This window comes from Grampus griseus, assembly GCF_964374135.1.
Source record: "Grampus griseus genome assembly, chromosome: 18".
NCBI classification, from domain to species: Eukaryota; Metazoa; Chordata; class Mammalia; order Artiodactyla; family Delphinidae; genus Grampus; species Grampus griseus.
Genome location: NC_139012.1, coordinates 54,645,367 through 54,717,455, shown reverse-complemented (window position 1 = coordinate 54,717,455; position 72,089 = coordinate 54,645,367).

Here is a 72,089-nt window from a genome sequence, read left to right as displayed (position 1 = left end):
CTGATTGCCTTCCCTGAAGGCACTTAGGACTCAGCTATCTTTTTTGACTCTCCATGTAGTTTCCATGTTACAGAATGTTATTGACATTTCTCGTCTGCTGGGGGTTTTTTGGTATATTTTTAGCTGTTTAATTTTTTTTTTTTTAGTGTAATTTTATTTATTTATTTTTGGCTGCATTGGGTCTTTGTTGCTGCGCGCGGGCTTTCTCTAGTTGCAGCGAGCGGGGCTACCCTTCTTTGAGGTGCGCAGCTTCTCATTGAAGAGGCTTCTCTTGTGGAGCACGGGCTCTAGGCACGCGGGCTCGGTAGTTGTGGCTCGCGGGCTCTAGGGTGCGGACTCAGTAGTTGTGGTGCACGGGCTTAGTTGCTCCGCGACATGTGGGATCTTCCCAGACCAGGGATCGAACCTGTGTTCCCTGCATTGGCAGGCAGATTCTTAACCACTGCACCACCAGGGAAGTCCCTCTTTAACTCTTTTGCTGTCATTTTATCAGGCTTTAGGAGGAAGTGGAGATAAACACCTGTGTTTATGTCATCAGAAGTCCACCGAGGGAATTTTAACAATATCTCAGCACCCAGGTCCCATCTCAAGATTCCCATGCGGAGGCCTGGGGTGGGATCTGGGCGTTCCTACATTTTAAGGGTTCCCAGTAGGGTGATGAGGTGAGCCGACTTGGTGGCTCACTGAGCCCCAGTGGAGTGTGGCTTTCGGCGATTTTCTCATGCGCACTTGACTTCTCTCCTTCTTGCTAGAAGCACAGCAGTAGGAAACAGCTAATTGGCCCCTTTCTAGGTACCTAGTACTGCGTTAAAGATTCTCTCGGTTGAGGATGATAGAATCAAGCAATTTGGCCAAGAATTTTTAGTTGATACCAATAAATGGTGGAAAAGGTAGGGACTGAAGCAGTGTACAGGCTTCCCTGGTCTCTCATTAATTATTTTTTCTGGGTGGATGTGATTCTTCACGAGACTAGAACCATTTCGACTATCAGACTTGGTCTTACGTCTCAACAGATCCAAGTTTAGAAAGGAGGGGTCTCTCCCTCCAACCCTACTATTCCCATCCCAGTTCAAGTGTGAACAATGCTGGGGAAGGGACTGGGATGGCTGGCTTGGGTCAGGTTTTTACCTCCTGATCAATGGTGATAGTGGGTATTGTAAGAAGACGGCAATGGCGGCTTCAGACCTTGTAGTGAAGGAGGAGCGGGAGGGATGGTCCTTCTAATGGAAGAGGGAGAGAGGGCTGTTCTCAAAAGAAGGGAGGAGTTCTGGGTAAAGGGAAAAATAGATCCATTACAGTCCATACCGTTGGCTATTCAGTACCTGGGTATGTGTGTACACGTGCTCATGTACACATACACACACACACACTCTCTCTCTCTCTCTCTCTCCCCGTCTGAGATCTTTCCAAAGATGCAATTATCTTGTGCAAAACCACAAACAGGCTTTCCTCCTCAGCCTTTAGAAATGATCGAAAGTCATTTCCAAATTCCACAATTCCACATCTTTTGTGATGTCCATTCCTTTTCATCAGCTCCGGATATAGCTTCTTATGGTCCTGTAATTTACAGGCAACATGAACATTTAATTTTTCTCGACTTACCCAAGTTCCCAAGGCTCTAGTCTCAGTGGGCTGAGTCCCCAGACATGGCAAGTAACCGATGAACAAACAGCTTAACTGATTCTTACCAAAGAGAGAATGAAGGGATCCTGACCGCCTTCCCTTTGCTGCTCTGGTTGCCTGTTGCTGGGCAACAAACCACCCCCAAACAGTGGTTAAAACAATAACAATCCCTTTTTTTTTTTTTTTTGCTCATGATTCTGGGGGTTGACTGGGCTCAGTGAGGCAGTTCTGGCTCGTGGTCTCAGATAGTGGCTGGGGCTGGGGTCCTCGCAAAGTCGTCTTTATCCCCTAATGGGCTCCCTGTGCAACTCTCTCTCCTCGTGGTCTCTCCGTACGGCGGTCTCAGGGATCTAAATCTCTTCTATGGCAACTGAAGGCTCCCAGGGCGAGTGTCCCAAGAGAAACTGGCAGAAGCCCTGTGGCTTTTTTCCTCCTAAGCTCAGAAATCCTACACTGTCATTCCCACCACATTCTGTTCATTGAGGCAGTCACTAAGTCTTGCCCAGTGTCGGGGGGAGGGGACAGATTTCTCCTCTTAATGGAAGGCGTGTCAAGAATTTGCAAACGGTATTTGTTTTTCTGACTTACTTCACTCTGTATGACAGGCTCTAGGTCCATCCACCTCACTACAAATAGCTCAATTTCGTTTCTTTTTATGGCTGAGTAATATTCCATTGTATATATGTGCCACATCTTTATCCATTCATCTGTTGATGGACACTTAGGTTGCTTCCATGTCCTGGCTATTGTAAATAGAGCTGCAATGAACATTTTGGTACATGACTCTTTTGGAATTATGGTTTTCTCAGGGCATATGCCCAGGAGTGGGATTGCTGGGTTGTATGGTAGTTCTATTTTTAGTTTTTTAAGGAACCTCCATACTGTTCTCCATGCTAACACATATATATGGAATCTAAGGGAAAAAAATGTCATGAAGAACCTAGGGGTAAGACAGGAATAAAGACACAGACCTACTGGAGAATGGACTTGAGGATATGGGGAGGGGGAAGGGTAAGCCGTGACAAAGTGAGAGAGTGGCATGGACATATATACACTACCAAACGTAAAATAGATAGCTAGTGGGAAGCAGCCGCATAGCACAGGGAGATCAGCTCGGTGCTTTGTGACCACCTAGAGGGGTGGGATAGGGAGGGTGGGAGGGAGGCAGACGCAAGAGGGAAGAGATATGGGGATATATGTATATGTATAACTGATTCACTTTGTTATAAAGCAGAAACTAACACACCATTGTAAAGCAATTATATTCCAATAAAGATGTTAAATTAAAAAAAAAAAGAACTTGCAAACGTGTTAAAACAACCGTACTGCCCTCACCTCAACCTGTTCACATTTTAGGATTTTTCACTTTGAACACTCCACTCCTGGCCTATACAGGATTCTTTTGGTTGCATGTGACACGAACATAATTCAGATTAGCGTGTAGCCAGACCACTGAAGGGTGGGGTGACTGGAGCCGGGGACTTCAACATCTGCCGCCTCTCTTCCTTTTGAAGAGTCCCGGGGACTTGCTTAAGATACATGCCCATCCCTGGACCGATGACTGTAGTTATGGGGTGTCTACTGTTCCTGGCACAACTTAGAAGGGGGATTACCTCTTGGTCAGTCACTGTGGTTAAGGTCATGTAAAAAGGTAATGCCTCCCATGTGAACGCTGAAGTAGAGGTGTGGGGGAAGGGTAGTTCCGGAAGGAGGAGGACTTTTCCCAGAGGAGGTGGGAGGTGATGGGCTGACTGAGCAATAAAAACTTTTATGTATATTTTTATCTCATTTAATTCCAGCAATGATTAAATAACTACTGTTATTCCTTTTTAGCAAATGAAAAAATTGAGGCTTGGAGATATTCAGTATCATTTCCAAGGTGACTCAGCCTAGTGTGACAGAGCTGAGTCCTTGATCTCCATCTGTCTGCATGCGCAGCTGTGCTCAGAACACTATTCTCCCTCCTCAGTCCCCAGCCCACATTCTTCAGGGCAGACAACGAAGGTTAGAGACTCAAGGAGCTAAGGGGGTGAGAGGGAGTACCCCAGGGGCACAGGGCTCTAACCTCCAGCTCCTGTGGTTCACTTTTCTCTCCTACCCACCGCAGTGCTTCCAGCTGAGCTGCTGCCAGGGCCACCGCTCCTCCGAGTGGCTGGGGAGTAGCCTGATGTCTACTGGTGACTTGGTCCAGCTGTCTGCCTCCTCTCATCCCTTCATTCAACTGAAGCGAAGCTGGACTTTCCCCAAAGGAATCTTATTAGGAAATGCATGGAGAAACACATCCCAGCCAAACAACACAGAAACACATGAGTTGAGGAGATGAATGTGATCACAGACTGTGGATTTCTTAACTCCACTGAAGTTCTGCCACCAGCTAGTTTGGCTGGCGCTGCTTTTGCCAGACCCCCAAACTTTTTGCTTCTTCCCCCAGCATCAGCTGTTGTGATTTTCCAGAGGTGTTTTCACCAGCTCATTCTGTTTTATAGATTTTATTTATTCATGGCTGCGTTGGCTCTTCATTGCTGCACACGGGCTTTCTATTGTTGAGGCGAGCCTGGCTGGGGTGGGGGGCTACTCTTCGTTGCGGTGCATGGGCTTCTCACTGTGTCGGCTTCTCTTGTTATGGAGCATGGGCTCTAGGTGTGTGGGCTTCAGTAGTTGTGGCACGTGGGCTCAGTAGTTGCGGCTCGCAGGCTCTAAAGTGCAGGTTCAGTAGTTGTGACGCACGGGCTTAGCTGCTCTGTGGCATGTGGGATCTTCCTGGACCAGGGCTCAAACCCGTGTCCCCTGCATTGGCAGGTGGATTCTTAACCACTGCACCACCAGGGAAGCCGCCCCCGCCACCAGCTCATTCTTGAGGCTGATCCTACCTTTGGGTAGTTTTAGTTTCATTGGTCATGAAGTCAGAGGCTCACCAGTGGCCACATAATCCCCAAGGAGGACACCCATCACCCCTTGATAATGGCCCCCTCTCACCTGAAGGGGACTGGCAGGCCCCATACCTTCCACTGTCCAGGATCGAGTGGGATCACCTTGGTTTTTCCATTCAGGAACAACCATTTCTTCCATTCAGCTCATCTGCAGGACCAAGGTCATTGATATGGCCACAACCCAATGGAGGTCAAGGCTTTTTGGCTTTTTGCTTGTGTCTACGCACACATAAAAATTTATATATTTATATTTATACACACACACACACACACACACACTCTCCTGGGATATATGTTGCAAAATTCTGACCACTGGAATTTCTCAATCTCAAAATGCCTCATACGTATGGTAATGACAACCCTCATGTAGTCAGAGGATGGGGGAATGACAAGAGATTTCTCTCTCTGGACCTTTGTAGACGACAATATATAGGAGGCCCTTCTGTTTGTGCAAGAAAGAAGCAGAAGGACCCGAGGCAGGTGTTGTTTCTAAGCTTAAAGCTCTCGGGTTGGGGAGGGAACATTTTTCTTTGAAACAGCTGAAAGCAAGACCAAAGTAAAATTACAACAGTTTGGCAGCATAATTTTAATAAATTTTGTTTTTTCCTGGCACAGAGATTCATCAGATCGTGGCTTGAAGCAACAGAGAGATGACAAGGAAGGAAACAAGTGTTGAGACACTGGCAGTCACCGTGGTAGGCGCCTCGGATATTATTTGCTTGTGAGCGTGGTTCACGCTGTTGCTATTCCTCAATGCTTTACCGACTGAAATTAAAAAATGATGATTTAATGTGTTCCCTTCCTCTGTCTACTCTTGAGAGAACCAGCGTTATGACCTTCCCAATTAGTGGAGTGTTGGATGGGTCCCTATCAGGTCCTCGTCTCCTGGCCACTCACCTGCCTCCTGCCTCTCCTGTCCCCTGGAGCTGGGGGTCACGCTCTGCCACCTCTCAGGCTGTGGCTGAAGCCACGGAGAGCTCAGCTTTTCTGGGGAGCTTCAGAGAGAAGCAGGGGGCTGCTACCATGCTGGTGGAGGGAGAGGGGTGGCAGCTGCTAAGGCCTCCATAGGATGTTTGGACACTCTAGAAGTCCTTCATTCATTCAGTTACTGGATCATTCCTTTATCTGTTGACTACGCATCTGCTACGTGCCAGGCTCTGTGCTGGGTGAGGGGGATGCGGGTGACAAACAGGCAGCCTTGCTTCCTGTCCCCTAGGGCTTATACGTTGTCCCTGTACAGAGCCCTGGGTCTGCTCCCAGGTGGGGCTCTGAAGCTGGTTTGTGCCCGAGTGCAACGCAGCCCTAGTGGACCCCTGGACAGCTCATGACTGCTGTGATGGCTCTGGTACCTAGTGAGGTGTTCCATTTAGAGAGCATTGTGGGTAGAGGAGCCCGATGTTGTCCAGGCATTGCACTAAGTAGGCGACTGGTCCTCTGCCACATTCTCCTTCTGCACAATCCTTTGAGCTTGCGGTCTCCTGATTTCCGACACTAGCTTTAAGTGGGGATAAAATCCGACTTTCGGGCTTCCCTCGTGGCGCAGTGGTTGAGTGTCTGCCTGCCGATGCAGGGGACACGGGTTCGTGCCCCGGTCCCGGAAGATCCCACATGCCGCGGAGCGGCTGGGCCCGTGAGCCATGGCCGCTGAGCCTGCGCGTCCGGAGCCTGTGCTCCGCAACGGGAGAGGCCACAGCAGAGAGAGGCCCGTGTACCGCAAAAAAAAAAAAAAAAAAAAAAAAAAAAAAATCTGACTTTCTTCTTAGCATCAATGACAGATGGTCTGCAAATCTTGACTACCCTAAGTAACACCAAATAAAAATGATGCACACATTTGTGAAGGATTTCCTACTCAGAGTTGTCAAATGCTGTCAGTTTTCTCCCTCTACGGTTCCTCTCCCATCCATCAATTCCTCCCTTCCCATCTCTACCGCCCCAGCTCAGTTCCTCATTATCTCCTGCCTGAGATGATTGCATCTGCTTTCTTACTAGTTTCCCTGCCCCCATTCTCTCTGCCTTTGAAATCATCCCCCATAATGCTGCCCGATTAATCTTATTAAAGTGTGGCTCCGACCACGTTATTTCTTGGCTCAGAAACATTTTGTGACATCTATTAAATTGTCTTGTAAATGAAGAGAACACTCTTGGCCTGATGAGAGGCAGGCCCCCATACCATATCTTCCCCTTCCTGCATTTTATTGCTATTTCACAGCTCACATTCACACTCCCAACATTTCAGCCAGACTGGGTACTCGCTGTTCCGGAAGCTTGCCCTACACTTAGCTGCTTCTCGGAATCCTCCGGCTGGAATGCTTTTTCTCACGGTCTTCACCTGCTGGAACCTCCTAGCTATGCGTGAGGGCCCGGCTAAACTGGCTTCTCCTTCTCCAAGCCTTTCCTGTCCCCACAGTGGGATGTCATTTTTCCCATTTTGAATCAGCATGGCAAGTCTTTTGTTCCTCTTTTATTACACATGTCATAATTTGCAGTGAGTGCCCTCTTTGGAGAGCAAATTCCTGAGGGCAGTGACTTCCACCAGGCCCTCAAAAAATGTCTGCAGGGCTTCCCTGGTGGCGAAGTGGTTGAGAGTCCGCCTGCCGATGCAGGGGACACAGGTTCGTGCTCCGGTCCGGGAGGATCCTGCATGCCGCGGAGCGGCTGGGCCCATGAGCCATGGCCGCTGAGCCTGCGCTTCGCAACGGCAGAGGCCACAACAGTGAGAGGCCCGCATACCGAAAAAAAAAAAATGTCTGCAGATTCTGGTGTGTGAGCATCTTATCCATCTGCGCATTCCTGGCATGTAGTGCATCTCAGAGGCACCTTATTGCTTTGTGGGAAAACAAAACTGAGACCCCTTAGCTCTTCTACCAGTGCCATTATAAAGGAATAGAAATTTCTTTTTTTATTGAAGTATAGTTGATTTACAATGTTGTGTTAATTTTTGCCGTACAGCAAAGTGATTCAGTTATACATATATTTACATTCGTTTCCATTATGGTTTCCACTATGGTTTATTGAATATAGTTCCCAAGAATAGAAGTTTCTACACTGCACACATGTTCATTGATTATTACAGCATGCCATGTATGAACAGAAATCCAGCTCAACCCAGCTTAGTCAAAAAAGGGACCTATGGGAAGGACATGGGTTTGCAGAATGGAAGAAGTTGAAGGAACTAAAGTAGTTTCAGGGACTTCAGGGCTTGGACTCAACACCTCTGTGTGTTGGGCAGACCCTCGTTGCCTCTCATCTTGGTTCTCTCTGGGAGATAACTTTAAAAAAAGGATGGGAGAATGAGTAACGAGAAGGATGAAGGAGTGCGGAGGGGACTCATCGGGGTCATACATGATCATCGAAGGTGATTAAGTGGATGCCAAATCTCAATCCTATTACTTTTGACCCAAAGTGCAAGACTTATAGGACAATCCTCAGAGTCCCTAATTGTGTCCTCTGGCTTCTGTGGCAGAAGCAAACGCACAGGGCAGCCTGTCCCTTCCTGTTTCAGTTGGAGAGGCGTGTAGGAGCTTCAGAAGGAATGGGTAGCAGAGAGCTGAGGTGGGAGACGAAGCTGGAGCAGGCTGGTGGTGATGGCAATGGTGAAATCAGGGAGTAACGTGGACGAAGGACCAAGCTAAAGAGAAGGCTCTAGTTCTGGATTAATTCTGGCCCTAGGCATGGAGTATTGGAAGCTTTTTTTTTTAATTTATTGGAGTATAGTTGATTTACAATGTTGTATTAACTTCAGCTGTACAACAAAGTGATTCAGTTATACATACACATATATTCATTGTTTTTCAGATTCTTTTCCCATATAGGTTATGACAAAATATTGAGTAGAGTTCCCTGTGCTATACAGTAGGTCCTTGTTAGTTATCGATTTTCTATATAGTAGTGTGTGTATGGTAATCCTAAGCTCCTGATTTATCCCTCCCCTCCACACCTTTCGCCTTTGGTAAACATAAGCTTGTTTTCAAAATCTGTGAGTCTGTTTCTGTTTTGTAAATAAGTTCATTTATATAATTGTTTAAAATTAGATTCCACATGTGAGTGGTATCATATGATATTAATCTTTCTGTGTCCGACTTACTTCACTGAGTATTATAATCTCTAGGTCCATCCATGTTGCTGCAAATGGCATTATTCCATTCTTTTTTATGGCTGAGTAATATTCCAGTGTATATATGTACCACATTTTCTTTATCCATTCCTCTGTCTATGGATGTTTAGGTTGCTTCCACGTCCTGGCTATTGTAAATAGTGCTGCAATGAACATGGGGGTGCATGTACCTTTTCGAATTATGGTTTTCTCTGGGTACATGCCCAGGAGTGGGATTTCTGGATCACATGGTAACTCTATTTTTAGTTTTTTAAAAAACCTCAATACTGTTTTCCATAGTGTCTGCACCAATTTACATTCCCACCAACAGTGCAGGAGGGTTCCCTTTTCTCCACACCCTCTCCAGCATTTATTGTTTGTAGACTTTTTGATGATGGCCATTCTGACTGGTGTGAGGTGATACCTCGTTGTAGCTTTGATTCTGGCTCTAAGCGCAGAGCACTGGAAGCCAAGCTTTTTGTTTTTGTTTTTGTTTTTTGTTTGTTTTTGCGGTACACGGGCCTCTCACTGCTGTGACCTCTCCCACCGCGGAGCACAGGCTCCGGACGCGCAGGCTCAGCGGCCATGGCTCACGGTCCCAGCCACTCAGCAGCATGTGGGATCTCCCCGGACCGGGGCACAAACCCGTGTCCCCTGCATCGGCAGGCAGACTCTCAACCACTGCACCACCAGGGAAGCCCAAGCCAAGCCTTTTAATGAACAGGAGTGAGAAAAATGTCCTGGTTGCTGGAGCAATTAGATGACTTGAAAGGGCTAAAGAGAATAGCTAAAGAAGCAGGTAATGAGAGATACATGAATCCGTGAGGCTATGACGGAGGATAGGAGTCATTTGCTTACCAGAGGGAACGTGAATATTTAATGTTGTGAATCTATAAATATTTAACTACGTTCAGATATTTAGGCACTGAAATTGCCTCTTTAAAAAATGAGGTTTTTCTGAATACAGGGCCATTTTTCTCAGGGCACAAGGTAGCCTAAGCAATTCATTTCAAAAATCATTTTTGACAACTTCCCGTGGATCACAGAATACAGCCCATTGTGTGTTGGAATCCCTTCTGATACACTGATCAGATGGAGTGGAGTAAAATCTTGATCTGGCTTATTTTTCACCATGCCCAGGATGTCAGAAAACCTCTTCCTGGTTTCTTGACATTTAAAAGCATATCCTTTTCTCGTTCTCCCTATGGCAATCTTGCAAGACTCCCCTCTGCATAAAATCATGCCCCAACATAAAAAATACATGCACTTAGGGAGTGGTTAACAACAACAAAATAATAGCTAAAAATGGGAGATGGGCGCTTAGGAAAGGAGAGGTGGGGAAGGAAAACCTCCAGGATATTTGGCCACAGATACAACCTCAGGCAGACTAGTTCTAGGAAAGAGTTTGCATGGAAATGGAAGACATGGAACTTAATTCCCTCTGAACCACCTGTGCCCACATGCCCTTTGGAAGCCTTGTGTACCCAGGGCTCAGGTTCCATAGTAAAGATGGCTGCTCTGCACACACCCTCTCTTCAATGTCCCTCTGCTCAGAGACCATGTGTCCCCAAAGAATCCGTATCATCACTTACTCTTTGTCTCTCAAATTCTCTGCATCTGAGGGCATTTCCTTTCCTCTCAATACCTTCTCTACGTTCACATTTAAGGGAAGACCCTTCACACGGCCCCCAAGCAAATGGAGGGGGCTAGGTAAGCTTCCATCCATCTCTGTTAACCCTTCACCATTGCCTACACCCCCTGTGCTAGTCAGGGTTCTCCAGAGGAACAGAACCAATATGACAGAGGTATAGCTACAGATACAGGTAGAGGTAAGAAGAGACTTATTATAGGAATTGGCTCATGGGATTATAAAGGCTGAGAATTCCTACAGTCTGCTTTCTGCAAGCTGGAGCACCAAGAAAGTCAATGGTTTAAGTTCGAGTCCGCAAGCTTGAGAATTCCAGCCTGAGTTTGAATACCCAGTGAACCAGGAGAGCTATAATGTCTGACATCCAAAGGCAGGAGAAGATGGATATCTCAGCTCAAGCATGGAGAGCAAATTCTCCCTTCCTTCATTGTTGTTTTTTTTTGTTCTACTGAAGCCATCAGCAGATTGGACGTCGCGATTGGACGTCGCAATGCCCACCTGCACTGGGGATGGTGATCCATCTACCAATTCAAATGCAAATCTCTTCTGGAGACACCCACACAGACACACCCAGAAGTAATGTTTTTACCAGCCGTCTAGACATCCCTTAGCCAGCAAGCTTGCACATAAAATTAACCTTCACACCTCTCCACGTCCACTGTCCTCCGTGTGATCTCAGCTCAGTGGGTGTGAGCTGTGGTGGTGGGTGTGAGTTTGAGGAAACAAGGCGGGAATGGAAATGCAGTGCAGTAAGAGCTGTCACTGCCCAGTCCTTCCATATACAATCAGCCCCCAAACTACATTTTTGGTCTTATCAACCTCTGCCCTAAATTGTAGGTCACAGGAGTCAGCTTGCTGTTCCCGCTTACAGCCATACCTCTTTCCTCTGCGCTGACCTCAGTCTGAAAATCCCATTACCCTTTTCCTCCAGTTCCTCAAGGTCCACTTAAGATTGATTTCCTTGAATCTGACAATGTTTGTTAGACATAAAATGCATCTTTTGATCTAGCAATTCCACTTTTAGGATTTTAAACTAGAAAAAGACATATTAGGATTCAAAGATCTAAGTTCAAGGATGTTCACAGCAACTGTCAAGAAGGGGAAACAAGCTAAATGGCCGTTTGTAGGGGAGAGTGAAATAAATTGACACCTCCTCACAACGGAATACTACGCGCAGTTTGAAAAAAAATGAGATTGATATAGAACAGAAAAATGTTTAAGATGTATGGTTAAGTGAAAGAAAAACACGTTGCAAAACAAGATGAGTTATAAAAACAAATTTTCTTAGAGAATAAAAAGAGAGATAAGAGCATAGGCAAAGTCTAGAATGTATTGATCCTAAACTACTGGCAACATGAATTATCTTTGGAGGACAAGACTGGAGGACTTTTTCTTTCTTCAATATTTGTGTAATATTTGATTTTTTTTTTTTTTTTTACAAAAGGCAAAAACTCTACTTCCTTAGGACATCTTCCTGGTTACTCCTCATTCATTTTTTGTATGAATTTGACACACATTAAATGGCCGATATCTGACCCGATTTTGCTACAGACACAGCAGTTCCAAAGCATCTGATCTACTCTCTCTTCAACCCCTCAGCATAGCACCAGGCTCTTGCCCGAACCGACTGAATTAATTGCACCTTGGCACTTGGTATTTAGAAATATGCCTGTTAATTGTCTCATGCGAACATCCTTAAATGTATCCACAGTGTTAATAGGATTTGCCGGATAATTTATACTCACATTTTGTAATGAGTATACACACATTTCAGATGTGTGTCTCATTGGACAATTATTGATATGTTCGTGCAGGGAGAAAATAGAACTTCAGGATGAATCCTAGGAGCAGGAAAGACTCTGAATGTGAAGAAAAAATCGGCAAACCTCTAACTCTTTCTGGTTCTTGATTTCTTCTTAAGACTTGTCAGCTAAAGGGAGTTAGGAGGCTTGAACCAAGGCCAGCGTAATTTTTTTCACCCAAAGCAAGGCTTCAAGCTGCCTGGCTGTGAGGCTGAACACTGACAGCGGTGCTGGTTGGGCTGATGGTTCATCAGGGTGCTTCTTCAGAGACAGTCTGTTTGTCTGGTGGGGTTGGCCACATTTCTTCATTAAGTATTTGTCCTTCTTTCTTTTCTTTGACACAAACAGTTATGTTATTAGTCTTCAATGACTGATCTCTGACGTCAGATTTTCCACAGGCTCAGATAAGAGTTCTCTTTGTGAATACAAGCAAATAGTTCAGGTGGTCGGTTTGCTACTGGAAAAAAAAAATTCAAATATGCAAACTTGGGAACCTAGATGAAATCTCTCCGTTTCAAAGGATGGGTGTGATGAAAAATGAGATCGCCTGCTTTCTTGAGTTACCTCTGGGAGGAAAGCCTGAGAAACAGACACCCATGCATCCCAGGGATGGGAGCTCAGAGCCTGTGCTGAGATTTCTCACCTGCCAAGCCTGAATGGAGTCCATCGCACCCTTGCAGGGGGCCAAACTTGCCTAGCACGTGAGAGGAGGGTCAAGGCTTAGGACTAGATGGTACTGCAGCGATGAACAGGCATCGTGTTTTTGTTTTGGCCACACAGCACGGCTTGCGGGATCTTAGTTTCCTGACCAGGGACTGAACCTCAGCCCCCTGCCGTGGAAGAGCAGAGTCCTAACCATTGGACGGCCAGGGAAGTCCCATAATTATTTTTAAGTAACTTAAAATCAGAGTGTGTTAGAACATTAGAACCAGATGGGACCGTAGAGGTTATCTAGTTTCCCAAAGTCCTGCAGGATAATTTTAGGTGCTCAGAAATATAAGGGAGGAAGCGTTCTATGGTCAAGTACATTTGGGAAATGCTGGAGGTAGTACAAGCTGCTGGTGCCCCGCTTCAGCACAAGAGACTGACTTCCAGCAGCCTCTGTTTGTATCTCATTGTCTAAGGCCCTTCCTGAAGTCATGGAGGGCTGGTCTGTCCTTACATGGAGGGCTGGTCTGTTCTTACATAATCGGCCAGGGGTACCAAGAACTTGACACTGACCCCAAGCAATCCTTAAATTATAACTGGAGAGAGTTGGTGTATAAACACCCCAGCAATTTTGCCCCTCAGGTGGGATAACTGAGGCATGTGCTCTACACTGACTCCTTCAGTTTCCCCAGTGGGACCGAGGTCCAGTTGCCCTCAGTGGTAGCTGGCTTAATAATGCATCCTTCAAGGCGGTCTTCCCTTCCCTGTCTTGCTTCTCAATTTCCTTAGCTTTCCAGAGCCTTTAACATGCTAATATACTTTGTGACTATCTGAGAGAGATTCAGTCTGCAGAATTTCCCAAATATTTGACTACAAAACCATATTTCTTCCCCCTACAGATATCTCTTGAAACCAGTACCCCAAGCAAAATATTTTGGGAGACATTCTCTTCATTTTACTGACGAGAATGTCATCAGTCTCTACATTTTACTGAGAAGAGGACTTTCCCAGGAAAGTCAAGGATTCATCTGTCTAAAGCATCGCAGACAACAGTGGGAGAATTATGGTTAGAATCTAGGTTTCCTCTTCTCTCCTCACTACACAATTTTGCATCTGTGCATCATATCAGGTCAGCACAGTGTCAGAGTTCTGAGGTCAGACCGTGGAGTTGGGAGTTAGGTCTCAGGGTTCCATCTGGTTCCATCGCCAGCCACCTGCGCTTCTCTGCTTCGTCATTTACAATAATCTTTTGTCTTACCTTCTTCATATGTGAAACCAGGGAGTTAAGGTGGCTGACTCTTTTTTCCTGTGGTAAAATATATACAGCATAAAACTTACCATTTTAACCACTTTTAGTTGCAGTGGCGTTAAGTATATTCACACTGTTTTGCAACTATCATTATCATCCATCTGCAGACCTTCTCCATCTTCCCCAACTGAAACTCTGTACCCATTAAACATGAGCTCCCCATTCCCCCACCCCTCTAGCCCCTGGCAACTACCATGTTACTTTCTCTCCCTATGCATTTGACTACTCTATGTACCTCATGTAATTGGAATCATGCTGTATTTGTCTTTTTGGGACTGGCTTATTTCACTTAGCATAATGTCCTCAAGCTTCATCCATGTTGTAACATATTGCAGACTTTCCTTCTTTTTTAAGGCTGAACAATATTCCACTGTAAGTAGGTACCACATTTCGCTTATCTGTCTTTCATCAAATTTGGGAAGTTATCAGTCATTATTTCTTGATGTATTTTCTCTGCCTCTTTCTCTTCTTCCTTCTGGAGCTCCTACAACGTGTATATTGATCTGCTTGCTGACGTTCCACAGGTCCCTTAGGCTCTGTTCACTTTTCTTTAGTCGTTTTTCTTTATGCTTCTCAGCCTCATGTCCTGTCTTAAGTTTGCTGATTCTTTCTTCTCCCTGCTTAAATCTGCCTTTGAATACCTCTAGTGAAATTTTCCTTTCAGTAACTGTATTATTCAGCTTCAGAATTTCCTTTTGGTTTCTTTTTAGGTTTTCTATTTATTTTTTGATATTTCCATTTTATTTGGACATCATTTTCTTGACTTTCTTAATATCCTCCTTTCGTTCTTTGAGCATTTTTTTTTTGCGGTACACGGGCCTTTCACTGTTGTGGCTTCTCCCATTGCGGAGCAACAGGCTCCGGACGCGCAGGCTCAGTGGCCATGGCTCACGGGCACAGCCACTCTGTGGCATGTGGGATCTTCCCGGACTGGGGCACGAACCCATGTCCCCTGCATCGGCTGGCGGACTCTCAACCACTGCGCCACCAGGGAAGCCCCCTTTGAGCATTTTTAAGACATTCTTTTAACATCTTTGTTTAGTAGATTTGTCATCAGGTCTGTTTGAAAAACGATTTTTGTTGATTTTTTTCCCCTCTGAATGGGCCATATATTTGTGTAGAAACAAATATATGGCATGCATTGTGATTTCTTTTGAAAACTGGACGTTTGAATCTAATAATGTGGTAACTCTACAAATCAAATTCTCCCCATTTTCCAGGGTTTCTTTTTTTTTTTTAATTCCTTTTTATTATTGCAGGTTGCCTCTGTGGGGCGAATTAGCCTGAGGTGTAAACTAAAGGCCTTCTTAGGTCTTTTCAGAGCCTTTCCCTGGGCATGTGTAGTTACTTTCTAATTTTCCCCATGTATGCAGTTGTTTTTGAACATCCTAGTCTTTAATGGCTGGCTCCCAAACAGGGAAAAAGAGAAAAACGAAGAAGGTGGGGGAAAGAGCCTTGCCTTTTGAATTCCCTGTTCACTTTAATGGGGGGGGAGGGGCTTGCAACAATGGTGCAGGGGAGGTACAACAACAATGGCTGCCTGTCTCCTTACGTGCACCTCTGTGATCAGAAGCAGCAATTCCTGATCAGAGCACAGATCCCTGATATTTGGAGGACAGGTTCCTTTTTGCCCACTCTGGCTCCAGAAAGCTGTGTTTAAGCTACTTCAGGAACACATGCACAGCTGCCTGCGCATGGGTGGGGTTGGAGGATAGGTAGCTGCTACTACTGCTAAAGGCTGAAATTGACTGAAATTAACTGCAATTTACCATCCAAGTCTGCCCCTGGAAGTTGCAAGCCTTCAATAGACACCAGACTTCTGAAGTAGTTACATCAGGTAGCTTCTGCCAGTGCAATTGCTGTCTAGCTGAAGAGACAAATTCCTGGTGCTTTTTATTTATCTTTATCGAAGTATAGTTCATTTACAATGTTGTGTTAGTTTCAAGTGTACAGCAAAATGATTCAGATAGCCATCTATCTATCTACATCTTAACTCTCCATCTTCCCAGAATCCTCTCCTTGTGTTTAAGTTTTTGAGGAATTGCCATATGTTTTCCATAGAGGCTGCACCATTTTACATTCCTGACAGCAAAGTGCCAAGAGTTCCAATTTCTCCACATCCTTGTCAGTATTTTCTGTTTTTTTGATAACATCCATCCTAACACCTGTGAAGTGGTGTCTCACTGTGGTTTTGATTTGCATTTTTCTAATGATTAATGATGTTCAACATGTTTTCATGAGTTTACTGGCCATCTATCTTTTTTGGAGAAATGTCTGTTCAAATTTCGCCCTTTTTTTTTTTTTGCGGTACGCGGGCCTCTCACTGTTGTGGCCTCTCCCGTTGTGGAGCACAGGCTCTGGACGCGCAGGCCCAGTGGCCACGGCTCACGGGCCCAGCCGCTCCGCAGCATGTGGGATCTTCCCGGACCGGGGCACAAACCCGTGTCCCCTGCATTGGCAGGCGGACTCTCAACCACTGCGCCACCAGGGAAGCCCACACGTATCTTTTTCAGTTATAGTTTTGTCAGTGTATATGCCCAGGAGTGGGATTGCTGGATCGTATGGCAACTCTATTTTTAGTTTTTTGAGGAACCTCCGTACTGTTCTCCATAGTGACTGCACCAATTTACACTCCTTCGGGGATAAGTTTTGATGTCCCAGTTGTACAGATGAGCAAAGGGAGGTTCAGAGAGATCAAAGTAATTCAGACACAGTCACAAAGCTTGTCACTGGGAGAACTGGGATTTGCTCCCAGGGCTACCTGACCGCAGAGCCTGGCCTAGCCACTCCCAGTGTCCTGCTCATTAGTGATGCACCATGTCTGCCTGGAGGAGGAGAAGGCCTATGAACAGCGAAGAGCCTTGGCCACATGTGTATAAACGTCACACGGATGATGGGTGAGGCTCGTAGATTCAGCGAGACTTCAGATCATCTAGTTCAAACTTCTACCCCAATCAACAATCCCTCCACAGCAGTCCAGTTTCCCAGCCTGTACTTGAGTTGTTTTTAAATAAAAAAAAAAAAAAAAGATGGTAAATGGCCATGGCTATGATCACATTTACGTGTAAATATTCTTCCAGTGTTTGCGCTTCTGCAGCAACGTTCTATTTGGGAACGATTGTGCAAACAGCCACAATCAGGTTGGATCAGTGTATTCCCACCAGCAGAGCCAGGTCCACAGGAGAGACTCCGTAGTAAGGTATATTCAGGAATTGCAGCTCTTGTTGCTGTTTATATGCCTTCCTGGGACTGACAGTCTCGCAAGTGGTTCCCCAAAGGGCGGAACAGCATCCTTTTGAAACTGCACAAACAACATGAAAAACAGCACACAAATGCCAAAAGCAGAGGAATCTCTTACAATTCCACTGGCTGAATTAATCATCTGTTTTCATTCTCCCTGCTTCCTGCTAGTCCTTGCCACATGTAAACATGATTTTTAGGGTTGTAATGAGGTATACATGCAATTTGCTATTCCACTTTGTGTGCTTAACATTATATCATAAGCATTTTCTGTTGCTACACAGTCTGCCTGATTCTAAGTTTTAGTGACTGCATGATAACCCATCAAACTGACACAACGTAATTTACTTAACATCTCTTCGGTTGTTTCTAGTTGTTCATTATAAATTACTCCACAATGATCATCTTCATTTTTATTGACTTGTTATTGACTTTTATTGACTTTTCCTTCTTTTGGATTCGTTCCTTGGCATCAAAAATCAGTATACTCTTTAAAAAATAAAGTTGATGTAAGTGGATTCTGTGTTGAATTTTTTGTTGTTTTTTTTTTTTTTCGGTACACAGCCCTCAGCCCTCTCGCTGCCGCGGCCCCTCCCGTTGCGGAGCACAGCCTCCGGACGCGCAGGCTCAGCGGCCATGGCTCACGGGCACAGCCACTCTGAGGCATGTGGGATCTTCCCGGATCGGGGCACGAACCCACGTCCCCTGCATCGGCAGGCGGACTCTGAACCACTGCGCCACCAGGGAAGGCCTCCTGCCCATTTTAAAATTGTTTACTTTTGTTGTTGGGCTGTAGGAGTTACTTATAGACTGAATATTTAGCCATCCCATCTGCCTTCTTTAAAGCTTCCTTCCTGTCTTAACATTTATATATCTTAAAACCACATTAAAACCACACCTACTGTTAACTCAGTAAGCCTTACACTCTATCATAGATACCTTAGAACCTGGCTACCCAAAATGTGGTCCCGGACTGGCAGCATCAGCATCACCTGGGAACTTGTTAAAAATGCAGAATCCTGGGTCTCACCCCACATCTTCTGAGTCAGAATCTGCATGTGAACAAGGTCCCCGGGTGATTCACGCAACATTAAATCTTGACAAGTGCTGCTCCGGTACACAGTGCGGCTGTGTAAGAGGTAAGGTGAATCGGGCATTTGTATTTTTCAGTTTTTGATTCCAGAATTGTCCCATCCCAGCATTCCTGCTCTTTTCTGCTATTAAAAAGCAAGACCGGGCTTCCCTGGTGGCGCAGTGGTTGAGAGTCCGCCTGCCGATGCAGGGGACACGGGTTCGTGCCCCGGTCCGGGAAGATCCCACATGCCGCTGAGCGGCTGGGCCCGTGAGCCATGGCCGCTGAGCCTGCGCGTCCGGAGCCTGTGCTCTGCAACGGGAGAGGTCACAACAGTGAGAGGCCCGCGTACCGCAAGAAAAAAAAAGAAAAAAAAAAGCAAGACCAAGCTATGTAGCTCTGATGGCAAAGTCACGAGTATGTGGCCCTTCTTAACCCTGACACGCTGAGATGGATATTTCTCTCCAGGGTTGAATCAGATCAATCCGTATGTCTACATCTTTTTTCTATATATTCCTCTTTTTTCCCCTTCTCCCTGCTCCAAAAATAAATGTAGCCAGTGGCTGTACCTTCTGTTTCTTTCCAGAAAAAAAAAAAAAAAAAAAGAACAGATTCCCATACTGGTTTTCAAAGGCCCATCTGACACTGTGTTTTATTTCTTAGCTGCTCCTTGTAAATTGCTTGTAGGCAATTCTCTTCAACCTCCAACTGGGGCTTTGTGCAGCAGAGGTGGTTATTATCTCAGCAAGCTAGTGCCATCAATCCATCCCTTCTCCCATGGGATCATTTGCCTTTAATGAGAGCACTCCCCAAGTGTCCACTTCTGAGCTGCTGGGGAGGGTGCAGTGGCCAAGGGTGAGACCTCTGTACAATAAACCTTCGAGTCAATGAGACTCTTCCCTGACACCTGTATGCTGCACACTCATCTGACATATTGCATTAGCCTTGAAAAATACCTTTGGCTCAGGTAGATTTCTGGAAATGACAATAATGGACACGATACCCATCTTAATAGACACATTCACCTTGAACACTAGCCAGTTGCTTTCTGTGTTCCCTCATGGTGAATCTCGCTTTTAATGGCTTACTGAATTCCCACTTACTCAGTCTAAATTGTCTTTTAGTGATGTGAGCATTATCCTTGTTTGTACTGATTTCTATCACATAGAGCACACAGGTAGAAGGAACTTGAAACTAAAACATACAGTTAGCTTAGCACCATTCCTCAGCAGGAGTAAATCCAAAAGGAAGTGTTGCCAATTAAGGAAGTTCTTGGCCTCCTTAATCAATAGAAATTGATCAGAGGCCAGACAAGAAATTCAGGCAAGGCTTTATTGGGGCTCCTGCCGCAGCAGGAGGGAGTGAGAACAAGTAACAGGTTCCCTGCTCCCTCGCTCACTCGGGGGGTGGGGGGTGGCAAGCTGGCCCCTTATATTGGGTGACGATAGGGGCAGGTCCAGGGGTCGCGTGAGAGGGGTGGCTTAAGTGTTTTGCCCACCCCTTTGGTGGTGGTGTGCGTATGGGGCATGCACAACACCCTGCTTTTGCTCCCTGCTCTTCAGAAGTGGCAGTTGTGTCTTTTGGTCTTTTTGTATCTTTTTGTCCATAATTTGCCCCAACTGTGCATTTTTAGTCCCTTATAGTTTCTTTGTATTTTGTTGCTCAAGGATACGTTTGTCCAAATGCAAACACTGCAGCAGAAGGTGCCAGTTCCCAGGTCCCAGCCTATCTCAGAAGGAAGTAGGAGGGAGGCATCTCTATGTGAACTGATACTCAGTGTTACTCAAAAACCTCAGCCTCTGCCCCTGTGATGTCTCTCACAAAGGAAGGGGCTTCTTGGGGGAACGATGGTATATGCAGTGGATGTTGTATTTGACAAACCAGCATCGGTTCTTCTCCCTTTGATTAGTCTAAGCCCATCACAGTGACCCTATTCCCCGCTAGTGACCGGCTCTGGAATGGTACATGATGAAACGAGGCCGGCAGTGATGTCTGGGGGTGGTGTAGGGGTGGGGACATTCTGGGAGAGGTTTCCTTGTTCTACAGAAAAATGCTTCCACTTTTTCCCCTTGACCTTGTCATGTCTGGAGAAGACACCTGGAAGTCCTGACACCTCGTTGCCATGAGCTTGAGGAGGAAGCTGGCACTGAGAACAGCAGAGCAAAGGTTGGACCTTGATGACCCCGCCGAGCTGCTACTTCAACAAAACCTGAGACCCTCGGGCGTCCCTGGTGGCACAGTGGTTGAGAGTTTGCCTGCCGATGCAGGGGACACGGGTTCGTGCCCCGGTCTGGGAGGATCCCACATGCCGCGGAGCGGCTGGGCCTGTGAGCCATGGCCGCTGAGCCTGCGCGTCCGGAGCCTGTGCTCCGCAACGGGAGAGGCCACAACAGTGAGAGGCCCTTGTACCGCAAACTGAGACCCTGACCTGTGGTCTCTCTGTTTTGTGAGACAGTAAATTTCCTCATTGTTTAAGTCAGCTTCTGTCAGGATTTTTGTTTCTTGTAGCCAAAGCATTCTGATGAATTCAAAGGGAAAATACGGACAGTGTCCCAATATTTCAGTGTTTTGCTTTTTTTTTTAGTTTGCAGTGTTGTAAGTTCATGGCATGAAACAGATCCATATTCCAACGCGTACAGAGACATCCCAATGCTGAATATAAATTAAATATAACTTTTAATCTGCACTTGCATTTAAACTACCTACCCCAGGACTTTCCTGCACTGACACAGATAATCGAGAGCTGGCTATTCTTTTTCCACTGAATTATGCACCTTTTAGGATGCAGAGGGGTCACTCTGGGTCCTGGCTCTCCAGTCCCAGTCTATTTCCTTTGAACTTGGCTGCGGGCCCTTCCAGGCAGGCTCTAAGCAGACTTAAGCATCCCGATGTTCACAATGTGTGTTTCAACTCCATTACTTTACGGGCAGGATAAAATTGACTTATAAAAGGAAGTTTTAAAATTACATTTAAACTTTAAATTACATTTAAGCTAACATTTAAAATTGAATATTAGTTATTTTCTGAAGAGTTGGTTCCTGCATATGGTACGCAATTCAGAGGCAGTGAAAAGAAAGTCTACCCTTCCCCCCAGGGTCCAGCCACCCAGTTCCCCTTCCACGAGGCAACCTTTGTTACCGGTTTTGAAAGGAAACCTATCTCCCTAATTCACTCAGGCTTCGGTTCAACTCAGGACGTGAATCTTGCTGTTACAAAGGATATTATGGAAAGTTGGATAGAGCCCTAGACTCACTAAGATTGTGCTCTGGTTCTGACCTTGAGAGAACAGCTGAGCCCCTGACCTTGGTTATATCATTTGGGCTTCTTTTATGGAATGGGGGTAATAATGCCGATTCTACTCTTCTTATGTGCTTAGTTAAACTTCAGACGAGATACAATAGTCAAAGTTCTCTGGAAATATAAAAAGGCAACAGCAGTTGAGTGGAGACAAATGAAAATAATTTACCCCATTGGGATCCAAAAATGGAATACACAGTTTTCTTTCACCTATTTAAAATTCTGTTTAATGCTTCAACAATTTCTGCACGAGCTGAAATAGAAATATAAAAATAAAGGATGATGTAATCTATTGTCAACAGGTTCTAAGTAGATGGCATCACTCTTTTGGACCCCTTCTGAAGTACAGGAAGTTTTAGGATTTGGGTAGGTTTCCGTTTGTTGCTGTTGTTTTTTTGCAGTCTAGTCATTGAGTACTTTTGCACTGCAGGGGTAAAGGATGTTAAAGCAGGACCTGGTTTATACAATTTCTGGGTGGTTGTTATGTCCTGGAGTAGTATGGTAGCAGCGGTGGGTCAAGTTCCTGCAGTGGGTGTCCTGATCGTAGGACTTGAGGGTCCCCTTCCCCGTGTGTATACCGTGCTGTATGTGCCTGGCAGTGGGAGTGGGGGTGATGAACAGGTACCACTGGGGGACAGGGTAGTGGCATCCGGACTCCCCATGTTGGGCCTTAAGGAGGGAACCATCGTTTGAGAGGAATTACAACTGGCTTCTGTTTCAACTGGAGGCTTTTAGGAACGATTCTGAGCTGCAAGGAAGAACTGAGGGAGGCTGAGGAGGGAAGCACCCAGGGCTGCCAGGGCTGCCAGGGCTGCCAGGGCTTCGCTGGGTTGGGGAAATGAGGGTTGACCGGCAGGGAAAAAGCCAGCATTGTGAGAAGCCGACTGCCGGCTGCTGTGGGACGCCCACGGCTGCAATGTGCTCCTCGTCGGAGAGATGTGCTGTGTTTATCCTGGCTGCTCCCCGGCAAATCCACGCTGAGGCCCCGCCGCGGGACCCTCGGGTATGAAAGGGCGCTTCACCCCTGCGGGGCCCCTCATTGGCTTCCTGGCATCTGCGGTTCATCTGTTTAGACTTCGAGCCTGACAGAGACACTGTCCCTTTGTGGGTGACTTCTGTGGCCGAGAGAGACTCTCATTCTTTTTAATTTAATTTAATTTTTCTGAAAACTCCAGCTACTGCTGTAGGATTGGACCAAGATTCTGTGGTTGCCATGGCAACGGCACCTTCTCCTACCTGTAAAGAATTCCTTTTTCTCAGGAGGCATGCAAGGCCTGCCATCCCCACCCCCAGCCCAGGTCGCTGTGGTTACAGACGGTCATTTCTGGAACGCTGGGGGTGGGGTATACCATGGTCCTGATTGACAGTGTCACTCCTGTTGCTTCCCTCTGTCCACTGCCCAGGTCCAACCTGAACACAATAAGTGTGAATTTTGCAAAATGGGACTCTGACAGTTTACCTCCCTGCTTTTACATCTTTCCTTTTCCAGTTAAGGTCAAGTCAGTAAATTTTGAAACAGCATGGCCTAGTGATTAGGCTCAAGGCTCCAGCTTCAAGGTTTTGAGCTTGAACTGCAGCTTTGACATTGACTAAGTCTATCCCCTCAAGTAAGGTTCTGAGTCCCTCAGTTTTCTTACCTCTAAAATGGGAATAGTAATTGTACTTTCCTCACAGGACTTCAGTGAAGATAAATCAGGATTATGTGTGCAAAGTTCTTGGTACGGTGGCTGGCACGTAGTAGGAACTCACAAATAAGGTGTTTGCTGTTATTATGATGTGTCAGAAGCTGTGCAAGGGAATTTTAGGCTGAAACAACACAAAGACAGATACCTGCAGCCACACACCATAGCCCGATCTAGCCTTAGGGCGGGCATACATACCCTGCTTCATCCATACTCGCCCTGGTTTCTAACCTGTTTCTGGTAGCTGGATCATCAATTGCTCTCCATCTGTTTGTCGACTGAAAAAAAAAAGCACAACCTAAAAGTTGAGATTGATGTTTTATTCAGTGGCCAAATCTGAGGACTTAAACCTGGGACACAGCATCTCAGGTAAAGCTGAGAAACTGTTCCAAAGAGGGAGGTGGGGGAGCCAGGATATAGAGGAGTTTTTGCAACAAAACCAGGTGGTCGGAACATCAAAAGGTTACTGTTAATAAAGGAAAACCAGATATCTCAAGTTAAGGAATTAACGCTTTTCTATGTATGGGAAGATGCAAGAGTGTGGGCTCACTGAAATCATTCCTTTGATACGCACCTCGGCTCTCTGGGCCCAGCATCCTGTGTTTTCTCATCCTGAGTTTCCTCAGGGTGCACCGCTGTGGATGACGGTAGTGGCTGACTGCTAGATGGGCTTGGCAGTGGGCAGCCCATTTATCTCCATCCTGAGTTCCTTCAGAGTTCACCATCCGGGAGGCTGTAATGTGGTGGCTGGATGGCTGCAGCACACTTTGTTTACTCATGTGGCAGGCAATATTTCAGTTCTCATGTTCTTGGAGTGCACATGCCCCCATCCTGACTTGACCTTACTTTGGTAACTGCAGCTCTTTCCAGAATCCATCCTTACATCCTTTTTTTTTTTTTCTGATTCAGATTCACTGCTGGCAAGACAAGCCTCCACAGCTGAGTTTCTATTGCTCATGCTGTTGGACACGCATGCCTATAAATAAGGCTCTTGTTCTGGGCTGATGTGGTCAGCTCAGCACCTCTCCAGACGAGTCTTGCTGACTCTCTCTTGTCACACAACCCGTTCCCAGTGGGTGTGATGCAGGCGCTCATGCCAGTGCATCCACTGTCTCAGCACAGAGCCACACTGCTCAGGAACTGCCCCATTCCTACCCTGCCACTGAGTTCACCCCAGACCAAGGCAGACTCCTCCTAGTACCCTGGTCTTGGCTCCTTCTTGTCTGATAAAATTTCCCATGAAGCTTTGGCGGCGCTTACAGAGATCCTATTCTTCCCTATCCAAAAGGCTGCCTTGGATTCAATCCGGGCGAGAACCAAATCTCATCTGACAGACACCTGCTGGACCAGGTGGGGAGATGAGCCAATCCTAGTAGCAGAAACACAGTCCCCTGCCAAGCCCCAAAGTTCATGCAAATAGCAGCACAAATAATCTACTATCATGTCTACCCTAGTATCTTATATAGATCTATGTTATGAAGTAGGAGAGTCACGTGTAGCTATTAAGTGCTTGAAATGTGCTGGTCTGAATTGAAAAGTGCTTTACGTGTAAAATACACACTGTCTCCTGAACACTTAGTACAAAAAGTAAATGATCGAATTCATATTTTTACATTGATTACATGTTGAGATGATAACATTTTGGATATATTGGGTTAAATAAAATATATTATTAAATTAACTTCACCTGCTTATTTTTACTTTGTGAATATGGCTACTAGAAAAATTCAAATTACACGTATCTCGTGTGTGTGACTTACATTATTTTCCTACTGGGCAGAGCTGTTCTAGATTGTAGTTTCTCTGCAATAAGTTAAGGATCAAGGAAAATATATGTGACTCTAGGTATTTGAATCAGAGAGGGATTTAACACAGGGAATTGGGGGCTTACAAAACTAAGACTGGAGGAATGAAAATCACCAGCAGGGGTGTGGGTGTGGGGGAGGAGTTTTCTTGACTTTCAGATCCACTGCTGGCTTTCAGGGAATCAGGAGGTACTGCTTAGGGCAGAGGTCAGAAAAGTGCAAGAAAAGGCTGTTGCTGGTCCCAACTGCTGCACAACACTTAGGTAGATAGTTGGTAAGAGTTTCGCTGATTTCTGCAAAAACTCACACCTGACAAAGCCCATGTGTCCACTACCGGTGCTGGAGGAAGAATAATTGGTCCCCTCTCACCTCCCTTCTGCCTTCCAAATCTCATGCAAACACACCTCGTTGGCAGAATGCAGATCATATCCAGGATCCCAATGCCGTGGATTCCAACCCTGTGATATACAGGGGAACCAGAAGGAAGTGTATGCTATTTGTTCCAAACAGACAAAAAGCAAAACAAAACAGAGTAGTCTCATATTCAGCACAATCCTGGAGTAGACTCATATTCACCTCGGGGTCCAGCAGCACACACAGGTGTTCAATAAACATTGAAAAAACTATTCTTGTGCGTGTATATTTATGTTGGCGCCAGCATTTTGCTATTGTAGATAATGCTGCAACGGACAGTTGCATGTATGACTCTTCCTGTTTTTATTGATATATTTTCTAGGGATAGACATTCAGGAGTGGTCTTGCTGAGAATTGTTTAGTTTTGTCATGTTGCTTTCCAAAAGTTGTACCAATCTATAGTCATACACGTATTATATATACAAGAATTCTATACGGAGGATGGCTTTTTATGTCACCAACCTTGTGTGTTAATGTTGTTTGCTTATATTTGCTCTAATTTAGGATGTATGGGGCGATCCCAGTTTTCTTTGGCTTGGATACTGGTGAGACAGTAAGCAAAAGGGTTACGGATGGGGCTGATTAACTAGGATGCAGATCACGATTTCTTTCATCTTTGAAGGCCTCTAGCTGCCCAAGAACTTGGTCCAGTTTAAGCCTTTCCCGCTGTTTTATGTGTCCTCCCTTTAAGATTAACTAGGAGTGGCAAACTTTGAATCATTGAATTCTTCCCTTCTCCCAGTGAGAGTTAAGGATAATTACACAGACATTTAACATTTGTCTCAGAGAAGGAAATATTAAATGGTATCAGCTAAATGAGCCTTTTATTTTCTTCCCTGCATCTTGCTGTGTTTCAGGATGGAGACCCGCATAGTGATGGCTTATGTGTTTATGAATTATATTCTAAGAACAAATGCATTCCTTTTTTCTCTGCAAGGGAGGCTTTAAAGGACACAAAGACAATGCAGAATTGGACCAGAGAAGGGTTTGTGTTTCCTAACCTGTAAAAGGGGATAAGTAACAGGATACCTCATAGGGTTGTCTTGTGGATCAAATAATTTAATACACAGAAAGTGCTTTTCAGTGTGCCTGACGCACAGCAAGTGCTGGGATGGTGGCTGTTTCTGGAACAGGTGAGGTGATGCGTGTTCCTGAACCTGAGCCCTGATGCTTTCAGTCACTTTACCTTTTTTCTCTTTTTTAAATGATCAGTAGCCAAGTGAAGAGGCTGTTGGCACTTAGCTGGGAAATACAATTATCTGTAAAAGTCCTGTGGCCATTTTAGGGTTTATGAGCAGGAAGATGTGTGCAAGGTGCCTAGAATTACAATGTGTTGAATCAAAGAATGGCTGAGCTCGCAGGGGTTTTTGACATATTTTTTGAGATCATATTATAGATGAAGAAATGGAGGCCCATGAAAATGAAGTGAAAGACCCAAGATATTTTAGCCAGTCAATGGCAGATCTCAGAGTACAAGTTGCATCTTCAGACTCACAGACAGTATCTTGCCTGTTCCACAAGGGCACCACACCCAACAGCGGGCCAGCGTCACGAGCATGAAACACCCAGCGTGGTAGAGGGGCATTGCCTTCCCTAGGCCAAAAAAGGGAAGAGATGCTGTTTTGCTAGAGATCCAGTTTCCTTGGAGCAGTGATTCCCAGTTTTTTAAAAAAAAATTTATTTTTTCAGGTGTACAGCAAAGTGATTCAGTTATACGTATATATATATATATATATATATATATATATATATATATATATTCTTTTTCAGATTCTTTTCCATTATAGGTTATTACAAGATATTGAATATAGTTCCCTGTGCTATACAGTAGGTGCTTGTTGTTTATCTATTTTATATATACTAGTGTGTATCTGTTAATGCCAAATTCCTAATTTATTCCCCTTCCCACCCTTCCCCTTTGGTAATCATAAGTTTGTTTCCTATTTCTGCAAGTATATTTTTGTTTTGTAAATAAGTCCATTTGTATCACATTTTAGATTCCACATATAAGTGATATCATATGCTATTTGTCTTTCTATGACTTACTTCCCTTAGTATGATAATCTCTAGGTCCATCATGTTGCTGCAAATGGCATTATTTCACTTTTTAATGGCTGAGTAATATTCCATTGTATATATGTACCACATCTTCTTTATCCGTTCATCTGTTGATGGACATTTAGGTTGCTTCCATGCCTTGGCTATTGTAAATAGTGTTGCTATGAACATTGGGGTGCATGTATCTTTTCAAATTAGAGTTTTATCTTTTTTGGATATATGCCCAAGACTGGGATTACTGGATCATACAGTAACTCTATTTTTTTTTTTTTTGCCACACCACACGGCTTGTGGGATCTTAGTTCCCTGACCAGGGATTGAACCTGCGCCCTCAGCAGTGGAAGTGGGGAGTCCTAACCACTGGACTGCCAGGGAATTCCCTATTTTTAGTTTTTAAGGAGCAGTCATTCCCAATCTTTTTGAGAGTGAGGAATACTTTCTAACATCAATAAATTTCATAGAAGCCCCCCACTTCTAGTATGATATAGACTATATATAGATATCCAATGTTAGAGAAAGTGTACAATAATACTAGCTACTGTAAACAGACCAGCACTTTACAAAGGAGAAGCATTCAAAAAGCAGTTGTATCTACATTATTTATTCAAACTCCAGATAATGATTGGATGGCATTTAGAGTCATGAACACTCTGCAATAACTCCACAACCTCCCTGGATGACTTTCACATCCATTGTCATGGGTGGGGGGTTGGGCAGGTTGTAGCTGTTTCCTTTATTTTCTGAGCTCCAAAAGGAGGGAACTAATACAGGGATAATGTAACAAAAACAAAAAGGAGAAGCAGGCTAAAACATTCTGGTCCTCTCTCTAAAATGGTCCAAGGCTAGGCTCTCAGCTACAAGGAGTGAGGCTTGAGTAGGAAAACACACACACACACAAAGCTCTTTCTTGTTCTTTCATATAAATGCAATGGTAAATTGATACCCAATGGGGAATGTTGGGCCCAATAGTCTGAGCGCCAAAGTATTTGGGGGCAGTTAGGGTTCATTAACTGTGGTGAAAAACACAGAGTGACAGTCAGAGCTGAAGCTTTGGCAGCCAGACCTGTACATTTTCTGAGATTAGGTAATATGCATATGACAGAAAGAGATTCAAGCTGCAAAATCCTGCCTATCCCAGGACAGAGCTGGGAAATGTGGAGAGAGAAAGAGTTCCTGGGAAGTGGTTCTGAAGGGCAGACACCTCTGCCTCTCTGGAGCAGCTGTGGGGCTGCTCTGCGTCGGTGCAGAAGGACGCATGGTAGATGTGGAGCCCTCACTACTTGTCTCACCTGGGGTCTCCGTGGCAGCATCGTGAGAATAGCCATCAGGAGGGACTTCTGGGGATGGCAGCATGGGTGCCAGTGGTCCCTTTCCATGAAACAAACATAAAACTAGAAAAATTGTCCAGAACAACCATTTCAAAGCACTGTAAAATGACCAAAAGCACACAACAAATTGAAAAGCTTTTATTCTTAAAAAACTGCTGGAGTTTCAGGGAAGCACAGCAGAAGTCTCTGGTCTCCTGGCTTGGAGCTGCTTCCATGCCTTTCCACCAGCTAGACTGAACAGAACTGTGCTTTTAAAAGCACATGAAATGGACAATTTTGCTTCCAGAAATTACAGAGTCCATTTGGGGTGTGTGTGTGTGTGTGTGTGTGTGTGTGTGTGTGAACCTGTGTTTTTGCTGGCTAAAAGTGGAGGACTCTGTTGGGAACGAATGAGGAAAACCTGCAATTTTGCTAGCCCAAGATTTTGTTCTTGGTTGGAGTGAGTGGTGGCCCTGCCAGAAATTTAATGGGGAAAGTCCTAGAAATGAAAGAGTGCTACAGAGAAGCTGAGAGCATTCTCCACGTGTTCCTGGACTGGGAAATAATGCATGCATGGGGGAGACCCGGGAGAGGGAACACTGAAAACCAAGGAGAATTGACACCTTACTGTGACTTTCAATGTGTTTCTCAGCGCCACACAGATCTGTCGGTAGAAGGATGGAGACCTGGCCAGGTGACTTCCGGTCCAGCACTCATCCCACTGCCCCGTGGATCTGAGACACTGAAGAATCTCGAGGCCGTGAAGTGATGCTGGCTGTCAGTTTAGCTACCTGTTGTCTTGAGTGCATTAATAGTGGTGCTGTGCAGGTGCGATAGAAAGACAGAATAGGGCTCTAATCCCAGCTCTATCTCTTACTGTTTGTGTGAATGTGTATCTTACTCAATCCTTAGAAAAGTCTGGTGAAATAGGCATCTTTACTCTCCCCATGTTCCAGGATACAGTGATATGCAGAGTCTTTTAATCTGTAAAAAAATATTTTTGGGGTGAGTTTTAAGTGCTGTAATGGCTATAAACTATCGATACCTAACACATGAGAGGTACTCAATAAATACTTTTTTCATTGCTTGTTTGTTTTTGTTATTGTTATTGTCAAAGATGCAGAAGAAGAAGATGCATGTTGATAAACCCAGAGAGCCTAAACCCCCAGATAGTCAGCAAGAAAATCATGAGAGGCGGGTACGAAAGCTGCGCTAGGTGAGACATCTGCAGGACCTCTGTATTGTTTTTCTATTGCTGCCAGAATAAATCACCAGAAATTTAGCGGCTTAAAACACAAATTTATTATCATAGTTCTATAGGTCAGAAATGTGGGTACAGTGTGGCTCGACTAGGTCCTCTGCTTAGAGCTTCATAATGATGAAACATGGGATCAGCAAGCTCCTTTGGAAGCTCTGGGTATGAACACACTTCTAGGCTCATCCAGGTTGTTGGTAAATTAAGTTCCCTGTGGTTGTAGGACTGAGGTCCCTGTGTCCTTGTTGGCTGTCAGCCAGAGGCCGATCTTTACAAGAGATCCTTGCTAGAGGCTGCTTGAATTCTTTCTCATATTTTCCATGTGGTCCCCCTTCCAACCACAGGGGATCAAGTCCCAATTATGCTTAGAATTTCTTCAACTTCTTCTGCCGCATCTCTCTGATTCATTTGATGACATTAGACCCACCTGGATAATCCAGGCTAATCTCTGTATTTTACAGTCTGTTACCTTAATCACATCTGCAAAGTTCCCCATTCACAGGCTCTGGGAATTACAGTGTGGAGGGGGTGCATTCTGCCTACCACAGCCTCTTAGGGGAGAGTAGGCAGGGGCAAACCCTTGGCATAGGAAGCCACACTCATATGAAATCTGGAGCAACTAGACGTTAGGGAATGTGACTATTTGTAGATTGGGTTGGTAAGGCCGTCTCTAGTGGACCCCTGCTTTTGTCCATCCAATATGCCTTTCTTTGGTCAAAATGCCCCTTCTCATTCTCTGTGGCTTTTATGTGGCTGCCATTCACAAGATTCTACCCACTTGGCTACAGGATTGATCCAATTTGATCCAAATGGATCAATTAGGTCATCTCCTCCCAGGAATTGACTCCTGTGTGGAGACACACAGGCCCTGGAAGTGACTAGGGAGGATTCAGAGAACGTCCACCCCCTAGAGCTCGCTGGACCGGACCTGATTCAGTCCTTCCTGGAGCTGGCTGGTTCAGCAAAACTTCAACAATGGAACCTACTAAGAATTCTTTCAATGCATCTCTTTTCTGGCTGAAGTTACTCAGAGTTGGTTTCTGTTGTTTACACCAAAGAATCGTAACTGATACACATACCTGCTGTCCCTCCATACCATGGCTACCACCATCATTATATAAAAGAAATTTTTTTCAGGTCTCCTTGGTCATAACTATACTGGGAACTAATTGCTAACACAGTTTCTAACCTCTGTAATGCAGCTTCTTACCTGTGCCGTGTCTTTTTAACACTTCCTTCATGAACCCTGTTAAACCTGAAGCAGACATAGAAAAAAGAATTTAATAACACGTAACGCCTCAGAAATCAAGTAATTTACATGAAAGCATCAGCCAGCCAGGCAGAAATCACCGCTACTTTTAACCTTTTATTACCTACCACATATGAATTACAACCACACAATGTAATTCTCATTCAAGACGATGGTCTGAATCACAAAATTTCAAATATGAAATGTACTCTTTATTTCAGCAGGAAAGTAGCAATACAGCCAGCCTCCTTGTTTATTTTTTTATGATTCAGTGCTTTGAGGGGTAAGCTTAAATTACAAGGCACATTCACTCCTCCAGAACGCCTCGCTCCCTGACCACGAAGGGATGAATGAGGTGTTATAGTTGGTGAGAATTAAGATTTGAATTGTGTACAAGCCACGGACAGTTGTATTTCTGTCATGAGGACTGAAGGCAGCGTTCTGAGAGGCTCACATTTCTTCTCGGAGGGTTGAAGGAGGACATATCTCCTCTAGCCTTGGGTGGGCCCACAATTCTTTTTTTTTTAAAGCAGAGGGAGTTTTATTATTTTATTAATTAATTTATTTTTGGCTGTGTTGGATCTTTGTTGCTGCCCGTGGGCTTTCTCTAGTTGGTGGTGAGTGGGGGCTACTCTTCGTTGCGGTGCACGGGCTTCTCATTGCTGCGGCTTCTCTTGTTGCAGAGCACCGGCTCTAGGTGCGCGGGCTTCAGTAGTTGTGGCTCGAGGGCTCTAGAGTGCAGGCTCATGTGGCGCATGGGCTTCACTGCTCCACGGCATGTGGGATCTTCCCGGACCAGGGATCGAACCTGTGTCCCTTGCATCGGCAGGCGGATTCTTAACCACTGCAATGCCAGGGAAATCCTGGGCCCCCAATTCTTGAAAGGTTTAGGATCTGATCTTGTCGCTTGAAAGGCAGTGACTTTGGATGGGCAGGAAAGTGGCCCTTGCTTGGTGCACTTAGGAGAAGCTTTGATGGGAAGAGTACAATGTTGTTTGATCGTCTCTGAAGAGTTACAGCCAATTGAGTTCCACCCAACTTCTCTCAAGGTCAGACATCCAGCGCTCAGGTTGGTTCTCTGTGAAGATTAGGATGCAGTGACTCTGCCTGCTGAGGTATCTGCCAGACCCCCTCGCTATGCATCTTCAAACTCCAGGAGCCCGATTTCTCTAAAGAAGAAATGTGGAGAAAGAATTCACTCTTCAGTCTAATTTCCCTCTTCGCCAGGAGAACAATCTCTCAAAGGCAATTCAGTCCACTAATAATAGTAATACAGGCATCATAACCACATCCTGTCTTAATGTCACACTGCCTTTCCAGAGAATGAAATGCTTTGAAGAGCCCCTCTTATTCTAGAAGTCAAGGCGCCATCCATCGCTCCCTCCTGAACTCCCAGGAGGCTGAGTGCAATTAACCTGAAAGGCTCTGATCTTCACAAAATCGTCCCCACGCACTGTGATCTTCTCAGGGCTTGTAAATGGAGGTTTTGATGCTACAATCTATTGAGAGTTTTTTTCTCCTCCCTTCCTTCCATTTTCTTAAAAAAAGGCTTTATTTATTTTTTTTTAAGAGCAGCTTTAGGTTCACAGCTAAATTGAGAGGAAGGTATAGAGATTTCCATATACTCCCCACTCCCACACATGCATGACCTCCCCCATTAACATCCCCCATCAGGGTGGAACATTTGTTACAACTGATACGTCTGCACTGATGTATTATAACCAGCCAAAGTCATTAGTTTACCTTAGGGTTCACTTTTGGCGTTGTACACGCTATAGGTTTGGACAAATGTTTCATTATGGTATCAGACAGAGTATCTTCACTGCCTTAAAAATCCTCTGAGCCCTACCTATTCATTGCTCCCCTCCCATCCAGTCCCAAATCTTCTTACTGTCTCTATAATTTTGCCTTTTCCAGAATGTCATGTAGTTGGAATCATACAGTGTGTAGCCTTTTCAGATTGGCTTCTTTCACTTAGTAACATGCATTTAAGTTTCCTCCATGTCTTTCACGGCTTGAGAGCTCGTTTCTTTGAGATTGAATAAAATTCCATTTTATTGTCTGGATGGACCACATTATCCCTTTACCTACTGAAGAGCATCTTGGTTGCTTCCAAGTTTGGGCAATTATGGATGAAGCTGCTATGAACATCTATGTGCAGGTTTTATGCAGATGTACGTTTTCAACCCTTTTGGGTAAATACCAAAAAGCACAATTGCTGGGCTGTATGGTAAGAGTATGTTTAGCTTCGTGAGAAACCACCAAGCTGTCTTCCAAGATGGCTAGACCGTTTTGCATTCCTACCGGCAATGATCAAGTATTCCTGTTGCTCTACCTCCTTACCAGCTTTTGTTGTTTTCAGTGATCTGAATTTTGGCCATTTGTGGTATCTTATTGTTGTTTTAATTTGCAGTTCCCTGAAGACCTGTGATGTGGAGCGACCTTCCTTCCTTCTTTGCTTTCTCCTTCCCTCCCTGTGTCTCTCCCTTCCCTCCTTTTCTTCCTTTTTCCTTTTAGTAATATGCTTATAGCCATCTCCCAGGCAGATTCTTTTCAAGTTTTTCAGGATGCAGTGGTACTTTTCCAGTCTTGGGGGCTCTCAGCTCTCCTCTGGCAGCCTGGGCAGTGACTCAGCGGCCTCCTAAGTGCCCTGGATGTATTGTTTTCCTCCACTGCCACGAGTCCCAGCACTCCATTCCTTTAACACAAAGGCATGGTTATTGACCAGTTTTGAAGGGAAATTTATTTTCCTCGCCCTCCTAAACCACAACTTCGACACCTCCTCCTCCTTATCTTCATAATAGTCTCAGTAGGATGTTCAGTTAGAGCTGAAAGCTCTACGTTTAAGTGACAGATTAAGAGGCTCGGCAGGTTGCTGCTCTAATGTTCATTTCACCTGTTCGTTTATTTTTCTAACCAGCAGGCACTGGCCTTCAGGTGAGGCTTTCCACAAGGTGCTGAGTGCTGATGCATCTCCTGGTCGGCCAGCCCTCTCTGCTGGGCGCTCTCAGCGTGGTCTCTGGGAGAGGTCATCTGGAGGGAGCCTGTCTGCAGGGCACCGTCCAAGGGCTACGGCACTTTGAATCCGGGTCCCCGTGAGTCCCTTTCAACCCCACCAAGTGATGTGAGAGCAGGAAGAAGCCCTCCAGACACCACTACTCCTGCCCCAGCCCCCAGCCCCTGGCACAGAGCCTGGCACGTGGTGGGTGCTGCATAAATTCTGCAGGATGAAGCGAGATCTTTCAGAACCCGGAAGCCTGCGGTCAGAGCACTCAGGGCAGGCTTGTCCTTCCAGAGCCTTCTCAGGCAGGTACCTTCCTCAGGGGCTTTCTCTCGTGCTGGAGCTGGACCTTTAGTCTGACTAGGGCATCTCTCTTCGGTGTTCCTGGAGGGCTCTGTACTTCCCGTCACTGTCTTTGAATTTCCTCTGTGTCTTTTCCTCCCAGTGGCAGCGAGCCCCTCAAGGGCAGGAACAGCCTTTCTCATTTACATCCCTAATATCTAGTACAGTGCCCAGCCCGTTATAAACACAGGTGAAAAATACCAAGCGTGGGGGAGGGAGAGAAGAAGACGAAGGAGGAGGTGGGGGAGGAAGGGGGGGAAGGGAGCGAGGGCGAGGAGAGGAGGGAAGAAACTATGGGTTAGGCACCTAGTTTCCGTCCTTTCCAACTAGTCTGATAGCTAATTGCCAATGTAGCTCTAAAAGAGAACTAGTGGCTATACATATCCCTATGGATTTGAGTTTCCATCCTGAGAGCGGGTGGTATTGGATTCTCTTGCTGGGAGGTGGGGCTCTTTTCTTAGAGCTGCGAGGAGCCACCTAATAGATCATTAAAACCAGGGTTTTTTCTTCCATCTCCTTGGTCTCAGTAGTTATTGTCAGTAACCTACTCTGATCTAAAGCCCCTCTTTGAAGTTGGATACCGTGGGTGTTTTGCATTTAGCTTTTATCAGCAACCAGTTGGTTCCCTGTAATTGCAAATTATTTGAGCAAGGGGCAAATTGTGTAGCAAGAATCTGAAAAGGTCAGGGGAGTTGTGTCTAGAAGGATGCAGTGGAAGGATTAAGAACCTTCACTTGAAACATTAATTTTAGACAATCACTAGGCCCTACTTAATTAAACTGGAAGAAACGCATGTGGTATTCAGTCCTTCTGTAAAGAGTGAGCTGGGGTAGAGCTCCCTGGTGTGAGTGCTGTGTGCGTGTGTGTGCACGTGTGTGAACAAGATTCAGTCAGGGCTAATGCCGTGTGCCAGGCCCTGGTCGGACCATGTGGTCATCAGGTCTAGAATTCTGAGTGGTCAGTGCCCAGGCTATGCTAATGATTGAACACAACGATCTTCTCCAAGCTGGGAGGCTTCAACATGTGGCGGAGCCAAGGAGAGGACTACAAATGCCCCGACTTCTCCTGGAGAAAAAAACTTCTCTCTCTCTCTCTCTGTACCACCCCTGTCGGAGTGCCGAACACACAAGCTCAGGGGCTGTGAGTCCCCATGACCCCTGTGCCTTTCCCAGGGCAGCCTTTTATCTCTCCCTCTTGCCCCTTCCTCTCTTTCTGTCCCTGGCATTCTTTGCCTCTACCTTCTCCTTGCTCTTTTATTTTACATCTTTTACCTTTTGTCCCCCTCTGTCTCCCTGAGCCCTCTTTCCTCGCACAGGGTCAGCTGCATCCCTGGGTCATGCCACCTTCCCCAAGAAAGGAGGGCACAGCCTGCTTCGAGGTCTGACGGCACCTCCTGCCCTGCCTGCCCCCTTCCACATGCTGCTGACTTTCTAGGCCAATGTGCTGCCCCAGCCCCATCCCTTCCCCGCTCCCCCCGACACGGTCCACAGCGCTAGCCTGGTTATTTTCTTTTGTTTCCATGTGCCAGTTGGCGCTCCCTGTCGGTGTCAGCTCTTTAGAGGCAAGTATCACACCATCACTTCTTTCTGGTTCCCCTCGCAGCCTGGAAGGCGCTTTGAAAAAAAAACACTTGTGGGCTTCCCTGGTGGCGCAGTGGTTGAGAATCTGCCTGACAATGCAGGGGACACGGGTTCGAACCCTGGTCTGGGAAGATCCCACATGCCGCGGAGCAACTAGACCCGTGAGCCACAACTACTGAGCCTGCGCATCTGGAGCCTGTGCTCCACAACAAGAGAGGCCGCGATAATGAGAGGCCTGCGCACCGCGATGAAGAGTGGCCCCCATTTGCCGCAACTAGGGAAAGCCCTCGCAGAGAAACGAAGACCCAACACAGTCATAAATAAATAAATAAATAATTAAAACAAAACAAAACAAAAAAAAACACTTGTGTGTTGACCGGTTGATGCAGATACTGAATTAGCAAACCTTGGGTCAGTCCACTTCCTGCAGGGCTAAGGTCAAGGCCAGGGTGAGAACAGAGCCTCTGAGCTGAGTTGTCTTCTCTGGCAGGTCCACGGGGAGGATTAGAATGGGGACCTGGGGGCCCTAGGCTTTGGAGCCAGAGAACCGAGGGATTAAATCCTGGCTCTATCACTGATCAGCTGGGGGACATTGGGCAAGTGATCCCACCTCTCTGAGCTTCAGTTTCCTCATCCTTAAAATGGGGATTATAATAGCCTCCTGTTTGCTAGGGAGACTAGACAGGATGATGCCGTAGAGTGTCACTGCGTGCTGTATTCTTCTCTCTCCCGTTTGCCGAAGGCAGGGACACAGGTGCCCAGTCCTGAGGCAGCATCCCTGGGGTGCTGTCTGTATAAACCAAGAGGGAATACGTGACGGGGAAATGGAGGCATCAGACCCAGGCCCAGCTGGCCGGGGCTGCTCACAGACACCCTAGGATGTTGGGAAAGTTATTCTGACGCCTCAGGGATGGATGACAACCTGCTCTTGTTCAGACTCCTAGACTGCTCCACTTCATCAGCTTCCTGGGGGCCTGAGAGTGCAGACAACTCTGGTGTCCGTGTGAGAGGCAAGGGGCTGGCGGAGATGCTGGCCCTCAGTGGCTCGACCACTACTACAAGATGGCTCTCCCCTCACCTGCTAGAAGGTCCAAGAGGACCTTACAAGATCCATGTAGCACCTTCCTCTAGGTATCACCTGGATGAGGCTGCAGAGCTCCTGCAGCTGATAAGGTGGAACATGTCCACCTGAGAAGCAGATCCATCCTGGGTGCTTGGTTACAGCCCATCCCCCCACCATGTTGTGGTGATTCCAGAGCATAGGGGTTAAGAGCAGGCACTTTGGAGCCACTAAGACATTAGTTCAATCCTTCATCGACTGACTGTCTCTTTGAGCTTCAGTTCCCCCATCTGAAAAATGGGTACGATAACACCAACCTCATGGGATGATCATGAAGATAGCATGAGCTAATGTATGCAAAGCGTGTAGTAGAGGCCACCAAGAAGCCCTCCACAGAAGGGACCGACCTGCAGGCATCACGTTGCATGGTCTATTGCCTGGAAAGAATGTGGAGGAAATGGAAGAGCTTCACGAATAGGCAAATGATGGCGTTTGGAGCTAAAGCTGAGAGCGCCCCCCTTTGGGCTGGTGGACTCTCTGAGTGTAGGGTTGATGGTCTTCCGTCTGAAACTCCTGAGGGGTCGTGGGGGACACCACAGGTCAAATGTGCACAAGGGTCTGGTCATCACTGGTTTGTTGGAGCGGCTGAGTTCTCCTGCTGTGGGATGTTGATATACATGAGACGTGAAATGGAGCACGCACCGACATCATTTTAATAAGGCTCAGGCACTTCCCGGGTACTCCAGAGTCTCCGCTGAAATCGTTTTGCTGTCAGAAGCTGACATTATAACGACATTGCAGGAGAGACTCCGTGGGAAATCACCGCTCATTTCCTTCCAGGCAGTTCGTGCACCTGCAGAAACCAGACTCTTCGCTCTGCTCCACAGCATGTGGCGATTGACGTGATCCCCTACGTCAGTTCTGTAGCTGAGTGGACTGAGGGCCCAGAAAGCCAAAGGCCTGAACTGGAAAATATCGAGCAGGTGACTCGTTAAGGCTTGAGTCCAGGACTTGAGCCCAGGGAATAGCCGGTGCGTGGCTGATCTTATTGGCCGTGAGGAGGCCAGATTGGTCGGTGGCCTCATTCAAGGCCAGTGTGAGAAGGGAGGGGGAGCCCCTGGGAGTATTTTCCACTGAGGATCTTTTGAGTTTTTAAATGTATTTATTCTCCCACCCAGCTCACTTTGATTCTTCATCTGACTCTCACCATCTGATGCTACAACTTTCTTCTGCTACCTTCCATTTTGTTCTATCCAAGGTGCTTGAAGACGTGCTTCCTTCTCTGCAGGTACTCCTCACTCTATCTCAACTCAGCAGACAGCCTTGCCTTTGGTTCCCTGAGAATACCGAGACTCATTGGAGTGATCTCTGGTCATCTCCCTTACACTTCACTACATCTCTGGTTTGTCACCTCCCCTCCATGTTTCCAGTTTCAGAAGATGAGGCAGGCCTCCTCTTCAATAGAGTCAGCCTCTGATGGCATCCCTTTGGCTTGGACCCTGGGTTTTCTCCTGTAGGCTGAATTGTCTCTCTTTCTCTCCATTGGTTCCATCTTAATCAGTCACCCACATCGGTCGCCACTGCATTTTCACCCCTAAGGACCCTCAAACCCTCAATGGCTACCTCTCCTAGGGTCTACTCAGACGGGACCCCTGAAGGTCAGAGGTGTCCCTCCAGTGGTCAAGCTGCCCCACGCTCATCACTTAGAGCTCTGTAACCATGGACACTCTTAATAACCCATCTTCCTTGAAACCCTTTCCTCCGTGGGCCTCCATGACACTCAACTCTGAGCTCTCTCCGCCCTTCTGACTGGTTTTGTCTCTCATTCACTTATGTCTCAAAGCTGTATCTCTAGTTTTGACTTGTTTTCCGAGTTCTGGACTTGTGTCTCAAACAACTCCCAGAATCTTTCCACCTGGGTAGGCTTCCAACACCTCACAAGGGGTGTGTGGGCAAAGCTGAGCTGTCTTCTGTGTCTTCATCCAAAGCACAATTATCATGTCGAGGCAGGAAAACGAGTGGCTGAGTGTGAAAGCGCTGAATCAGACTGTGTGTTCGAAGCCTGCACATGACAGAGGCCAAATTATTGAACCTCTCTCTGCCTCAGTTTTCCCATCTGTAAAATGAGGATAAGAGTAAAACTGACCTCATATGGTTGTTGTGAGAACTAATTGAAAAAATACACACAATGTTCTTTGAATAGTGCCTGGTCAACGCTACTAATCATACATTCTGCTAACTTTTGAGTTCCCTTGATGTTACTTCTCTTTCCTCCATCCCATCTTGTGTCTCCTTCTCACATTTTCTTTTCTAAGCCCTTCACCTTCACCTAGTGCTTCAGGCTGGGCTCGTGCACTTGGCTTTGAACTGGTCTCCTTATTTCCAGGCTCTTCCCCTCCATCCAGCCTGCATGTTACTGCAAGAGTAACATTCTTTAAGCCTCACTTTTATGTGTCCTTCATATATTCACCACTGTTTGTAGGAGAAAGTTTTCCATAGTCTAAATCCAAACCTCTTTTCTCCATCTGGTCTCCCATCCCTCACCTACTTACTCTGCTCCAGGTGGGATAAGTGTTCTACAGACACGCCCTGCTCATATCCACCTTCACCCTTTGGACCCTCCTCATGCCCCTAGTCTCTTTAAGGCCTCGGTAATTCACCAACACTCGACTGCCTACAGCACTCACGCTCAAGTCTTTCATTAATGGACTTAAACATACACAACTCTCTGGCCAGTGGAAGCCATAACCTCCCCAAAAGGCTGGGAGGTCCTTGAGGGTAATGACTGTATCATGCATTCCTTTGTACCCCCAGAGCACTGAACATAATGTCATGCTCCCAGTACAATGTCAATAAAGATTTGTTGGCAATAAAAAACAAGGTCCTACTGTATAGCCCAGGGAACTATATTCAATATCCTGGGAGAAACCATAATGGAAAAGAATATAAAAAAGAATGTATATATGTAGAACTGAGTCACTTTGCTGTACAGCAGAAATTAACACAGCACTGTAAATCAGCTATACTTCAATAAAAATAATAAAGAAAAAGATTTGTTGGCCATTTGGCCAAATAATAAAACATCAGATTCACCATTCGCTGTGAATATATACAAAAAGGTAAGGAGGAAAATCCTTACATTCCCCATGAGATTTAGTCTTTGCTCTCTCCACCCAGTAGAGGCATGTGTGTGGGTAAGAGGGCTGGACTGGGACGAAGAGTGGGTTTAAGAAGACTTAGTTGGTAGAAGAAACTGTGATATTGATAATATGGGAAGAGCTGGTTTACTTTTGAGTTTCTTGGTATTTTAAGGGATTGGGCCAGTGCATTTCATAATTATTCATTCCCTGGCTTCCTGTTTCCTGTCTTACATTATGCAAGTGTTAATTAAACATTCCATTTCATTGGCTTCTGGAACCATAGTCTTAAGCTGTGTTGTTTACTGGTTGACTTAGTGATGGATGACAGTTCTAAACCCTTCCTGTCTGGTTTGTGAAAACCAATCATCCGTGCCACAGCCGTGCTGACTAGATGTGATGTAGATCGGCCTTTGAATGGCCTGGTGGGGGGATGCTCAGACCCCTGGCTGGGCAGTGACCCACTGGTTCGATGTGCAGAGCCAGCCTTATTCAGGATGGCTGCAACTGCTTGTTTGTCAGGAGTATTCCTGCTTCAGAAGCAGAGAGGCACCTGGGATGGGGGAGCGTCAACTATCCCCTCTTCACTACCCTCCTTTTTTTCCAATGGAACAACGTTTGAACGGCCTCCAAACCGAGCACCTCTAAGACTTGTTCTGAAGACCAAGAGGCTTCCTTTCCCAGTGAAAATCAACCTCGTTTTAAAGCAGCCTTTGTGTCTGAACTTGGCGTTCAAGATTTTTGTGAGATTCATCAGTATCGCTGACAAACTGACAGATGCCCAAATCTCAACAGAAATCAATCAAGTGTTACGATTTTGAAAAAAGAATGTTGCTTTGTTTTCTGACTTGTACCACAAATAGAAGCTCCAATCTGTCATTAGGACTGGGAACATGTCAACAATCTGTTTTTATTCTTTAGGAAAGAAGAACAGCATCTTGCTCTCCTCCAGCTAGGGCTAATTTGGAAAATTTGCAAGCTGACACGCAACTTGATTAAAATGACCCAGAGCCACTAATTCTTTTAAAATGCAACTCAGTGCTCACCACCCCAGACCTTCTGTAGTCCGGTTATCTCTTTATAGCTTGTTTTTAAAGAGGGGAAGGGGGGCAGGGGAGGGAGAAAGAGCTATGTTATAATCCACAGAGAGATTCAAAATTATTTTTTATTTTCTCCCTTCAGCTCCATTGTCACCATGTATTTCCTTCACAGCCCAGAGGAGAGGAAAAGTAGTGTGACGTTTCTAAGATGCTAGCGTGGATTTCATAGTCTGGAGTACAGAGCAGGCATGTGACCCAAATGAAACATCCATATTGGGGTTAGAGACTATTTTGACATTGTGGTTTCACTCCCATTCCATACTTTTCGAAAATATGTAAGAATCTGTCCCAGTTTGGATTGGCTCCCTAGGTCTTCGTCAAACCCTGGCTACACCGAGAGTAATGATATTTCCTTCTACGGAAAGCAATGAGTAAAACAAAACAATAACAGTTTGGTCCATTCCAGGGCTGGGAATCATAACATTTCACATAATAGAAACTGAGGCAGTGCTCAGGAATCAGAGTGTAGGTTTGGTCTATAAATACACTCTTACGAATATCTCGATTTTCTTTATGGCATCTAAAAGTGCGTATTATCAGCCCATTGGAGGGAGGGGGTTAATGTAGGAGGTGTTCATGTGGGCTGGCATGGGTGCCCACAGATGTATTGTTCACTAAGACAATGTATAATTATTAGGAGACAATATATAATTACACGTTGAATTATGTGCGGTAAACTGTAAGTGTTGGCATTCTGTCTCAAAGAGGGGAGAGCTAATACTGGCTGAGACCATGTAAATGCAGGCACTCATTTGTTGGGGAATGTACAGTAAAGAGAATCATTTCTGAATCCTGTTGCCTTGGCAACCTATTCTAAAATGATGTAGATAAAGAGCTAGCAACCCTTATTAATGAAGCCAGTGTGTCTTGGGAAGGAAAGCTGCCCAAAACAAGGCATCGAGCATCAGACCAAACCGACTTCTAGGCGGATGGCTCTGTTTAAGATCGGGTCAAGATGTGAAATGAGGGCTCAGGCATTAAGGACAGAGCTATCATCAATACCCTGCATTACACCCTGGCCAGACACATATCCACTGTCGATTCTGGGGGACATTAATCAAGTCAGGCTCTCACGGCCGTGCTTCTTATGGCAGAAAAATGAATGGGTCATTTTTCTGTGGATGGGCAGTACTGGAAATGCCAGAAGGGACTCCCTGGTGTGGGTAAGGGTGGCGCAGCTCCCCCATTTGGAAGGACATCTGGACACTTCCCCTCTTCCCTGGTCTCTCCTGGCTAAATGTAAATACCCAATCTGATTTGGAAGGAATGATACAGTTAGCTCCTTTTTTTTTTTTTTTTTTTGTGGTTCGCGGGCCTCTCACTGTTGCGGCCTCTCCCATTGCAGAGCACGGGTTCTGGATGTGCAGGCTCAGTGGCCATGGCTCACGGGCCCAGCTGCTCTGCGGCATGTGGGGTCCTCCCGGACCAGGGCACGAACCCGTGTCCCCTGCATCGGCAGGCGGACTCTCAAACACTGCGCCACCAGGGAAGCTCCCAGTTAGCTCCTTTTTAAAGGTGAGGAAAATAAGGCCAGGAAAGTTCATCACCAAGACCAGAACTTGATTTGTTCTCCTCTCGTCTGAGTGGAATCCCTCAAGAATCCCACTGCCCATCTACCTGACCTCAGGATCTGTACTTTTCTTTTCTTTTTTAAAAAATTTTTATTTTATTATTTATTTATTTATGACTGTGTTGGGTCTTCGTTGCTGCGGGCAGGCTTTCTTTAGTTGCAGTGAGCAGGGGCCGCTCTTCATTGCAGTGTGCAGGCTCCTCATTGTCGTGGCTTCTCTTGTTGTGGAGCACGGCCTCTAGGTGCATGGGCTTCAGTAGTTGTGGCATGTGGGCTCAGTAGTTGTGGCTCGCGGGCTCTAGAGCACAGGCTCAGTAGTATGTGGTGCACGGACTTAGTTGCTCCGCGGCACGTGGGATCTTCCCGGACCAGGGCTCGAACCCGTGTCCCTTGCATTTGCAGGCGGATTCTTAACCACTTCGCCACCAGGGAAGCCCACTTTTTTTCATTTTTGACTCAGCACAAGCCCTGACAAGGGCTCAATCTGTGGTTCTGGGTTCAAACCCTGCTTGAGCTGTACACACTCTGAATCAGGAACAAGGCTTCATGGGGATGGGGTGGGGTGAGGACAGCCAACTCCCACGTGACCCTGGCTTGAAGCAGGCGAGTTTTCTCCAGCACCCACCGTTGGGTCGGGTGTCTCTTCTGGTAAGTGGGGAAGAAAGACTGACACCCTCTCTGGGCATGATATTTTATCTCAAGAATATCAATAAAGAGATTGGGAGATTGCATTTTGAAAGTTTCTTTTTGTCGAAGTAAATCTTTTTTTGTTTGTTTGTTTTACTTGCTGAAAGTATTTATGGATCCCCAGTTATCACAAGGGCAGATACATCAGGGCCTAGTACGCTCAGTCACTGAAAAGCACCCCCAACCTGTCTGCCAACATCAAGGAAACGATCACCACTGCCACTCAGTCATATCCTTTGGAACATGGAACATTTGGCCCTCTCGATGAGAGATGGCTCTGGCTTCCTGGGAAATCATCTCCTGCCTCTGTGCTGAGAGATATCCCAGGTCTCCGATTGCCAGCATCATACAAGGTTGAGGGAGAGACCCTACAGGAGCCTGCTGCCACTACAAAGGTAACAACCACCCACTTCACATGGGGTCCTATTTCTACACCATTTCTTCCTCCTCTGGCCAGAGGTTATTCAAATGGAGAGATGTAGGAAGATGAGAAGTTCACTGTAAGTTCTTGTGTGGAAGAAATGTTCACGAAAAGGCCTCAGACATCTTATGAACTCTGACTTTAACACAGCATCTTCAGACGTCTCATTCATCTCTTTGCTGGATTCATCCTTATGGTACAGATTCTGTTTGATATCTTTCAGGAGTGGTCCTTTTCTTTTCATTCTCTGGTATTTGTCCCATTTCTCAAGTCAGGCTGAGATGCTAGCTGTTCCTTGACTCCATCTAAACATTGTTGTAATTCTTCTGATGTTATTTCTCCAGGGGTGCCTAAAAGATTATGATCTCTCATTAGCCGGTAATCTTCGTCACTGAGGTCATTAATAAATGGATATAAGCTTCTCTGTGGAGACGCTCTTGCTGCAATCTTCTCTAGTTTTCATGATGATTCTGGCCTTGAGATGAGGTTTCTTCACCATCACCATCTGATCTAGATCTAGACCGATTCATGCTGAGATTCCTGGCTTTCTTATTTGCCTTTCAACATGCTTTTAATATATGCAGAGGTATCCATCCTTCCATTGTTTGTGCTTTTTTTGACAGCTGCCCATCTGGAGAGAAGCGTGTGGCCCCGGAGGTCGGGCGGCGGGCGGGGCTCGCATCAGCGTCTCTGCTCGTCCGCTGAAGAGAGGGCCTGCTGCAGGGGGACCGTCCAGCCAGAGTGGAGGCTCTGGAGGAGGGACAGGCAGGCCCCACCCATCTTTCCCTATGGCCGGGCCGCCCCTTGTTGAAGTAAATCTTGTCCAGATTTTTCTGAGCCTCTTTTAATTATGTTCTTTCAAATTATATACCATCAAGTTCAAGCTGACTACATTCAGACAAAAACAATAACCCAGGCATCTTCCAGATATGGAACTTCAGTAGCTGTTTACTATATTTGTATCAGTCACAAGATTGAAAGAAGGAAGGGGCACTCATTTGCATGCTGTTAAAGGCCATCTATAAAAAACACTCAGAAAAAAAGATGAGAGCATAAATTTCCTACAGTGGCATATGTTTAACTCCTAGGCTCCTAAGCAGAGCAAAACTCTTATAAAACACACTTTGCCCTTTGTTAATTACAGAGTAACAGATTGGAGGGGGCTGCTCCCTCCCACCATATTCCTTCATATGTACAGTTCCTTCCTTTCTTCTCTCCTTCCCCTCCCTCCTCCCTTCCTCCCTTCCTTCCTGGCTTACAGTTTATCAGACATAGCTCTGGGCACTGGCAATATGAAGGTGGCTGAGTTACAGACCCTGCCCTTATGGGGGTCCCCTTTTGGTTGGAAATAGATGCACGGCTTTAATGGTCACTGTCCAAAGTCTAATAGGAACACAGAGAAGAGAAATGGGGTCAAGGTCAAGGAAGGGCTCATAGCGCAACCGACCTTTCAGCTGGCTCCAGAGGTGGGTAAGAATTTGCCAGTTGGAGAAAGAGGATTTGCGGGAGGGGAAGGAGCTTTCTAGGCAGGAGAAATGGCATGAGTAAAGGCATACTGATAAAAAGCCATGGTTTAGGGAATATATTCAATTGTTGGGTGTGGTAGAGATAGGCTACCGTAATTTGTGCTATCCCTTTAATACCACAGACTAGCTCCCCAGACAAGGACTTCATTTCCCAAGCCCCTTTCATCTAGTTTGGACCACATGACTAGCTCTCAGTTAAGGTGTTTGAGAGCTGAGCCTGCTTCTCTATTTTGTCTTCCCCATCTGCTGACTTGGATTCTGAGGATTCTGCACCCTAGGCAAGAGAAAAGCCATAAAATGGAAGTAACCTGGGGGAGGGATAAATTAGGAGTTTGCAATTAACAGATACACACTACTATATAGGAGTTTGCGATTAACAGATACGCACTACTATACATAACATAGAGAAACAACGAGGACCTACTGTAGAGCACAGGGAATCATATTCAATATCTTGTAATAACCTATAACGGACAAGAATCTGAAAAGTATATATATATATATATATATAACTGGATCACTTTGCTGTACACCTGAAACTAACACAACATTGTAAATCAACTCTACTTCAGTTAAAAAAAAAAAAATGGAAGAGTGACTTGGGCCCTGATTCACCACGTGGAAGGGTGCCCACGGAGCCCTAATACTTGCACTGTACTAACAGCATAGTGCGAGTAAGGAGTAAACTTTCACTGAGGAGGCCACTGAAATGTTAGGGCTTCTTTGTTACAGCAGCTGACATTACCCTAACAAACTCACTGGAGGTGACAGGGGCAGTATCTTAATAAGTATCCAATGAAAAAAAGATTCCACAGTCAACTACGTTTGGGAAACACTGACTTCAGCAGGTTTCATGACTGCAGGGTGGTACAGACTTTATAGGCTAAAAAGTGTTACGAATCTCCACGACATCTAACAGACCGTGTTTTCTAAATGTCTTTGGCCACGTAAGGTGTTTTTCAGTGCTTATGAGCATACTGCAGTTCTGTAGACGTCAGCAGAAGCTAGCACACAACACAGGGGCAGGTGTTGAAGTAGGACAGGGAGGTGGCCCGAGTGGGGCTGCCTCCCCCTTGCCCCCTCCTGGCTCCAGCTTCTTCACTCTCCCCTCAGTCCTCACGTGCATTGTGCTTCATGTTGTGTTTCTGGCCTTTGCACACACAGCTCTCTGCCTGGATGATTCTCTGCTCATCTATGTTTTTTTCCTAAAGCCCAGATTCCTGTGTAGACTGCCTCTCCTCCAAGAACATGCCCTTCCCCCTTGGCCTTCACAGCACATCACTTCCACGTGTTTTTCACCTACTTTGTTCCTCCTTACAGCATGGGGAGTGGCTCATGTGTCTTTCTCCCTCCTTAGATGTGAGTTCTTTGAAGAGTCAACTAAAAATTGTCATCTGTCTCCATGAAGATTAAGTCGCTAGCCACTGTGGCCACTGACTAAAACACCCTGAAAGGAGTTCAGGGTGAAGATCAGGAAAGAAGCATTCTGTGCTCTGTGAAAACCTGGCAGAACAGGCCTTCAGATAGTTAGACATTTTCAGGAGAAGATTTTATGAGTCCAAGTTCTTGCATCTTCTCATATCTAGAAAAGCACTAAAATCATTAACAGTGACAGCTTCTCCTTGTGACTAGCAACAACCCTTTGCCAAAATGTGTTGATTACATGTATCTGCCTTCACCAAAATCACATATACGTTGACTTCCCCCCACTACCTCTCAGAGCAGGTCCTCAGAGCTATCTGAGAGGCTGTCTCGCAGGCTATAGTCCTCAGTTGGCCCCAAATAAAACTTAACTCACAACTCTCGTGTTGTGCATTTTTGTTCAGTCGACAGAAGGAAGTTGCCACATGTAATTCGCTAAAAAAAACTTTGTATTGAAGTATGTTAAAAAAATAAGTCCAACTGAGTAAATTTGAAGGTCTAAGTGGCTTTATTCAATGATTCCTGAATTGAGTGCTCCAAGGCTTTGTACAAAATGGAAGGTTTTTATAGGAAGAAGGGTAGGGCAAGGGAGCTCTTAGCAACAAAGAGAAAAAGGATTATTTTTAGGTCAGGACATCTTTTTCTTTTGGTGGGGGGGGAGGGAATAACATGGTTTTTTTTTTTTTTTTTTTTTTTTGGTGGTACGCAGGCCTCTCACCGTTACGGCCTCTCCTGTTGCGCAGCACAGGCTCCGGACACGCAGGCTCAGCGGCCATGGCTCACGGTCCCAGCCGTTCCGCGGCATGTGGGATCCTCCCGGACCGCGGCACGAACCAGTGTCCCCTGCATCAGCAGGCGGACTCTCAACCACTGCGCCACCAGGGAAGCCCCAAACATGGGTTTTTATCATGTGATTGCCTATTCTTTCTCTGAGTGCGGGGCAGGGAATGGAGAGGGCCCACATGACAGATATCTCTTTGGCACTGCCCAGAAAATTCCAGACTGGTGGATTAAGATTACATTTCTGGTTAAGTCAGGTATTAAATCTAGGTTTGCTATCATAAGCCTTAGCCCACGTAACGCCATTTTGGGCCTGTGGTTTTCTCTTAACAAGTATAATATACCTACACAAAAAGTGCGCATGGTACGAATGGCTACTTTGATGGATTTTCACAAACTTATCCCCTATGTAACCAACATTCAAATCAAGAAACAGCATAATCAGCGCTCCAGAACCCTCTTCATGCTCCCTTCCAGTCACTACCCCATCGAGATAAAAACCATCCTGACTTTTACCACCAGAGATTAATTTTGCTTGCTTTCATAATTTAAAATCATAGACTCACATAGTGTGTGCTCTTTTGTCTTTGGCTTTTGTGAGAATCATCCATGTATTTGTGTGTAGCTGTAGGCCATGCTTTTTGTATTCCGTTGTGTGAGTAAACCATCATTTACTTCTTCATTCTACTGTTGATGGGCAATTAGGTAGTTTCCAGTTTTATGCTATTACCAATAGCACTGCCGTGAATATTCTAGTTCCTATCTGTTGGCAAACATATGGATGCATTTCTGTTAGATATGTACATAGGAGTGGACTTGCTGGGCCATAGGGTATGCATATGTTCACTTTTAGAGGATACTGTCAACAGCTCCCAAAGTAATTGCACCAATTACCATATATGAAAGTTCCACTTGCTCTGCTCCCTCACTGACACTTGGTAATTTCCTACTTTTAATTTTTGTCATTCTGGTGGGGTAGAGTGGTATCACATTGTAGCTGTAGTTAGCATTTCCTTTATGTCTAATGAACACCTTCACTATGTTTATCGCCCATTTGGATATCACCTTTTGAGAAGTGTCTAAGTCCTTTGCCCCTTTTTCTATTGGATTTTCTGTGTTTTTCTTTTTGGTTTATAAGAGTGCTTTACACATTCTGATGTGGACTCATTAAAAAAAATTTCTCCACAGCCCTGAGCACTACTGATTTCCATATTCAGTAAAATTTTATAGCATAAAATAGGACAAAAGGGCACTATCAGACCTTGAGCATTGGGATGGGCTTCACCACTAGGCAATGCCTCCCTTCCTCCTTACCATAGCTTCCTGAGCATTTAAAAGGGGAGTATTCATAAAGGGTAAATTGGAACGAGGCTCAGAAAAGTCGCAGGGTCCAGGTGAGCCTCATCGTGCTGGACAGTCTATGGACAGCTGTCTATTGAAGGTTCTTACCCAACAGTGGTTTCCCAGCTGTTTAGCCTGGACCACACAGACACTGCTGCAGGAATGGGGATGGTCTTCATTCACTCATTCATTCAACAAATATTTATCAAACACCTTCTAAGCACTTGAGATACATCAGTGAATAAAACAAAGATCTCTGTAAGCAAAGGGAAAAAGATCTATATAAACATCATAAGTTCTTCAATTGTGTAGTATGTTAGAAGGTGATTAATGCTGTATAAAGAGGGGAAGTAGAGCAGGGCAAGACCAGTTAGGAGTGCTTAGGGGACAGTCGACAACAGGATGAGAGCGTGAGTTTGAGCAGAGATTGAGGCCAGCAGCAAGGAGGATATCGGAAGAGCATCCACAGAGGGAAGGGCTGGTGCAAAGGCCCTTGGTGAGAGCATGTCCAGCACGTTCAGGCCATTGCAAGGAGGACAGGAGACCACAGAGGTGAAAGGAGCCCACTCACAGCAGGACCTGGAGGTGTCTTAAAGGGTGTGCTTTGACACTGCACAAGATGAAGAGCTGAGATGAAAAGCCACTGGAGGGTTTGCCTAGAGGCGTCACATAATCTGACTTACATTGTACACAGTTCCAGTTGCTGTGTTGAGAATAGATTAAGGGGAGCAAGGGTAGAAGTATGGAGGCCCATTGGGAGGTGTGTAATAAACCAAGTGAGAGATACTGGTGGCTGGGACCAGGGTGGTAGCAGTGGAGGTGGTGAGAAGTGGTCAGATTCTGGATACATTCTGTAGGTAGAACTGGATTTTTTGATGGAGTAAATGTGGGGTGTGAGCAAAGACAGGAATCAAGGATGGCTTCCATGAGACTGTCTGGGTCTAGTTTCTGCTTACAATGACTGCTCCTTTCCTCAGAATGCTCTCCCTTCCCACCTGGGCTGATGTCCTCTCAACCCCACCTGGCATCTTATCCTGGGTCTTGGCCCCTATCCCAGTCCAGCTCACCCTCACCTAGTGGCTTCTCATCTTCTTTCCAGCCCATTGTCATGACAAAAACTCTTTCCAGCTCCCCTTGGGGCTTCACCTTGAGAAGTAAAGGCTTCTTTTGAAAGTAAAAAGATATTTCTTTCCTTTTGTATTCCTGCTAAAGCATTCTGAATTCTCCCCCAGGCCACATGGATGACTATGACTGATCAAGAAAAGAATCACAAAAAGAAAAGCACGATTGATTAATATTTCAAATTAACTTGTTATTTAGTTTACTTACCATTGGTATGTTTCTTTCTACTTAGAATCAGGGACACAGCTAGTGTTAGAGACAAAAGATAACCAAGAGATTGTATAGTTGAGGGCTTGCCTTTTATGTATGAGAAACACTGAGACCCAATGTAGGGTTGGTTTTTTAGTGACTGGACTGCAGGCTTTCTACCATGGGGGAAATGATCCTTCCACGACAGCTATTAGAAACAAGACAACTGGCCCCCAAATGGAGCCGGTTTATGCTCCATTTATGCTAAATCCCACATGACAAAACCCAGACTTAACTTGATTACAGTTTCATCCTCTCCCAGAAATGGAATCTTAAACCAGTCAATGAGGAATCACCTTGACTGAGGCCATCTGCCTGATAGACCCCTGCCTTCCCCAAAGGAAAGTGACCAACCTAGTACTGAGTCTTGCTAGTATTATTTCCTTGCCGTGCTCCCTTCAGCCTATAAAAGTCTTTCATTTTGTACAGCTCCTCGGAGCCCTTTTCTCTCTGCTGGACGGGATTGGATTGTATTTGACTGGAATTGATTTTTGCACAAATAAACGCAACATTTTTAATATGCCTCAGTTTATCTTTTAACACAACAAAACTGGGGTGACCTGGTCTGTGAAGTTTCTGGACTTTCCCTCTGGGCTTTATGTTCCCTTTGGCCTTTGTTTCTTCCTCATTATCTGCCTTCAGACAGACTCTGCAGTTGAGCTCTCTTGGTTTGCATCGTTGATACGTTACCCAGTCACATTGATAGAAGATGTGTCCTGAAAAGGCCTTGGGCTCTCTTCGGGTTCTCCGTAGAAGCCTGACCTGCCAGCCGTCTTTAGTCTGCCCCCAAACCCAGCGGCTCAGCAGGCTTCTTTCGGCCCACAGGGGACTGTTGACAGTTCAGGCTCACCTCTCCACACACAGAGCGGAGCCCAGCCACCCGTCAGGGCTGTTTAGTGCATTCTTTCTGCCAGCCTCGTGCTTCCCTTACAATAGCAGCAGTGTTTTCCCCTGGCTTGGTTGGTGTTTGAATTAACTTAAACAAACATAGGCAGAGCAGCTGGGTGGTAGGATGGGAAGCTTGGCCTGGGGGTACAGGCCCACACTGTATAATTTGTGGCCACCTCTGGTTGTAGGAATCCAAGCCCAGACTCATTTCTCTGAGTCAGAATTTGCTGCTTGTGTCCTCAGAACGAAGATGATTGGTTGGCTGGTTGCTGACTGCATTGTAAAAACTTACCAATGTAAACCACATATGAAAATGTACACATTCACCGGGCTGTACAGCACACAAAAATGGCTTAATTTGCAAATGGGGACGCTGAGGCTCAGAGGGATGAAGTGACATCAGGGTCCGAGGTCACAGGCAGTGAGATGCAGAGCTGGGGTTCACACTCAAGGCTCCCAGGACCCCACATCCCATGCTTTCTCCATGGCATTGAAGGTGAAGGGTCTGACAGCTTTGTAATAAGATACGTGCTCTGTATGAAACTCTGTTCCCAAGTGGATCACCAGGCTTGGTCTCCACACTTCGGGTGTCAGGGTGGAGCTCAGCCCTCTCCAGCTGCTCCCCCTGGTCTGCAGAACTTCCGTGTATTGAATCTATTTACCCTTTTCTGGGGCTCCGACAGGCTTCGCGGAACCTCCGTCTCTAGGCTCAGAGATGACAACTAATGACGCTGTCCTCTGAGGCTCCTTTTTTTTCTGGTTCTGTCCTTTTGTGGAACATGGCAGCTGGCAGGATGGAGAAAGTGAGGCGCTAGGAGCCAAGCAGCTGCTCTGTGTCCTGGCTTTGCATTGTGTTGTATGACCTGGGGACACTTCTGTACCTGGGGCCAGTTTCCTCTTCCACAGAACAAGGGGGTTGGGGAATAATCTACCTGGTACTTCCCAGTTCTAGAATTCTGTGCCTGTCTTTATAAAAGTAAACAAGCAAACTAAACAGTAAAGCCAAAATTACCTCCCTAAACAAATGTACCCTGAAATCCACATCCAGTAGGGATGACATTTTTGATTTAGGTATTGGCATTCATGGTTATAAGATTCTAGTATTGTTGCTGCTGAAATTTTGTCAGAAGATTTGAAGCAATGCATGCTGGTAGACTTTAATCCCGAAAAGTCCTCTAAGCAATATTTCTAAGATATATTTTGTCAAAGATGTGACGCCCTCTGCTTAGGTATTTCTAACAAGCACTCTCTCCAAACAAATCTCCTTGAAAATGCATTAGATAACGCGGTTCCTTCAATTCCATATCTTCCTTTCTGTCTAAACTGAAAAAGCCAGTTCACGTTATTAATGACAAGTCATTTTGCAGAGTGCCTGGGTTAATAGAAGAGATAACTGGCGAAATATAAATGTGTAATACTAACATGCGGAAGATAAAACAAAAGTCTAATGCTGAATGCATAATGTGGAGAATGGAAGAAAAAGTTCCTGGCTGGCACAGAATTCCTGCAGACTGAACAGGAAAACTATGGCCCTCAGCTGCTCCCTTGGTTTCCCAATGTGCTACTTTCCTGCTTCTTTTTTCAACTCAAGTATATCCTCTTTGAACCCCAATCCTAGAATTCTAGAGTTAAAAAAGGGTCCTTAGGGAATTTTGAGGAAACAGGCCCAGAGAGGTGACGGGACTCACTTAGAGAAACACTGCCAGTTTTCCCATTTCAGTGCTTTGGCTGGACTCTACCACCACAGGGGCCTTCCGCTGTCTTCCATGCACCAGCCCAGCCCGGGTAGAGGGAGCAGGGATTTGACAAATTAAATCCAGAGCACAGTGGATTCACAGCCTAGCTTCATGACTCTATTTGTGTGGCTTTGGGAAAGTCACTTCACCTCCCTATACCTCAGTCTCTCCCACTGTAAAATGAGTTAATACAGGTAAAGCTCTTTACATTCTAGTGAGTGTTCAGAAAAGTTAAGTGGTTATCGTTAATATTTTGTGATTTGTAAGTTTGTTTTTGGTTATACTATCTCTATCTGGAACCAAAAGACAGGACTGCAGGACCTCTTGACATCATATCTGGCTCAGGAATTGTGGTGTTTCTTTTGTTCTGTTTTGTTTTTGTTTTTGGCCATGCCACACCACATGTGGGATCTTAGCTCCTTGACCAGGGATCGAACCCATGGCCCCTGCAAAGGAAGCACGGAGTCTTAGCACTGGACCACCAGGGAAGTCCTGGGATTGTATCTTTTCTTGATAGTACTCAAGTTCAGTATCAGAAAGAATGTGATAGTTGGTGGTTTTCTGCTTCCATTGAATATTAGACAAGAGGAAAGGCACTTAAATGATAGCAAAGGCCACTGGGGCATGCTATGGTTTAAATGTTTGTGTTTCCCTCCAAATTCTTATGTTGAAATCCTAATGCCCAAGGTGATGATATTTGGAGATGGGGCCTTTGGGAAGTGATTAGGTCACAAGGGTGGAGCCCTCATGAATGAGATTAGTACGTTATAAAAGAGACCCAGAGACCTCTCTCCCTCTTTCTGCCATGTGAGGACACAGTGAAAAGTCTGCAGTCTGCAATTGGAAGAGGGCCTTCACCAGACACCAAATCTGCTGGCACCATGATCTTGAACTTCCCAGATCCAGAACGGTGAGAAATAAATGCTTGTTTTTTTATAAGCATCGTACTTTGTTATAACAGCCTGAATGGACTAAGAGTGGATTCCTTAACTCTGAGAGTGTGGAATCTCCTTCAGTGACAAATTTGAAGCAAAGGGACTTCCTTGGTGGCGCAGTGGTTAAGAATCTGCCTGCCAATGCAGGGGACATGGATTCGAGCCCTGGTCCAGGAAGGTCCCACATGCCGTGGAGCAGCTAAGCCTGTGTGCTGCAACTACTGAGCCTGTGCTCTAGAGCCCGCGAGCCACAACTACTGAGCCCACGTGCCACAACTACTGAAGCCCACGTGCCTGGAACCCCTGCTCCGCAACAAGAGAAGCCACCGCAATGAGGAGCCTGCTCACCACAACAAAGAATAGCCCCCGCTCGTCACAACTAGAGAAAGCCTGCGTGCAGCAACGAAGACCCAACACAGCCAAAAATAAATACATAAATAAATAAATAAAAAATGGAAGCAAAGCTGGGGACTAGCAGCCATCGCATGTAACCGGCGCTGAGGCCGAGAGCTACCCTAAGTGACCCTTGGTATCCTTTCCACCATAGTAGTCTGGGCTTCCCACTGCAAAGTGTAATGAGTTGGTCTCATTTTATAAATATTAAATGAATTAAATTCCCCAGGTCCCAAGAAAAGAGGACTCATCCTTGAGGGTTATGTGAAAACTAAAACCAAAATTTGAGCTGAGTAAATTGCTTGAAATGCTGGCAGTTTGCAATCAGATAAGTGTACCTGCTTTCCAGCTGCGTGACCTTGGGCAGGTCACCTCATCAGTGTCTGCATCTATAAAATGGGGGGAATGTCAGTTTCTTCTTTTCAGGGTTGTAATGAGAATTGATGAAGCAATACATACCATGTGTTTAACATAATACCTGGCACATAGTAAGGATGTAATGCTAATTATTATTATGATTAATGTTTTACAAATAGTTTTAAAAAGCTAAGGCCTCATTTAGACATTAAAATGCCTCAGCATAAATATTCAATGAGAAATGATTTTTGTCTTTTATTTTTCAATTAACCATCCCAGTATTTAAACGGTAAACATATGAAGAGGGACAGGTATCCATCTTCATTCTACGGAGTGTTTTTTTTTGTTTGTTTGTTTGTTTTCCAGGTTCTTCATAGTTTTTATTCAAGCATTGCAGAGTGTTTTGAATGAGAAGTTTCGGGAGCTGCTCTGGGAGAAAATGCTCTCATGTGTCTAAAAAACACCCACACTTCTTGGAAAAACAAACAAAGCTGGACTGATCTGAGTTGATTGTTTTTAGAAATAACAAATTGGCTGAATTCAACTATTTCCTCCCTTCTTCTGTCGGCCGATTTTTGGGTAGATATAGCCTCATTATGAAATCTGACCGAGCTCTTTGCTAGATGATTCAATCTCCAGGTCTAAACAATCTGGAATGCTCTGTGGAAGACCTTGAAAGTTTTCCCAGCAGGAAATGGAAGGCAGAGAGTGAATGAATTCAGGTTTAAAGTTCCTGTTGACCTTGATTAACACACAGCAATGTCCGTTGGCTGTCTCCTGGCATCCACCCTCTTCCTCGCTCCAAGAGTTTGATCCCTCCTACTCTCAGTCTGGAAAGACCACTGGAGGAAACTTCAGGGATGAGACGGGCCAACCTTCTCACCCGGTAGATGAGGAAGCTTAGATTTAATGAGTTTGTGTGACAGCATCTATTACTCTTTGATACTTTCTTCTTGGTCCCAACTCAATGCTCCATTTTCTTCAAGCAAGAGCTATTGAGGGAATTTCCAACCATTTTCCAGTTTCCATGTTATTCATAACAAAGCAGACAGTTATCTTTATTAAAAATGTTAACGTATCAGCTCTTGGGTATACCTATCTCTCTCCCTGGGAGATGGTGGAGAGAAAGCAGGATATCTGGAGTTGAGGGCTTGGGGGGGCCGGTGCCAATGGGCAGGGCAAAAAAGACCTTCACTGCCACCTTGTGGTCCCCTGGAGCCACAGAGGGTCATTGCTTTGGAGCCTCTGTGTCTAGCTTCTTTGGCTGCTTGCTTGGGGTCTTTACCAGTGTAGTCAGCATGGATTTAACGGAGCTTTGTTAGCATTTCTTTTTCCAGTGCATTTTCATTCTTTAGCCCCAGGAAAGGGGAAGTTGTAGAAAGCTAGCAAAATTCGATATTCTGAAAAAATATCTGTGGGGAGGTAAGAGGTCAGGATATAGGAAAGGGCTCTCAAAATGAAATGTTGGAGAGGCTTCCAAGATCCTTGTCTTATCTTCTTGTGGCATCTCTCTACAAGAGCAGAGATTTATGGGGCAAAATTCAGGCCCAGAGTTGGTACTGGTCATTGTTATCACCTGGTCAACTGGGGGAGTCAGGACAGATGAAGATTCGTTTCTTATCTCATTTATTGACCTTGATTAGAATCCAAATTAGTTCTCACATCACATTCTGATAGTCCTGGATTCAATATCGTCATTTGAAATACTAACGATATTCTTCAGTGCAAAAAAATGACTTTCAAGGCATGTATTATGGAACGGATTATAATAAATTAAATGCTTAAACTGGCAGACTGCAAACAATTTTGACTCAGATCTAAATATTTGCACTGGCTGTTTAAACAGTTAATTAAACTTGGGCTTCAGCAATCTGAGTCATCCCACGTACACAGAGCGTGACAGACCCGGACAGCAAGAGTCAACGTGCGTTGGTTTCTTTCATTCCCCAAATGAACACATTGCATCTTTAAACCCCACAGATATTAGTGATTTTTAATGAATTGTTCTGTCTTTCTGAGGTTACTTTTAGATGATGCTGTAAGGTAATGTTAGTCTTGGAAAGAACTTTGTTAATTAAGTTTCAGGGAAGTTAACACCCACAGATAATTGATTAAAGTGGTTACATGGATAATCTGTTGTGTGACTTTACACTAAAAAATAGAAAAATGTAAAGAGTAGGAGATACAAGACAAAACGTCTAAAGACCAGCTTATCAAAAACGAAGACTGTGTTGCCACCACCACCACCATCATCCTCATCATCACATTACCACCATCACATGACTAACACCATGACAATCGTATCTTCATCATCATCATCATCATCACATGTTTTGAAGCAGCAGACTATCCCAATTTAAATTTTCTTGTCTGATGCAGCAAAAGCAGTTTTAAGAGGGAAGTTTATAGCAATACAATCTTACCTCAGGAAACAAGAAACATCTCAAATAAACAACATAACCTTACACCTAAAGCAATTAGAAAAAGAAGAACAAAAAATCCCCAAAGATAGCAGAAGGAAAGAAATCAAAAAACCCCCAAAGATAGCAGAAGGAAAGAAGGAAAGATCAGATCAGAAATAAATGAAAAAGGAATGAAGGAAACAGTACCAAAGATCAATAAAACTAAAAGCTGGTTCTTTGAGAAGATAAAGAAAATTGATAAACCATTAGCCAGACTCAACAAGAAGAAAAGGGAGAAGCCTCAAATCAATAGAATTAGAAATGAAAAAGGAGAAGTAACAACTGACACTGCAGAAATACAAAGGATCATGAGAGATTACTACAAGCAATTCTATGCCAATAAAATGGACAACCTGGAAGAAATGGACAAATTCTTAGAAAAGGACAACCTTCCAAGACTGAACCAGGAAGAAATAGAAAATATAAACAGACCAATCACAAGCACTGAAATCGAGACTGTGAATAAAAATCTTCCAGCAAACAAAAGCCAAAGACCAGATGGCTTCACAGGTGAATTCTATCAAACATTTAGAGGAGAGCTAACACCTATCCTTCTCAAACTCTTCCAAAATTTAGCAGAGGGAGGAACACTCCCAAACTCATTCTACGAGGCCATCATCACCCTGATACCAAAACCAGACAAAGATGTCACAAAGAAAGAAAACTACAGGTCAATATCACTGATGAACATAGATGCAAAAATCCTCAACAAAATGCTAGCAAACAGAATCCAACAGCACATTAAAAGGATCATACACCATGATCAAGTGGGTTTTATCCCAGGAATGCAAGGATTCTTCAATATACACACATCAGTCAATGTGATACACCATATTAACAAACTGAAGGATAAAACACATACGATCATCTCAATAGATGCAGAAAAAGCTTTTGACAAAATTTGACACCGATTTATGATAAAAACCCTCCAGAAAGTAGGCATAGAGGGAACTTACCTAAACATAACAAAGGCCATATATGACAAACCCACAGGAAACATTGTTATCAATGGTGAAAAACTGAAACCATTTCCTCTAAGATCAGGAACAAGACAAGGTTACCCATTCTCACCACTCTTATTCAACATAGTTTTGGAAGTTTTAGCCACAGCAATCAGAGAAGAAAAAGAAATAAAAGGAATCCAAACTGGAAAAAAAGAAGTAAAGCTGTCACTGTTTGCAGATGACATGATACTATACATAGAGAATCCTAAAGATGCTACCAGAAAACTATTAGAGCTAATCAATGAATTTGGTAAAGTAGAAGGATACAAAATTAATGCACAGAAATCTCTTGCATTCCTATACACTAATGATGAAAAATGTGAAAGAGAAATTAAGGAAACACTCCCATTTACCACTGCAACAAAATACTTAGGAATAAACCTACCTAAGGAGACAAAAGACCTGTATGCAGAAAACTATAAGACACTGATGAAAGAAATTAAAGATGCTACAAACAGATGGAGAGATATACCATGTTCTTGGATTGGAAGAATCAACATTGTGAAAATGTCTATACTACCCAAAGCAATCTACAGATTCAATTCAATTGAATTCAGTTCAATTCAATCAAACTACCAATGAAATTTTTCACAGAACTTGAACAAAAAATGTCACAATTTGTATGGAAACACAAAAGACCCCAAATATCCAAAGCAATCTTGAGAAAGAAAAACAGAGCTAGAGGAATCAGGCACCTGGACTTCAGACTATACTACAAAGCTACAGTAATCAAGACAGTATGGTACTGGCACAAAAACAGAAATATAGATCAATGCAACAGGATAGGAAGCCTAGAGATAAACTCAAGCACTTATGGTCACCTTATTTTTGATAAGGGAGGCAAGAATTTACAGTGGAGACAAGACAACCTCTTCAATAATTGATGCTGGGAAAACTGGACAGCTACATGTAAAATAACGCAAGTAAAACACTCCCTAACACCATACACAAAAATAAACTCAAAATGGATTAAAGACCTAAATATAAGGCCAGACACTATAAAATTCTTAGAGGAAAACATAGGCAGAACACTCTATGATCACACAGCAAGAGCCTTTTTGATCCACCTCCTAGAGAAATGGAAATAAAAACAAAAATAAAAAAATGGGACCTAATGAAACTTAAAAACTTTTGCATAGCAAAGGAAACCATAAACAAGACAAAAAGACAACCCTTGGAATGGGAGAAAATATTTGCAAATGAAGCAACTGACAAAGGATTAATCTCCAAAATTTACAAGCTCATGGCAGCTCAATAACAGAAAAAACAAACAACTCAATCCAAAAATGATCAGAAGACCTAAATAGACATTTCTCCGAAGAAGATATACAGACTGGCAACAAACACATGAAAGAATGCTCAACATCACTAATCATTAGAGAAATGGAAATCAAAACAACAATGAAGTATCACCTCATACCAGTCAGAATGGCCATCATCAAAAAATCTACAAACAATAAATGCTGGAGAAGGTGTGGAGAAAAGGGAACTCTCTTGCACTGTTGGTGAGAATGTAAATTGATACAGCCACTATGGAGAACAGTATGCAGGTTCCTTAAAAAACTAAAATTAGAACTACCATACGATCCAGCAATCCCACTACTGGGCATATACCCTGAGAAAATCATAATTCGAAAAGAGTCATTTACCACAATGTTCATTGCAGCTCTATTTACAATAGCCAGGACATGGAAGCAACCTAAGTGTCCATCGACAGATGAATGGATAAAGATGTAGCACATATATACAATGGAATATTACTCAGCCACAAAAAGAAATGAAATTGAGTTATTTGTAATGAGGTGGATGGACCTAGAGTCTATCATACAGAGTGAAGTAAGTCAGAAAGAGAAAAACAAATACCATATGCTAACACATATATATGGAATCTAAATTTTAAAAAATGGTTCTGATAAACCTAGGGGCAGGACAGGAATAAAGACGCAGACATAGAGAATGGACTTGAGGACATGGGGAGGGGGAAGGGTAAGCTGGGACGAAGTGAGAGAGTGGCATGGACATATATACACTACCAAATGTAAAATAGATAGCTAGTGGGAAGCAGCCACATAGCATAGGGAGATCATCTCGGTGCTTTGTGACCACCTAGAGGAGTGGGATAGGGAGGGTGGGAGGGAGACAAAAGAGGGAGGAGATATGGGGATATATGTATATGTATAGCTGATTCACTTTGTTATAAAGCAGAAAGTAACACACCATTGTAAGCAATTATACTCCAATAAAGATGTTAAAAAATAAAATAAAATAAAAGTAGTGTGATTATGTTAGGACCTGGCATGAGAAAAAAATTTTTTTTCTTGTCTAGTCCTGGTTCTGCCACAGATAGGTAAAATGATCCTGGTGAAGGCACTTGTCTTCTTTAAGCTTCTGGTTCTTCATTTGTAAAATGAGGGCATTTTTATTAGAATAAGGCTAAGCTGTTGTAAAAAAGTGGCCTCCCAAATACCATGTTTTAAATAAGATAGTTTATTTCTTCATTAGAAGTAACCCAGTTGTTTCAGGCTGGCAGTTAAGCTCTTGACTCCTTACTTAAAAACACTTGGTAGCTCCCCACTGCCTGCAGAACTAAATTCAAGGTCCTTTACACTTGATCCCAACCTGCACTTCTGATTTACCCAAGCTTTGTCCTTCTACCTTCATCTATGTCCTTGCTATGTGGTCCCCTCTGTCTGGAATGCCCTTTTCATCTTCATCTATTGACGTTTTATTCATTCTTCATGACCCAGCTCAAATGCTGTCTCCTTTATGAAGCCTTATACTTTGCCTCCCCTGCCCCTTGTCATCCTGTTATAACATTCCTTGTTTCTTCCTCTGCCTTCTGATACCTTTACCTCTTTGATAGCATCTAATTCCATTTGCCTTTTAATTAAGTTAGTTATTTAGACAAATGGGCTTGATGTTCCTAGGGGCAACAGACTGCATAGCATTTATTTTTCTTCCCCAACTCCTCTCTCCGTCCTTGCCTTGACAAATATCTAGCATCAATTTTGCCCACAAATGTATGTTGAACTGGATGGAGTAAAAAGTCGTTACCAAAAGGAAAACTCAGTCATCAAAATAGCAACCATTTGCTAACTCAAGGGGCCAATTAGGCAATGGGTTATTCATTGGAAAATTCTAGACGTGGATCAAAACAGTACCAATTAGATTCACATCCTGTGCTAGACCAATAATAGCATACAGAAATATTCCTTGCGCCTTATATCCATGTGGGCTAATGTTCCATTTGTGTTCATTAGGAAGAAGGCTCTTCCTGAGACAGCCATGATTTTTCTTAAAATGTCCATGAGCCATGTGAAAAAAATAGTTAACACTTATATATGTGCATGGGTGTTGTATAACATTTGCTTTAACTTTATCTCCGTTTGTGGAATTTCTGAGTCTATTCTACGCTATGTTAGAATCTAAGAATTAATTGCCTGAGGGAGTTTCATTTCAAGTAGGTAGCTGGCTCAGGGGATCCAGTGTAGGGAGCTCAGAGCTTTGAGACTTGCCATGAGTTTGCTGTACAGCTGGGAAAACTCATCTCCCTTCCCCAGACCTCAGTCTTCTCATTTGTAAATGGAACCGGTACAACTTCCCTCTTCTCACAGGGCTGTTTGCACAGATGATGGCAGCTCATTATGGAAGCGCTTTGAGAAGATGCTATGGAATCCTGTTGGGTACCGTTGGGAGACTAACCTCCAGGCTTATGAAAATGGATATTAAAACCATGCATCTACTTGTTCCAGTCACTGGGTGCGCATGAACGGTCCCTTAGTTGTATTTATAACACTGCAGTTTTTTTTCTGAAGAAAGAAATTAAATTTGCTTTTTCAAATTTTACAAATGCAACCACGAGTTCGTCTGCTTGAGTGCATTTCAAATCGTAATTTAGATAAAGTCAGGATGGCAATAAAACTTATGAAATAGAGCAAGGGTGGGAAAAGAGAAAGCAGGAGGGAAAGATTCTGATGACTCTGCCTTTCTGCCTGGCAATTCTCTTTTTCTTTTATTCTCCCTCTCTGCCTTTCAGTCCCCTGGAACATGTAAACCTTTCTGCTCCTCTTTGTTGAAATGAATCTGGCCAGGTGGCATTAATGCTTGTAAAAGTAAATGGAAACTGCACAGACGGATGGAGAGCCTGACATGTAGTTTAGGATTTTTCTATTCTTTGCAACTGTCATCTGACAGCTCACCTATGATTGGAACTAACCTAGCTCAAAATGGTGAAGCTGAAGACGTCCGAGTGTGGTGCCGCCACCTTCCCTTCCTGACCACGTTTCTCCACTTGTTTCATTTATTCCAGCAGGAGTGTATGCCGGGCTCTACTTGCGTGCAGTCCTGTATACAGTGAGGACTTAACAAGGCCAGTCTCTGCTTATAAGGAACCTGCTGTATTGTGGATGTGCTACCGTTTTTCAGGGAGACAAGGCCTAAGCCCAAGAATTAACTTGCAATGGTGCAGTTTTAAAATTTTCTTTAAAAATTTTATTGATATATAGTTGGTTTACAATTTTGCGTTAATTTCTGCTGTACAGCAAAGTGATTCTGTTTTATATATATATTCTTTTTCAGATTCTTTTCCATTATGGGTTATCACAGGATATTGAATCTAGTTTCCTGTGCTATACAGTAGGACCTTGTTGTTTATAATGGTGCAGTTTTAATAGTGGGAAGAGTTTGGGGGTGTGTGAAGGATGCTTGTGGTGTCTCAGAAATCATACTCTATAGCTTATGTTGTTTGTGTATAAGACGGGACCTGATTGTAAGAAAGAGTGTAATCATGTCCATATGGTGAAATGGGAGGCCTTTGGGGTGAGGTTAAATGGCCCCTTCCTCAAAACACACACACACACACACACACACACACACACACACACACACACACACACAGAGGAAGGAGGTGAGGAATAACAACAGTTGCTTTACATTTGTCTTCATTAGAGACCATTTGCTCACAGTTTGCTCAAGCTGGCTTAGGCAAAGAGGAAAATTTGTCTCACAGAGTCCAGGAGCAGAGATGGCAGTGGGACTCCCAGGGGGCCTGAGTCCAGGAACTGAAAAGCCACCGGGAGTCATGTCAGCTACACCGTGGGGTCTCAGGGTCTCTGCTTCCCTTTGTCAGCCTGATTCACTTTTCTCTCCTCTGTTGACTGGTTTTCTTAGCTCACACATGCACCAAGCATATCTGCCTTCCCTGGTATATCAAGAATCCTAGGGTCCCAACTCCAAATTCCCCAAATCAGTGACTCTAACTGACCTTTACATTGACCTAAAGTTAGTCATTTGACCAAATTGCTCCAATCAGCATGGTCCAGTCAGGAGATCACTTTTTGACTAATCAGCTTTGGTTGGGTCTCAGAGTGGGTGGGGGAAGCAGATTCTCGGAAGGAGAATGTCCAGAGGGTACAGAATTGGGCATCTCTGGCACAAGATTTAACTTTTGTTGTTTATGAAATGATTTTGCAGATTTTCCAGGTTCTTTGCTTTTATATCTTTCTTCTTTTCTTAACCTTAATCATAGCACTGCCTGTTGGCTCAGGAAAAATTATTTCACTTTATTTCTTAATAACAACCATGGTTTAACTAATAGTTTAACGGATAGGGTCTGATGTAAGAAATGTAGGTTTCTCTCCTGGAGCCTACAATTTAGTGGAAAAGACAGATTAAGAAAAAAAAAAACCCATATACACACACAAAACTAAAACAAGTAAACAAAATAATTACAAGTTGTGTTAAGAGAGGAAACAGAGTGTTGAGTTAGAAAAGATGGGTTGGGCAGGAGGAGAATTTATCTTAGATGCAGTTGCAGGAGGACTACTCCCAGAGGTCGACTTCTTTTTTTTAACGTCTTTATTGCAGTATAATTGCTTTACAACGGTGTGTTAATTTCTGCTGTATAACAAAGTGAATCAGCTATACATATACATATATCTCCATATCCCCCCACCTTGTGTCTCCCTCCCACCCTCCCTATCCCACCCCTCTAGGTGGTCACAGAGCACCAAGCTGATCTCCCTGTGCTATGTGGCTGCTTCCCACTAGCTATCTATTTTATGTTTGGTAGTGTATATGTGGAGGTTGACTTCTTAGTGGAGTTTGAAGGAACCAATCATGAAAAAGGTGGTGGGAAGGATGTGCTAAAAAATATTTTAAGCAGAGAAAGGGCAGCATCCGCTCAAAGATGCAAAATCTCTGAGGAGAAAAAGAACTTAATTTGCTTTTAATTCCCAACACTCCCCATGTTCCAGCTCTCCTACATGTCAGATCATTGAGAAATGGAAGGTCTTTTGTAGGCTCTGTCAAGTTGTACTGCAAAAAATTAAATTATACTACAGCAGGTATACATTAGCTCACTTACTTCAATGAGTAATTCACTGAATTCAACATTCAAGATGGTAGGATTACATTATCATATAATATCTGGCCATTTGCTTGGAGATATTATATGCAGCATTTGGTATTCTTGGATCTTGAGATTGGAGAGATCTGGGTTTGGGGCTTGTCTTTGTGACTTACTAGTTGTATAACTGTGGGCAGGTTATACAATTGTTCTGTGTGTCATTGGTTTCTTCATCTTCCCCATCTCAGCCTTCCTCTCTGGCTCACATAGATTTTTTTGTGAGAATTATATTAAATGGGGAAATGTATATAAAACGACTAGCATGGCATTTGATACTCACAACATATTAAAAGCAATAAAAAAAGTGTGTTCACATCTCCTGTGCCTCCAAATCAAATTCTAGCAAGCTGGCTCCTTTTCAGTGCTCCTTGGGCAGTTTAGTACGTAAAATAATTGTGTGACGAATACTTTGGAACACATAGAGGACTGGGTCGGAATACGGGAGGGTACTTTTCTTTCTCTCCAATTCCTTCAATGCAGTGAAAGGAAATTAACATCAGAAATTGAGAGGAGTTCCTCGAATGGATGGGATTGGAAAGAACCAAGAAAATCACACTCCAAACCCACCTAGTAGAAAACTACTGTCAAGTAAGAGTAGAATGACGGGGGCTTCTCTGGTGGTGCAGTGGTTGAGTCCGCCTGCCGATGCAGGGGACGCGGGTTTGTGCCCCGGTCCGGCAGGATGCCGCGGAGTGGCTAGGTCCATGAGCCATGGCCGCTGGGCCTGCGTGTCTGGAGCCTGTGCTCCGCAACGGGAGAGGCCACAACAGTGAGAGGCCCGCATACCGCAAAAAAAAAAAAAAAAAAAAAAAGAGTAGAATGAGGGAAACTATGAGCTCAGCTTCAGCAAATGCAATGAGCAGGAAGAGAGTCCTGGCACAATTGTTAGAAACTAAATTGAGAACTGTCTTCAGAACAAGAGGGGTAGTTACAACTCTCACTAACCTCTTGCCAAACAGTAAGTTTGGCTAAAAAACGCAGGTGGGGATGCAAATGATATGACTGACAAAGTGGGAATATAAATTGGTGCATTCATAATGAAAAACAGTATGGAGGTTCCTTAAAAAAATGAAAATAGAACTACCATATGATCCAGCAATTCCACCCCTGGGTATATATTTGGAAAAAATGAAAACACTAATTTGAAAGGATATACGTATCCCAATGTTCATAGCGGCACTATTCACAACGGCCAAGACATGGAGGCAATCTGTGTCCATCAACAGACAAATGGATAACGATGTGATAAATATATATATATCACATATATTTATCACACACATATATATCACATCTTCACTTATATAAATATATAAAAACACATTATATATATAAAACACATAAAAAATGATGAAATTTTGCCTTTTGCAGCAATGAGGATGGACCTAGAGAATATTATGCTTAGTGAAATAAGGCAGACAGAGAAAGAAAAATACTGAATGATATCACTTATATGTGGAATCTAAAAAATAATACAAATGAATGTTTGTGAAAAACAGAAACAGAATCGCAGGTATAGAGAACTAACTAGTTACCAAAGTGGAGAGGGAAGGTGGGGCAAATTAGGGGTATGGGATTAACAGATACAAACGACTTCATATAAAATAGATAAGCACCAAGGATATATTGCATAGAACAGGGAATTATAACCATTATCTTGTAATAACTTTTAATATTGTCTAAATAAAATAGTGAGATAGTTTATACAAATAACCCCCCAAAAAACAAAACACAAGAGGGGAAATTACCCTGTGTGTTGGGGAGCTTCTCGGGTGACTGGAGGGCCTGGGGGTGAAATAACCAAGATGACCTCAAGAAAGTTCCAGAATCCATGAGATACCAAGGAGAGAGAAGAAGGAAAGACACTCTTCTCAGGAGGGGAATCACTGAAGTTCTTCACTGAGAGAGTAGAGTCCTCCTCACTTTGGCAGCTGGGGAGGGGTCCCCAGCCTGCCTGCGGTCTAAGCTTCCTGGTTTGGGTGTCCTCTTCACCAAGAACCTTTTCAGGGGAAAGGCCTTTTGGGGAAACCAATCAGACACAATTATAGAAGAAACACTTGCCAGCTACCCACAGTCATCTGAACATGAAGGGGCAACAAACAAGTATCAGGTATTTGTGCAAAACCAACAGCATGAAGAAGAAGTACCAAGATTAACAAGAACTGCTGATCTTGGAGGAAAAAGAGACAATTCAGGTAACAGAAGAGAAGTTAAAAAATACACTGCGAGGGAAGTGCACTGGTTAAAACAATAACAACAATAGACTGCTCTGAAAAACAAGATGCAGAGAGCAAGAAATAATCCTAGAAAGTGAAAAATATGAAATGGAACATCAACTATGCCTCATTAAAAAATGAAATGGAAAATATAGTGAAGGGACTGAGCAATAGAATAGGCCAAATTAGTGATCTGGAAGATAAGACTCAGGAAACCTACCAGAACTTAGAGCAAAAATACACAGAGATGGAAATACAAAGACGAGTTAAGGGACAAAACAGATCAATCCAGGAAGGCCCCAAATATCAACTGAACAGGGATTCCAGAGTCAGAGAACAGAGACATAGGAAAGAAGGAAATAATGAAGGAAGTATTGCTCCAAGCTAAAAAGAGACAATCATCTATTTTTGCACAGAAAATATTAAAAGCAGTAATGGTTAAATAGTGGATGATCTTACTCCATTTTGCCCCTTATTTAGATTTCTCCAAACTTCAACAATAAATATCTATTTGATTTAAAAACATATCTATCTTTGAAATTAGAATATAAATAAAACACAGACACACTTGACATAAAGAAATAAAAGAACATAGGAAGTCTTTATACTTTTCATTCACAACTTTTCACCTAAGTCTTTAAATAGGGAGGGGTGACTTTAGTAAATGTCCTAGTGAGCTTTTATCTGGAAACAAACAAACAAATAAACAAAAACCCCATCTATTTTAAAGGCGTCACTAAAAGCCATTAAAACTAATGTAAAAAAAAAAAAAAATCCATACTAGAAAATCCTGGCAAAATGAACAGAATCTAAGGATAAAAAAAAAAAATCTGAAAAACTTCCAGAGAGAAAAGAAATTTTTTCTACTATAATGGACAATGGTAGGTATAGTTTTTCCTTTCTTGTTTGCTTTTCCTTCTCCTTTTTCCCAGTAAGAGCAACTTCCTTCCTTCCTTCCTTCCCTCCCTCCCTTCTTCCCTCCCTCCCTCCCTTCCCCCCTCCCCCTTCCTTTCTTTCTTTCTTCCTTCCTTTCTTTCTTTCTTTCTTTTTCTCTGTCTTTCTCTTTTTCTTTTTGGAGAATCTTTTCTCTCTCCACTCCACTTAGGGACTACAATTTACAGGATCACCTAGCTAAACCCAGGCCACAGGGAGAGGCCAGGGACCCAGGGACCCAGACCTGATCCATTAGAGAATCGCATTCCCTGGCTAGTGTGATTAGCTCATGATGGCAGGTGACTCAAAAGGCTAACGCAGAGTCCCCTCCAGGCTTTCTGCATGTGTTAATGGAGAATGGATCCCTTTCTTACGGGTTCTGTGGCTGCAGGGATGTTAGCTGCAGCTGTGTGTAGCTATCTTTCTTGCACAGAGGAAGCTTGTCTGAGCCCAAGTATGAGCCCAATTTATAGAAAGAAACACAGACAAATGGAGCCACAAGACATCGGAAAGAACCCTGATGACACCATTTGGACCATTGGATTCAGTCATGCTTGAGGCCAGCTCCACCTCTGGACTGCCCAGGTTTGAGTCTCTCAATTCCCTACTTGGCTGAAGCTGGTTTGAGTTCAGTTTCTGTAATATGCACCTGCAAAGGAATGAAAATCAGACTGGCATCAGACTTCTTACTAGTTACACAGATGCTAGAAGATAAGGCAGAAAAATGTTCAAAGTTCTGAGGGAAGATAATTTTTTTCAGGAGTTTTAAAAATTTATTTTAATTTTTATTTTTTATACAATTTTTAATGAGCAAAAAATAACTTTGAACCTAGAATCTTACCTTCATTCAAACTAGCACTCCTGTGTGAGGACAAAATAAAGAGATATTTAGGACGGGTAATGACTTAGAAAGTTTTCTATTCACAGAACTTGTCTGAAAGAATTCCTCAGGGAGGTATTATAGCAAAAAGATAAAATGGTTTCAAGGAGCAGGAAGGTGGAATATGGAAGAGGGTTGCACAAAGTCATTAGTAAAACTTATAATTAATCTGAATATATACGGATGCATAATACAAAAATATCCACCATAGCCTGGAACTAAAAGTCTGAATAACTGCTGCTGTTAGGTTACTAAGATTCTTACGTTGTTAGGAAGAAGCTACAGATACTAAATCTAGGCACTGATAGAAAAATTTAATGATTTGTCAAAATTTAACGTCAACCACTAGAAAAACAGAAATAAGAAGTGTAATTTCCAGATCATAAAAGAGGAAAAAAAAAATCCCAATCTGTTAAAAGGCCAGTGTGGGGAAAAAAATTAACAAGACACATGGGAAGAGAAAGCAGAAAACAGGCCAACAGGAATAAATCCAAACAGAAGAGGGACGAATGGGTTAAAGTCTGGAATGTGAGCACCAGGAAGGTAGGAATCATCGTTGGTTCTGTTCATTGCCTAGTCTCTCTTAGTAAATATCTGTTGAATGAATGAATCCATATTCTAAGATTAGTTTTTCAAAATCCTGTTTAAAAACTAGATCTAAATTGAACAAACAATCTACACACACCACATGCACACTCAATAAGGCTGAAAATAAAGGGATGGGAAAATATTTTCCAGGAAAAGGCTGACACAAAGGGCAAGTGTGGTAATATTTGTATCAGATAAAAGAAATTCAAGGTCAAATGAACTAAAGTGAATCAAGAGCAATATTTTATATGACCTTCTAGCTGGGAAGCACAAGTAAATCAACTGAACCGATAAGGGCAGTCAGTACGGAGACGAGATGCAAAATTAACCTGCACAAATTAATAGCTTTTTTATATGCTTGCAATAATAACCAATTAGAAAACTAAAAGGATAAAAGATCCAAATCACATTCACAATAGCAACAAACCCCAGAAAATACCAAGAATATGGATATGATAAACCGAACCAGAAATGGGCAAGACTGGAATGAACAAAGAACTATAAAATGAAACTGAGAACATTATAAAACAAAACAAAACAAATCCTAAATGAAAGGAGAGACACTTCCTAGGTAGAATAAATCAACATTGTATACTGAGAGTTCTTCCCCAATCAGCCTACAAAGTCAGTACAATCCAAATAAAATTCCCAGGATTTGGCAAACTTATTCCAAAATTAATATGGGAGGAAAGAAGCATGAGAACACTTTAAGTCTGAGAAACACTTGAAGAAAGTAAAAGAGGAATGGCTTGGGCTTCCCTGGTGGTGCAGTGGTTGGGAGTCCGCCTGCCGATGCAGGGGACACGGGTTCGTGCCCCGGTCCGGGAAGATCCCACATCCCGCGGAGCGGCTGGGCCCGTGAGCCATGGCCACTGAGCCTGCGCGTCTGGAGCCTGTGCTCTGCAGCGGGAGGGGCCACAGCAGTGAGAGGCCCGCGTACCACAAAAACCAGATGTGAAAATATGCTTCCAAAATTTAATAATTGAAACTGTGTGGTGTTGGTGCAAAAACTGACTAATACATTAGTAATACAGGATACGGGATCTGGGAACAGAAGAATCAATTTATGGGACATTATGATAAAGATGACATTTCAGTTAGTGGGGAAGTGATCAAAAAATGTTGAGATAATTACCTATTCATTTTGGAAAAGAAAGTTAGGTTTCAATGTTATACCATCACAAAAGTAAATTAGTCATGTATTAAAAAGCTAATCGTAAAATCTAAATATAAATCATTGAAAGAAAATATAGGATAATATTTTTTGATCATGTGGAAATGGAGAAGGCCTTCTTATATAAGACACAGACCAACAAATCAAAAAAGAAATCATTGCTGGATCTGACTACATTAAAAAAAAACTTCTCTATGGGCGGAAAAGTTTTCAAGATAAAAATACATAAAAGATTAATGTACATAATACCTAACTCATAAGTCAACAGAAAACTCCATAGAAAAATGAGGCAGTATGGGGAGGCGGAAGGGTAAGCTGGGACGAAGTGAGATAGTGGCATGGACATATATACACTACCAAACGTAAAATAGATAGCTAGTGGGAAGCAACTGCATAGCACAAGGAGATCAGCTCGGTGCTTTGTGACCACCTAGATGGGTGGGATAGGGAGGGTGCGAGGGAGGGAGACGCAAGAGGGAAGAGACATGGGAACATATGCATATGTATAACTGATTCACTTTGTTATAAAGCAGAAACTAACACACCATTGTAAAGCAATTATACTCCAATAAAGATGTTAAAAAAAATTCTTAAAAGAAAAAAAAAGAAAAATGAGGAAGGAATATGAATAGGCAATTCACAATAGAAGAAATATAAAAGGTCACTATGCATGTGAAAAATACTCAACATTATTAAGGAAAGGAAATTGCAAATTAAAATAAGAATGCAATATCAATTTTTACCCATAATAAGATTGACAACAATTTTAAAAAGTGAAAACCTTTCAATAACGGCACATAGAAAGTTTGGCTGCAAGTAATAGTACAAAGACATGACTTCAACTGCCTTGAGGAATTAGTGAATTTGTGATCTATCATAACCAAAAGTCTAGAGGGACAGCCGGTTCCAGGTGTGGAAACTTCAGTGGTTTGTAGTAACATCAGGAACCCAGGTTCCTTCTTTTGCTCTGCGAAACTTTTTTTTAAGATCTTCCTCTTAGTGGCAAGAGGGTTGAGGAAATTCCAGGTGCCACAGGCAGTCCTGATCAGTTTCAGAGGAAGAGGGAATCTTCTTTTTGTGACCCTTTTAGGAATGAGGAAGTCTTTCCAGAAGTTTCCTCAGGCAGATTTCTCTTTGTGTTTCATTAGCCCAGAACTGGGTCCCCTGCCCAGCACTAAATCCATCTCTGGAAGGGACTTGCTTGGGTTTATCCTTATCATCTGAGAGGTCGATCACCATGACTTTTCTAAGGAGGGTGTGGGAAACTGGTACTCTCATGTTGATGGGAGAGTGAATTGGTACAGCCTATTGGTATTTTTCAAAAGATAAAATTGGCACATCTTTTGA